Source organism: Myxocyprinus asiaticus, chromosome 6 (assembly GCF_019703515.2).
Source record: "Myxocyprinus asiaticus isolate MX2 ecotype Aquarium Trade chromosome 6, UBuf_Myxa_2, whole genome shotgun sequence".
Taxonomy (NCBI): Eukaryota; Metazoa; Chordata; class Actinopteri; order Cypriniformes; family Catostomidae; genus Myxocyprinus; species Myxocyprinus asiaticus.
Genome location: NC_059349.1, coordinates 18,525,675 through 18,586,622, shown reverse-complemented (window position 1 = coordinate 18,586,622; position 60,948 = coordinate 18,525,675). Strand labels below are relative to the sequence as shown.

At 39.1% G+C, this 60,948-nt stretch overlaps 5 protein-coding genes across 6 annotated transcripts; 3 read left to right on the top strand and 2 right to left on the bottom strand.

The window, feature by feature from the left end:
- Window positions 1-6,972: 6,972 nt before the first annotated feature.
- On the top strand, window positions 6,973-12,417 carry cldn15la (claudin 15-like a). Its single transcript, XM_051701027.1, has 5 exons — window positions 6,973-7,386; window positions 8,235-8,399; window positions 8,682-8,763; window positions 8,841-8,954; window positions 11,951-12,417. Exons 1-5 carry the CDS (start codon window positions 7,170-7,172, stop codon window positions 12,033-12,035), a joined length of 663 nt encoding a protein of 220 aa, XP_051556987.1. The 5' UTR covers window positions 6,973-7,169; the 3' UTR covers window positions 12,036-12,417.
- A 1,639-nt stretch (window positions 12,418-14,056) lies between these two features.
- LOC127442821 (S-arrestin-like) lies at window positions 14,057-23,119 on the top strand. Its single transcript, XM_051701032.1, has 16 exons — window positions 14,057-14,230; window positions 14,528-14,588; window positions 16,247-16,307; window positions 16,387-16,431; window positions 16,529-16,728; window positions 18,009-18,068; window positions 18,566-18,633; window positions 18,790-18,925; window positions 19,314-19,398; window positions 19,504-19,576; window positions 19,665-19,802; window positions 21,722-21,799; window positions 21,909-21,923; window positions 22,141-22,193; window positions 22,339-22,348; window positions 22,599-23,119. Exons 2-16 carry the CDS (start codon window positions 14,541-14,543, stop codon window positions 22,699-22,701), a joined length of 1,173 nt encoding a protein of 390 aa, XP_051556992.1. The 5' UTR covers window positions 14,057-14,230; window positions 14,528-14,540; the 3' UTR covers window positions 22,702-23,119.
- A 933-nt stretch (window positions 23,120-24,052) lies between these two features.
- On the bottom strand, window positions 24,053-33,846 carry LOC127442797 (complement C1q and tumor necrosis factor-related protein 9B-like). Its single transcript, XM_051700993.1, has 5 exons — window positions 33,713-33,846; window positions 29,195-29,699; window positions 28,998-29,078; window positions 28,755-28,835; window positions 24,053-27,142 (listed from the first exon to the last, which is right to left on the bottom strand). Exons 1-5 carry the CDS (start codon window positions 33,734-33,736, stop codon window positions 26,220-26,222), a joined length of 1,614 nt encoding a protein of 537 aa, XP_051556953.1. The 5' UTR covers window positions 33,737-33,846; the 3' UTR covers window positions 24,053-26,219.
- Window positions 33,847-44,288: 10,442 nt separating this feature from the next.
- On the top strand, window positions 44,289-49,898 carry LOC127442799 (vitamin K-dependent protein C-like). Of its 2 annotated transcripts, XM_051700995.1 has the most exons (10): window positions 44,289-44,425; window positions 44,715-44,776; window positions 44,954-45,037; window positions 45,441-45,598; window positions 45,679-45,703; window positions 45,787-45,897; window positions 46,614-46,754; window positions 47,180-47,301; window positions 47,479-47,596; window positions 49,219-49,898. In XM_051700995.1, exons 3-10 carry the CDS (start codon window positions 44,965-44,967, stop codon window positions 49,776-49,778), a joined length of 1,308 nt encoding a protein of 435 aa, XP_051556955.1. In that variant the 5' UTR covers window positions 44,289-44,425; window positions 44,715-44,776; window positions 44,954-44,964; the 3' UTR covers window positions 49,779-49,898. The 2 variants fall into 2 exon arrangements, with proteins under 2 accessions (XP_051556955.1, XP_051556956.1); XM_051700996.1 differs by lacking the exon at window positions 44,289-44,425 and having other exon boundaries at window positions 44,600-44,776.
- A 1,032-nt stretch (window positions 49,899-50,930) lies between these two features.
- LOC127442820 (dual specificity phosphatase 28-like) lies at window positions 50,931-52,344 on the bottom strand. Its single transcript, XM_051701030.1, has 3 exons — window positions 52,000-52,344; window positions 51,520-51,608; window positions 50,931-51,333 (listed from the first exon to the last, which is right to left on the bottom strand). Exons 1-3 carry the CDS (start codon window positions 52,342-52,344, stop codon window positions 51,153-51,155), a joined length of 615 nt encoding a protein of 204 aa, XP_051556990.1. The 3' UTR covers window positions 50,931-51,152.
- Between the last annotated feature and the right edge of the window lie 8,604 nt (window positions 52,345-60,948).

Below are 60,948 nucleotides of genomic sequence, written 5' to 3'. Positions count from 1 at the left end.
TATATATTACATGTGCTGTGTGGTTCACAGTAGATTAGTGCTGCTCTGTCATCTCATACAACGTGAATGATTCTCAATGTCTGTGGAGTTTCTAGTGGATGTGAACCCTTTGGCAATCGAGCATTTATTTATTTTTTATTTTGTATTTTTTTTTTGTTATTAACAATTTTTATTGATTCCATTCAACAAATTAAATATACATCACACAAAATGCGGAATCAAATTATGTACAATTAAACCCTTCCCCCCAAACACCCCCACCCGACACAAACATACCCCAGTGGTCATAAATATAAAAAATAAAAAAAACACGCACACAAAAAAAAAAAAAAAAATAAAAATAAAAGCATATTTTCAAAAACAATCAAATTGCACACACATATTTAAAACTAGAGATCCCTCTCCACTACCCCTCCCCGAAAGCCTTCCAAAAAGGCCAAATATCTGCCCCATTTCCTATCAAATAACCCCAGATTTCCCAGCCTTCTATACATCACTTCCTCAAAGGCACGTCGCCTTCCCCATCTCCGAGCACCACTCATGAAATTAGGGCACTCCAACTGACCTCCAACCCCTTAAAATAACCTGTCTAGCGATCATGACGCTCGTTAGGACCCAACTCTTTATGTGCCGATTCTCAACGTCGATGACCACCCCATCGCCCAAAATACAGAGTCTGGGGCAAAGTGAAAGCAGAGTGCCCAATACATCACATATAAGACTCTGAACTTTCAACCAGAACTCCTGGATCTCAACACACCCCCAAAAGACATGAGTTATGTCTGCAACCTCTGATTGACATCACCAGCAGGTGGGTGTGTCTTTAAGACCAAGCCTATACAAACTGGAGGGGGTCCAATAAAATCGATGTAAAATCTTAAATTGCATAAGGTGAACCCTTGCATCTCTAGATGCAGACTTGACATTTTTTTAGGATCCTAGCCCACACCCCCTACTCCAATGTCAAGTTTAGATATTTCGCCCATAATTTTTTGAGAGAATTCAAAGTTCCGTCCCCCAGACTCTGAATTAGCAGGGAGTAATACACTGATGCCTCATGACCTTTTCCAAAAGAAGCAATCACCACTCCTAGAGTATCTGCCACACTGGGGGGTGCGTGCCACTCCCACAAACAGTGCAGAGTAAGTGGTGCGACTGTAAATACTTATAAAACTGAGATCTGGGAATGCCAAAATGTTTAACCAAATTTTCAAAAGGTCTCAATACTCCATTCTCATATAGGTCACTAAGTGTATTAACCCCCCTCACAATCCAATCTGACCAACAAAAAGGGGACTTATTAATACATAGTTTAGGGTTCAGCCATATGCTCGAGGCTAAGTTTAAATAAATATCAGAATTAAACACTCTGGACACTTTTGTCCATATCGAGTGCAAATACAAAATAACGGGGTGTGATTTAACCTCTCCGGATAGTTTAATCGAAAGGCTTTGTAGTGGCGAGATAGAGGCAAGAACTTCCTTTTCAATACAAAACCAGCGAGGGGCTCTCTCAGGTGGAAGCGACCAATGAGCCAAATGTCTAAGACCGAATGCATAATAATAAAACAAAATCTTGGGTAGGCCTAACCCACCTTTGTCAATCGGCCTATGTAACTTATTGAAATTTAACCTGGGATGTTTACCATTCCAAATGAAGGACTTCATTATGCTATCAAATTTCTTGAAATAAGAGAGGGGGATATCTACAGGGAGAGACTGTAGCAGGTAGTTGAATTTTGGAATTTTAATAACATTAACCTTCCCAATCATCGATAAGTGTAATGAAGCCCACCTGTCCACATCATTCAAAAACCTTTTTATTAAGGGATCAAATCAGACAAATTTGCTGGGAATAAAATTCCCAAATACTTAATTCCCTGATTGGGCCACTCGAAGGCACCCGGCTGGAAGGCCGTTGCTGGACAGTATGCTGTCAGAGCCAAAGCTTCAGATTTAGACCAATTGATTTTGTATCCTGAACTTGGAAAAGGAGTTAATAATTCTGTGGAGGCAAGGCATAGATCGAGTAGGGTCGGAGACGAATAATAAAATATCATCTGTGTAAAGCAGAAGCTTATGCGCCATATCTCCCGCAATCACCCCTGGAAAATCATCCTCCTTTCTTATCGCGGCTGCTAATTGTTCCAGGGCAAGAACAATAATGGGGAAAGAGAGCAACCCTGTCGGGTGCCCCTATCCAGAGTAAAATAATCTGAAATTAACCCATTTGTTTGTACCGCTGCTACAGGGTGTCTATAAAGTAACTTAATCCAACCAATAAATGTACTCCCGAACCCATACATTTCCAAAATCTTAAAAAGATAATCCCATTCTACCATATCAAACGCCTTTTCGGCGTCAAGTGAGATGGCAGCGACCGGAGATTGATCATTCGCTACTGACCACATGATATTGAGGAGACGCCTAATATTATCAGAAGAGCTATGGTGTTGAATAAACCCCACCTGATCTATATGTATAAGTGATGTCATAACTTTACTTAATCGATTAGCCAGAATTTTTGACAAAATTTTTACATCTAACTGGATCAGGGAAATTGGGCGGTAACTTTTACACTTGCTTGGATCTTTGTCCTTTTTAAGAATCAGTCTGATCCGGGCTTGCGTCATGGTTGGAGGAAGCTTTCCATTCTTTAATGATTCCATATAAATTTCTAACAAAAGTTGAGCCAGTTCTGTAGCATAAGATTTGAAAAACTCAGAGTAAAAGCCATCAGGCCCCGGAGCTTTGCCTGTAGGTAAGGCCTTAATTACCTTATCAAGCTCCTCCAAGTTTATCTCAGAATCAAGAGAATTTATTTGCTCAGTCATCAGTTTAGGAAGATCTAATTGTTCCACAATGTTCCTAATATCTTCATCAGTAGAGGAAGACGTGGAACTATAGAGATCAAAGTAGAATTCTTTAAAAGCATTATTAATATCAATGGCCGAGGTAAATATTTCACCACCCGCAGATTTCACAGAGGGAATGGTAGAAAAAGACTCTCTCTGCTTTATATATCTAGCCAAAAGTTTTTCTGCTTTGTCACCTGACTCAATGTATGACTGTCTTGCCCTGAATAACCAAAACTCCACTTTCCGTGACAAAATAGTTTTATATCTATATTTCAATCGGGTCAATTCTCTGAGGCCATCAGATGACATACGGCGCTTCAGCTCTGCCTCGGCACTTTTAATATTTCCTTCCAACTCCACAAGTGCTTGTGCTTTGGATTTTTTGGTGAGTGAGGCATACTGTATGATCCGACCCCTAAGAACCGCCTTAAGTGCCTCCCAAGCCACGCCCACAGAGGATACTGAGGACCAGTTGGTCTCCATATAAACATTGATTTCAGTCTTTAACATTTGTTGGAAATCAGGATTTTGCAAAAGGGACACATTAAGGCGCCAACTATATGTTTTCTTTTTCTCTGTATATGGCAACACCTCTAAACTCACCAGGGCGTGATCTGAGACTAAGATATTTCCAATTGAGCAATCAGCAACAGATGAAATGAGGGATTTGGATTTTTAAAAAAAATCTATTCTAGAATAAATCTTATGGACTGATGAAAAAAATTTATAGTCCCAACCAGATCTCCAAATATCTGTAAGACCAAGATTTTTACACATCCTGTGATGCGTCAATGTTGCTCTAGGGGGCTTACACACTTTTGCTTCACTATGATCAAGGATTGAGTCCATCAAAAGATTAAAGTCTCCTCCCAATATTATATCATGAGGGGTGCCAGCGGTTTGCAGCATCCCTTCAAGATCTATAAAAAAGCCCTGATCATCAGTGTTAGGTGCGTAAATATTAGCCAAAATCAACCTTTGACCTTGAATTTCAGCTAAAACAATAATGACTCTCCCTAATTTATCTTTAATCTGTTTGAGACATTTGAATTGTAGATGTTTATTAATCAATATAATGACTCCCTTGCTCTTACTTGAGCCAGCACTAAAAAAAAATATGTCCACCCCATATCTTCCCAAATTTTTCAGCTTCCTGCCGGGAAAGATGTGTTTCTTGAAGAAACACTATATCATATTTCTTACGTTTAAGAAAAGAAATAACCTTCCTTCTTTTTATGGGGTGCCCCAACCCATTCACATTCCATGTGGAGAGAGATAGTACACTCATATTAACATTTGACATTTTGATATAGTAGAAAAAATAAATTGTGTGTCAAAAACAACATTATACAGACCACATTGCCCATTAGTGAAACAATCAAACCCCAAACTTCCCCCCAAACAAAACAAATAGAAAAAAGAAAAACGTGCACATTAACCCCGCGCACAAAAGTGCAAACCGGCGACAATCCCTCTAAACTTAAAAGGTCCATGAACACCCACGAGCCCCCACGACAACTTTGCCATCGGATTGGTCAATTTTGCCTCACAAATTTGTTAGGCAAAATTACATAACAGAACATAATTTGTAAAATAAACCCCAGCCAATAGGAAGAATGAACACAAAGAACGTGTAGATTCATTCACAGAACTGTCTCAAAGATGTGATCTTCCACAAAACAAATTTCAGCTGAAATAAAACCGTTCAGATTCCTCGGATAGACAAATGAATGTTCAGTGAATGACGTAATCATTCCAATGTCCCGTAAAAATACTCAACAAAACAAACTCCAGCCAGCAGGAGGAATAAGCACGAAGAACGAACAGATTAATCCACAGCTGTTCCAAAGGAGTGTTATTCAATAGAACAAGCTCCAGCCGCTAGGCGGAACCAATACAAAAAGTAACAAAACCTGCATCCCGGTTCCCCGGATGGTCGAGTCAATTCACTCGGAGGCCGCATAAAAGTATATCCCATGACTTACACAATCCGTCAACTTTATAAAAGACATCCTTTGTGTGAGCATGTAGATATTTTGCGGTCATCTGTAGTGTCCACTCTCAAACTGGCCGGGAACTTCAATGCAAATGTAATCTTTCGTCAATGCAAAAGTTTCTTTAAGGAAAAGTGTTATTCACAAAACAAACTCCAGCCGCTCGGCAGGGACAACGCAAAAGAAAAAAGAAACCAAAATGACACCCAGCTTCCTCAAAAGCCAGAGTAAGTACAGCGAGTCGACCCACTCACATGAGAAACACCCAATGGTTTACTCACCCATTGATTCAATAAAATACATTGTCTGATTGGGACATGTAAATACTTTGCGACCGTCCTTTGTTTCTATTCTCAGTTTGGAAAGTGATCTTTCGCTGATGAAAGAGTTTCTTACATTCCTTGAACCTATCGCGTTTCTCTCTTGTCGAACTCGCAAAGTCCGGGAACAAGAAAATATCATGGTTCTTCCAAGAAAGCTTCCCTTTGCTCCTCACCTGGCGCAACACAAGATCTTTATCGGATGATCTCAGAAATCTGGCCAGGATTGATCGGGGCATATCTCCCTCAGCAAATCTGTGAGCTGGGACTCTGTGAGCTCACTCGATTTCCAGTTTATGGCCTGTTATGTTGAGCAAACTCGGGAAAAGCTCATCTAGGAATTTTACCATATCTCTGCCATCTTCATGCTCAGGAATTCTAACAATTCGAACATTATTCCTGCGGCTTCTATCCTCAAGATCTTCAAGCTTTTCAAGGAGATGTTCCAAATCAACTTTGGTCGCGGGCAGATTCCCTCTCCGAAGACTCCAGACAATCGATTCGTCTCTCAACATCAGTCACTCTTGTAACTAACTCAGAGAATTTTATTTCCATCGCCGTAATCGATCCACGTATTACATCGAGATCCTCCAAGTCAGCAAGAACCTTCGTCAACATCACCAACATGCTGGACAACTGATGCTGGATCACCTCTCCCGCCGCGCCATCCAAATCGAGTCCCCAGTCTGTAGGCCTGTCGGGGCTTTCATCCTGAACACGTAAGTGTCTTTTAATGTCTACAGAGCCGAGGATTTTGACTTCTTTGCCATGTTTTGCCTCAAAGAGCAAATGTGTAACTGGGTGTATCAAATTTCACCAAATTATAACATGAAAATAATTAAAAATTAGCAAAGTGTGCAGAGCTCGTAGCTCACACATCTGCTTCTTGCATGGCATCACATGACCCCCGCATTTATTTTTTATTTTTTTTTTTATGAACTTACAGTACAATACATACAATACAATACATATTATGATCTGCTGTAGCGCGCACTGTTAAAGGCATCTCTGCCTGATTTTCTGTAATGCTTCTGCAATTTACAAGGAAATCTCATCATACTGACAAATCACTACTGTTATTGTGAGATTATAAAGATATTTAAATTTTGTTTTAGTTAATTATTTTATTTTATATTATTAAATTTACCCATAGGCACCTTTACATTTGGGAATGAAAATCTAAATGCGCACACCACTGGTGCCAATGCTATCGTTTTAGCCACTTTTCTAGAATTGTCCACTGATTTGGTGAATAAGACTGCCAATCACACAATCTCAATTTCTTGTTGGCTCTGTTTTCAAAGCATATTAAAACCTGTAAGAATTTATTCAGTGAAGACATGGCTATTACACACTATGTAACTAGATAATACTTGGCATATAAACAGCTGAGTCTGTTTCTTCCCAAGATATTTTTTCCCCTCCACTACCTAAACATCTTATGTTTTGTTTTTTTTTTTCCTCACCACGGTTGAATCTGGCTAGATAATTGGCTGCATTAAGGCACAATTATCTGTAAAGCTTCTTTGAATCAATTTGTATTGTGAAAAGCACTACACAAGACTTGACAATATCTTCAACATGAGTTTCATTATAACAGGAAGAGCAAAAAATAAGCAAGGCCCTCAGAAATCAGTCATCAGTGATAACCAAACATGGTAATCGTGTCATCAGATTAAATGTGTCTCTCTGGCTCCACAAAACTTACACACCCATTATCAATATCATCGTCATCACGAGCTGAGTGGGTTTTTGGGTGCGGCTTTGGCTTTATGACTCTCTGGAAAGGTTGAAGTCCTGTTGCTTAACTGAAGGACAATTCAAACTCAGGTATCAGGGGCAGGGAGAGGACTACACTACGAACGCTTCATTGTTGAATGAGCTGTGTACTCTTTGGGTTTGGATTCCAGCACAGCTTTCTAGCAAAGTATAATTAAAAGTTTTTGTTTTTGGTCTTGTGATTTTCATACAATTTGTGTGAGAAGTTTGGGGAGACAATGTCGACCGCATTAGAGGTGACTGGATTCTTCATGTGTGTGGCCAGCTGGCTGGTCACTGGCATCTCTCTGGCTAACGACTACTGGAAGATATCTAGTAATTCAGGGAACGTGATCATTTCGAACCGTCAGTATGAGAATCTGTGGCATTCATGTGCCGAGAGCAGCACTGGAGTGGCGGACTGTCGAGACTTTCAAACCATGCTGGCCTTGCCAGGTAGGCGCCAATTTACTGAAACTACGTTACTGGGCTTGTTGAAAAACTCACTGGCATGTTACAGTTTTTAGTGTGATTATTTCAGATCAAACATGATCATGTAATGGACCATTCTAGAAACTCACATTTGATTTATGGGGAACTATACTCGGACCCAGAACTTGGTAAAATGGTTTCTTTATGACCTCAATCTCTGGCAGCCATTTTGTGTTGTAGTCATCAGATAACAATATGGAAAAGTGCCTACGCCCACTTTTCTCTATATGTCGTTTTTTTCCAGAACTGACTCTTGAATAATAAACATATACATTATAAATAAAAAATAACTTATCATAACCAGTGCTGGGTAAGTTGAGTAATGAGTAATCCACTACAAATGAATAATTACTTCTGTAAAATGTAATCAGATTACTAATTATTTTACTTTTAAGTTACTGTCTAAATCACTTTTCCTAGAAAAGTTTTTGGTTTTCTGCTCAAACTCAAAATGTCTATATTTCCTTATCATATAGTTTGTAATCGGATACACCCAACACGGTTCATAACAAAGGCCTCTATAATAGTTTATGAGAAATCATTTCTTGAATTCATATAATCATTTAAATTTCGCTTGGCTGCTGAAATAACTGTTTGTATAGGCCTACAGATTGTTCATTTTTTCAGAAAACTATTCACCAAAAAACACTCATGAAGATATGATAATGGTCTATGTTTTGTAAAAGTAAACCTGCACACTGCCCTACAAAGGCAAAACACAGTAACTACACATTTTTGCTTAACTATGCTTATGTTTCCTTATTTTAATCTATGCATCAAAGAATAAACTCAGAAACTGTTCTTATTTTCAGGTCATATTCAGGCATGCAGAGCATTAATGATCATTGCCCTAATCTTTGGCCTGGTCTCTATAATTGTATCTACCATGGGGCTGAAGTGCATTAAGATTGGAGCAGCAAAAGATGAGTCAAAAGGCAAGCTTGCAGTGAGTGGTGGCATTCTATTCATCCTTGCAGGTAACCACTAACAGCATTATGAACTATATGTGTCCATAAACAGTATATGCACTTAAATTCTTCACAGTCACAAAGTAATTTGAACCATTAAAGGAATTTTTCTGTTATCATTTGTTCCCCCACATGTTGTTCAAACCTACATTACTTTCTTTCTTTTGTAACACAAATTGTTGTAAAAAAAATTTTTTATTACCTATCCCTTAATTATGTACATGCTTTAGTTTCATCCCATTGAGCATCTCGTTAATTATATAATTATTGAGAGAATTTTATTTTTCAAAGGTCTTTGCACTATGGTGGCCACATCTTGGTATGCTGCACGGGTGATTCAAGAATTCCATAACCCATTCTTTGGTGGCATCAAGTGAGAAGACTTACACACACATTCTCAATGCACTTACAGACACACATGCATAACTAACCTTCCATCTGTGTTTGCAGGTTTGAGCTGGGTTCTGGTCTCTATATAGGTTGGGCTGGTGCAGTACTGTCTATACTGGGTGGCTCATTCCTGTGCAGTGCCTTTAAAAGAATCTCTAAAGCAAAACCTAAAGGGTAAACTTCACATTTAAGACATTTTCTATCTTCTTTTTCTCACATCTAAGCTTAAAGGTGCACTCAGTAATGAATATGTCATCTTGGACTTAAACTGACACTTAGCGGTGTGGATGCAGCATTATTCAAATGCAATAGTTTTCAGTTGTTGATGCCATTGTAGAAATTCACAATTCACAGTCAGCTGGGATTAATTTAATTCCTGAGTGAAAGTGTCTAATAGCAGGGCGGTTACTAAGATTAAGCGAGAAGTATTTGACTGGTCATGTGATTCTAAAATGCCAGCCCCCATGGGGAGACCCTCTCCATGTAGATTAAAACAGCTTTTTTAAGGTTACTGATATGACTGGAGTCTTCATCTCATGTGAGTGCATATGATTTTATACATGTTTCAAAATTACAATAAATTTATTTAAAAGTAAAACTTTTTAAATGGAGGAAACAATTACTGAGAGCACCTTTAACACTTTAAAATCAGACTGATCTCACTGGAAAATCGCAGACAGCAGGTTGATTGTTTTGTAAGGAGATAAAACAGTATCAAAAAATGCACACGACATTTCACAAATCCGCACAACAGATACACATATGCACACGACAAACCACAAATGCATGCAACAGTACACAAATGCATCCAGCAGATCCACACATGCACAAGGCTATCCACAAATGCACGCAAAAGATCCACACTTGCACACAGCAATTCACAAATGCTCTTAACAGATCCACATTTGCACTCAATCCATAAATGCATGCAACAGATCCACTCATCTGCTTAATTCACAAATGTATGCAACATATCAACACACACACAACAATCCACAAATGCACGCAACAGATCCACACACACATACGACAATCTACAAATGCATGTAACAGATTCACACCCACAAGGCTATCCACAAATGCATGCAACAAATCAACATGCACGCTCAATCCACCAAAGCACGCAACAGATCCACACATGCACACAGCAATTCACAGATGCTCTTAACAGATCCACATGTGCACTCAATCCATAAATGCACACAACAGATCCACTCATCTGCTCAATTCACAAATGTATGCAACATATCAACACACACACAACAATCCATGCACACAACAATCCACAAATGCATACAACAGATCTACACACGCATACGGCAATCCACAAATGCATGCAACAAATCAAAATGCATGCTCAATCCACCACGCAACAGATCCACACACGCATCAGATCCACACATCTGGTAAATTCACAAATGCTCGCATCATAATGCACAAACATAAGCTATACAATGATTTCTTTGCTCACAGTACATTCCACTAATGCATACAGAAATGCTGAGACTTTTTCCATTGGTATTCTGCCTCGAGGATGTCAGTGAACGTGATTTTACATTTGTAGATTGTTTTGAGACTCTTGTTCCATGGCTTAATTCACAAATATGAGCAAACTAATCTCAAATGTATATGTATCGGTCTTCTTCTTCTTCCTTTTTAACACCGGATCACAAATTAAAATTGCTCATTACTGCCACCTGCTGTTAGCTTAGACCAGAGACATCAGGCTGGACTGTCAAAGAGGGATGGAGTGTGGGCGAGTTTGGTAAATTCTTTGCTTTCTTTTAATTTCAAAACATCCTGAAATTATATATATATATATATATATATATATATATATATATATATATATATATATATATATATACTATAATAAACATCTGAACAAACTATTTGTATACTGTACTATATTTCTTTTTCTTTTCTGAGATAGACTATAAACAGCACGGTCTACCTGGCACTGTTTGAAACATCTTCCTAAGGATTTTTTAGATATTTAAATGAATTAATAAATAATTTAATAGTTATCACAAATATCCATCATAAGTTTAAAAATTCATGTTGTCTGGGTAATTATTATTCATTTCCTTGGACAAATTACAACTGCAGGTTAGACTGTTCTACAGACACTGCTGTTGCATATCCAGCAAACATAAAAAGAAATCATACAAGGTGAAACATTGGTTTTTTGTTCAATTTATAATTATTATTCACTAGTTAATTGTTTTGAAAGTTGCTGAAACAGTCATTTGTCATTACTAAATATGGATATTTCAATTATTATTTTATAGAGATTTTCTACTTATATCTCAAATACAAATAATTTGTATTCATAGATTTCAACAGAAGTATTATGTAGAGTACCATTGTCTTCAGTGAGTTAAAAAATGTCCTCATAATTTAATGCAGAAAATGGAGGATTCTGCTTTTAAAGCCGATAAACATCTCCTGGAACTCATGTTATGTCATCATTTAGCATCAAAGGAATGTTGAAGACCATCCAGATCAGCTTGCTCATATTTGTGAATTAAAGCCATGGAACAAGAGTTACAAAACTATCCAAAAATGCAAAAGCACATTCACAGACATCCTCGAGGCAGAATATCAATGGAAAAAGTCTCTGCATTTATGTATGCATTTGTGGACTGTACTGTGAGCTTATATTTGTGCATTCTGATGCGTGCATTTGTGAATTGAGCAGATATGTGGATCTGTTGCATGCATTTGTCAATTGTCATGTGAATTTGTGAGATGTTTTGATACTGTTTTATCTCCATAGTTTTGTCCTCTTAAAACCGGTCTACACTTTCCCCCAATGGCCGAAGCTGGAACTACTACTGAGAACAAAACAGCGTTCTTACACTTACTTCTTTGAAAGGATTCGACATAAAAGGCACATTGCGTCTGTTTTTCGGAAACATTTGAGTAGTAATTACATCAATATAGTCTTAATCCAAACCTTAATCTAAACCTTACCAAAACAGTAGTGAGACCAAAATAGCGTTCTCCCTCATACTTCTGTGCCAATGTCATATCTCTAGCCGAAGATCAAGTGACTTCAATCGTCCGGAATATGGCACATTTCTCGTGTGATCGTGTTGCTTGGCTACTTATTTTTGAACTATAATGATGTTTGTCTTTGTTATTTTTGTCTCATATCTTTTTAACAGGGCATACTATCCAAGTGGTAAGCCTGCAACGATCTATACAGCAGCTCCTGTATCTAACCCAGATACTGCAAGAGCCTATGTTTGAGTTCCCAGGGTCATCCACATTAACAGGGCTGAACTGTTGTTACGTTGATGTTTGTTTTACTCTCCTACCTTTATGTTTTTGCTACTTTTTTGTTTTTGGACTATTGTGTTAATGATGAATGTAAAATCACTTGAATGCAATTATCATGGAATACTGAATATTTGGAATAAAATCAGTTCTGTATATCTACAGTAGGTGTGCATGTAACTGTTTTGCCATAGTGGTTTAGAATGTTGAGGCTTTTTCTTTATTTTATGTATAGACAATGACATACTGTACGTGGGTCCACAAGAGACTAATCTACCAATAATGTCTATTATACAGGGATAATGGAATGTGAAATAAAATGGGAATAAAATTTATAACAGAAAACTGTCAGAAGTCTGATTTCTGGAAAACATGACGAGTTCAAAGTCAACAGTAATGAAAATACATGGACAATTGTTACCAGTTACCATGCCACAATGGACTTTCTGAATCACATATCCACTTAACAGTCCATTTATGGATTCTATTTCTTCTGCTAGATATTATAGTCAGTATACTGTAGCTCTGCTGCTTTTAATGGTCAGTAGCACATTTGAATGTAAGAAGCATTTACCTCAGAGAGAAAAATGTAAATGCTGTGTTACTGTGACAAAGAATGAACATTAAAAGATACAACTGCCACATCTCCACAGCAAATAAGCAATTTAATTTTGCACTTTTCAAAATTAATAAAACCAAATTAATTTATAGTGTATTGAGGTACCATGGTAAATGCAGCAAAAATAATCAAAATCACAAATGGAATCAAAGAAAGCAAATCTGTGACCATGTTAACTTTTTGTACGAAAGGCTGGATTTCTTTGCTGTTATTGAAGCATACAAGATCCTCTTTGGAATATTCTACGATCATGTTGGATAACATCTATTTATCGTTGGGTTTTGCATAAACTTGTGAAATGCATGCTAGCTCAAGTGCATGCTGTATATTTAAAGCAAAAGAGTGACAAACCAAATACTAAGAAATTCTGAAATTCATGTAAATTTTTCAATTCAACTTTTCATTCAGATTGTAATGCTGGTTATATAATTTGTAATGGGAAAAAAAAAAAAAAACGAAAAATAGAAGCATTTTTACACAAATTGAACACTACTACATTTGGGAGATAGTTCATTCATACAAGAATGTGCACAAATGCACTGACATCTAATTTTTTGTCATTTGCATGCTACTGTAGGATGAACACTTAAACGTGTTAAAGGTTCATCTGCAAACACAAGTTATGAGCGTATGTGCACAATGACCGTGGCTGGATATAATCCTGAGTTAGGTAACAATTACTTCATCTCTCTTGTAAAGGTAATCTTTCATCAGCTTCTTAGGGTCTTACACTGCTGACACTGACAGGCTGGGATTATAACTGAGGCACTATCAATGATTAGTACCTCTAGGTGTCTATTCCTTTGATTAAATCCCTATGTATGAATTCAAGGGTCCCTGTATCCATCTACCTATTCATGCCTTAAAGTATGTGTTATGCCTTTAAATTATAAACATTGCTGCCCAATAGAGAATGTTTTATATCACTTAGCTTTCTCTTCACTTCCCTACTGTATGTGTTTTATTTTTATTGTTTGCTGAATGTTTATTTTAATCAACCAATAAATGCAAATGTATTTATTTATTTTTTTATCTCTTTTTAATTCTAAGTTTGCCACAAATGCCCATATTTCTGGCCCAATAAACATACAAGGCTTCCATCTCTATCTGCTTGTTTGTCTGATGTATCTTAAACTGTTTTCATAAACAACATGATTTGTCTGAAATCTTCATCCAACTTGAGCTGTTTACATACAAAGCTCACCACAGTTCTCAGTATGTGACTTGGGTCTGACAAAAGAAGCATGACTCATCGTGCCCAAAGGGTCAGTGCTTAGTAATCTCTCCCAGTGCTGACCAAGGGGAACCAACACAATCCGCTCAGGCAGGTTCAGTACCTGCAGGAAACGCAGCTTGGTATGTGTCTGTCTTTGTCTGTATTTTGGGACAGGCTGGAAAATGGGCGAAAGGGATTGTAGCTGACCTGATTAGTTGGGCAAGACCTCCTGACATCCTGGGTACAAATAGCAGCTCCTCTCTACAGGTCTGGTCTTTCTGTGTGTGTCTCCAGTCTCAGATCTCACAAATAAGTTGAATCATCACTATTAAGGTATGAATTTCATATTGAATATAGAACTTAGTGGGCTTGCTGTTGCTGTTTTTTGGCATGAGGGATGTTAATTTTAAAGTGTTAACATTAATTTATGTGTTGTAATATTGGAAAGTCTGGATTCAGCCATCACATTTACTTGATATATGAGGAACAATATTGTAAATTAGCCTATAGCGTTTTTGTTTTACAGTAAAAGCCAGTGACTGACATGCTGTGATTGTTGCAGGATGGTTTATAATACATAATGGCTGGGTATTAACCTAAGCAGATTAATTTTTTCCCATTCTGTTCAAGACTTTAACCAACAATGAGCCCAAAACATATCATCTTCAAGAAAATATCCAAGGACAAGTCGGTAGGTTGAGTTTTGTAAAGCTTAAGCATTATTAATTTAAAGGAATATTCCAGGTTCAATACAAGTTCAGCTAAATCGGTGGCATTTGTGGTGTAATTTTGATTACCATAAACATTTATTTAGATTTTCCCCTCCTTTTCTTTAAGAAAAGCTAAAATCTAAGTTACAGTTTACAATGGAAGTGAATGTGGCCAATCCATAAACATTAAAATATTAACTGTTTCAAAAGTATAACCACAAGACATAAACAATATGTGTGTTAACATGACTTTAGTGTAATAAAATTTGCTTACTATTTTGTTTGCTTTCTGTGTAAAGTTACACTACTGGTCAAAAGTTTTTTATTACTTTTTTATTACATTCTTTATTATATACACTACCGGTCAAAAGTTTTGAAACACTTACTCATTCTATATTATAAATATATATATATATACTATTATTCTAAAATGTAAAAAAAAAATATATATATATATATATATATATATATATATATATACATTTTAGAATAATAGTAAAGTCATCAAAACTATGGAATAACATAAATGGAACTATGGGAATTATGTTGTGACTAAACAAAATCCAAAATAAATCAAAACTGTGTTATATTTTAGCATCTTCAAAGTATTCACCCTTTGCTTAGAATTTGCAGACATGTACTCTTGACATTTTCTCAACCAACTTCTTGAGGTATCACCCTGGGATGCTTTTTAAACAGTATTGAAGGAGTTCCCATCTATGTTGGGCACTTATTGGCTGCTTTTCTTTATTATTTGGTCCAAGTCATCAATTTCAAAAACTTTTTTATTTTATTTTTTATACAATTTTAGTTTTATAATGAAATAAATTAACATGGTGGCACAATTATATTTTTGTCTACAAAACTAATTTCAAACATTTAAGCATACGCCTTCAGATCAAAATATTTTTAAGATCATGAGAAACATTTCAGTCAAGTGTTTCAAAACTTTTGACCGGTAGTGTATATCCAATTTTAGTCAGTATCTTCTTTAAAATGCTGGAAGCTTTGCTGCTGCATTCATTTAGCTTATAATTAAATGTTATATTTAATAGATATTCAGTGTAAAGAATGTGTTGTGATGTTATCTGAACAATCAAGGGAAACAATTTACAATAAGGTTCTATTTCTTAACAATAGTAATGCATTAGATATCACAAACTAACATTGAACAATCTTTTTACAGCATTTATTCATATTGGTTAATGTTAATTTATGAGAACATTAGTGTTCATTAGTAGTTCATGTTAGATCATATTGCATTAACTGATGTTCACATATAACTTTTCATTTAAAATTGTATATGCTGAAATTAACATAAACTAAGAGTAGTAAGTGCTTTTAACAAGGTTAAAATGGGCAAGGAGGAGGCTGGAACCGGCTGAACAGACAAAATAATGTTTAATGAAAACTTAAGACACAAACGTAAACACACACGGCAGCTGTGTGTGGCTCTCTCTCTCGGACTGCCGCATCCGGCTCGGTGTTATCCCTCTCCTCAGCTGATTAGAACGATTGGGGGCCGGCCGTACTGGCAGAAGTACTTATTGTTTGTTCATGTAAACTAATGTAGAACGAATACAACCTTACTGTAAAGTGTTATCCAAAGATGAAGTAACTTTTATTTTTATTTTATCAGGTGGGTGTGTACCTGGGGAAGAGAGACTTTGTTGACCGTGTTGACTCTGTGGATCCAGTGGGTACGTGAGAAAATCACTTTATAAACTTCTTTTATTTATTTCTGTTAATTTAATCGTGTTTTTCCCTCTCTGGTATCAGATGGCGTCCTTCTGGTCGACCCTGAACAGCTGAAAGGGAAGAAAGGTGACCAATTCATTCAGAATTTACTTTACAAAATGGAGTCTATGAATCACAACTGTATTACAATGAGATCTCACTTTGTGTTTCTGTTGCCCTCTAGCGTATGTCACCTTATCCTGCACGTTTCGGTATGGACGCGATGACATGGACGTGTTGGGAATCGCGTTCAAGAGGGAAATCTACCTGTCCACAAGGCAGATCTACCCACCTCTGCAAGACAAAGATCAGGGCATTCTCACCAGAGTGCAGGATAAACTACTGCGCAAGCTGGGTCACAATGCCTACCCATTTTTCTTTGAAGTGAGTATGTTCGTGTTTTAATTTATATTTACATTTAGTCATTTAACAGACGCTTTTATCCAAAGCGACTTACAAATGAGACACATAGCAAGCATACAAAGTTTACAACATCTGTAGTATAGGACTGCCAAGTTCTCACAGTGGCTGGAGTTGCTAGCACAGAAGAAATTAATTTTATTTATTTATTTATTTATTTTTGTACGTTAAGTGCAGGTTAAGTGCAGTAATAAGTGCAATTTGTGTTGACTGGTTAAGTGCTCGCTGAACAGATGTGTTTTCAGATGGTTCTTGAATGTTGAGGTGGTATCAGCAGATCGTGTGAAGGTTGAAAGCTCATTCCACCACAGTGGAACAGAGAAAGTGAACAATCATGGAATAGACTTTGAGCCTCTTTGTGATGGGACAACCAGGTGCCTCTCATTCATAGACCGCAGAGAGCGAGTTGGATTATAGACCTGGAGAAGTGAATTGAAGTAAGAGGGTGCAGTTCCATTGGCTGTCCTGAAAGCCAGAGTCAAAGCCTTGAATTTGATGCGGGCGGCTACAGGTAGCCAGTGGAGTGAAATCAAGAGTGGGGTGATATGAGCCCTTTATGGCTGATTGAAGACCAGATGTGCTGTTGCATTCTGGACCATCTGCAGTGGCTTAATTGTGTTATCTGGAAGGCCAGCCAACAAAGCATTACAGTAGTCCAGTCTTGAAATGACCAGAGCTTGGACCAGGAGCTGTGCAACATATTCAGACAGAAAAGGTCTGATTTTCCTAATGTTATAGAGCATGAATCTGCAAGACTGTGCGGTTGATGAGATGTGGCCAGTAAAATTAAGATGGTCATCTTCCACCACTCCCAGGTTCCAGGCTGTTCTGGTTGGTGTTAGTGTAGTTGAACCAAGATGAATAGTGAGGTTGTGGTCAACAGATGGGTTGGCTGGGATCACGAGGAGTTCTGTCTTGGCAAGGCTGAGCTGAAATTGTCGTTCCTTCATCCAGGCCGAAATGTCCGAGAGGCAGGCAGAGATACAAGCTGAGACAGTAGGGTCATCAGGCCGGAACGACAGGTAGAGCTGCGTATCATCTGCATAGCAGTGGTAGGAAAAGCCATGTGCCTCAATGACCGGTCCAAGTGATGTTGTGTACATCGGGAAGAGGAGGGGTCCAAGCACTGATCCTTGAGGATTAATTAATTTTGTACCTTGATAATGACAAACTCATTTTTTTTTTTTTTTTTTTTGGTCTGTTTGATGATCTAATATAGGATGTTTCTCAATTCTGTTAATTAGTTCCCAGATAACTTGCCTTGCTCAGTAGGACTGCAGCCAGCCCTAACCGATGTTGGAAAGGTAAACATATCAACATCATATCATTCTTGAGATAGTTAAAGGGATAGTTCACTCAAAAAATTTAAATTCTCTAATCATTTACTCACCCTCATGCCATCACAGGTTTTTTTTTTCATCTGCAGAACACAAATGAAGATTTTTAGAAGAATCTTTCAGCTCTGTAGGTCCAAACATTGCAAGTGAATGGTGACCAGACCTTAGAAGTTCCAAAAATCACATAAAGGCAGCATAAAAGTAATCCATATGACTCCATATGATCTTTTTATTTAGAAGCAATATGATAGGTGTGTTATCTGTGTTCTGTAGACGAAAGAATATGGGATGGAATGAGGGTGAGTATATGATGAGAGAATTTTCATTTTTGGGTGAACTATCCCTTTAAAGTAATGTAATAATGCTAAAATAGCATCAGATATTAGCATTAGCTAAATTACATATTTCCGTTGCATTTATGTTATATATGGCTCCTGTGTAACATTATAAAAAAAATTTCACAGCATTGTGCTGTTGAGTTTGAGGTGAAGGCCTTCTGTGCGGAGAGCCAGGACGCCAAAGTTCGCAAACGGTAAGTCCATCTTAGACGTCTTGTTTCCTAACCTCTATACAGGTGATAATACAACTGCATCCAAACCAGTCACTTTTGACCTCCATGATCTGCCTGTATACTATCACAAACCTGTATGTTCCCAACAATGCCCTGTTTCTTTTCCCTGTATATCAGGAGCTCAGTGCGTTTGATGATTCGTAAGGTCCAGTATGCTCCAGAGAAGCCAGGACCAGCACCTTGTGTGGAGACCACTCGTGACTTTCTCATGTCTGACAAACCACTGCATTTGGAGGCAAGCTTAGAGAAGCAGGTGGGTCACTTTTTTTTCCCCAGATAGCACACATACATCTCTGAGATATCCGTTTAAGAGTGTTTCATCTGGAAAACATCACAATCTAATTAACATCTGCTAAACATCTTAAAAAGATCAGATTTACTAACATTCTAAATCATAAAAGTCTCAAAGACATCTGCTGAATGTCTTATTGACATCCGAGAGGAAATGTCTTATAGACATTGCAAATGAGCAAACAATGAAAAAAATACATTCTCCAGATGTAACACACACATCAAATAGACGGCTGGGTGATGTACGTGTGCTATCTGGGTTATTGCAACATGCAATTGTCATAATAAAGTGAATTAGTGTGGAGTTTATATTGAATATTTTGGATCAGTCACAATTTTCTCTCTTGTAGACATACTATCATGGGGAACCTCTCAATGTACGGGTCAAAATCAGAAATGATTCCAACAAAAATGTGAGGAACATCATTCTTTCTGGTGAGAGCAGATCTGATGAACACATTTACAAATGGAATTCTTTGTATATACACAGTCATTCATACTTCAAGCATACTGATGCATTTGTGATTATCTGATTTGCAGCTGAACAAATTGCCAATGTGGTGCTGTACTCCAGTGACAGTTACATGAAAGCAGTGGCAACTGAGGACTCCGGGTAATAGTTTAAGTTAGGTATTTAGATATAATCCTATAAAATAATAAAACTCTTAGTTTATCTTATTAAAAATTGCCTTTTGATTCAGGGATTCTGTTGACTCTGGTGCAAAACTGGACAAAGTCTATTCTTTGCTTCCCCTACTGACCAATAACAGAGAGATGCGGGGCATTGCACTGGATGGAAAACTGAAGCATGAAGACACCAATCTAGCCTCTTCAAGCATGTAAGTGTTCATGCAAAACATTAGCAGCAATTACAGCAATCTGGAAGTATTTAAAGGTACACTTTGGAGATTTTCTCATTAAATTGTTCGTTAGAAATTAACAAAATACCACTATTGAGCCAGTACATATAAAATCTGTTCAAAACCGCGTTCTTGCCCAGATAGCACACGTACATCTCTGAGATGTTTGTTTTAGATCTTTTCATCTGGAATGCATAGCATTATAATTAACATTTGCTAAACATCTTAAAACGATCAGATTTGCAAACATTATAACTCTGATAGCACATGTACATCCCCCAGACGTCTATTGGATGTGCGTGATTACATCTGCAAGTTGTATTTTTTACTTTGTTTGCTCATCTGCAATATGTCTATGAGAAGTATGTCAATAAGTATGTTTCAGATATCAATAGGACTTTCAGCAGATTTCTTTGAGAAGTTTATTATTTAGAATGTCTGTAAATCTGATCTTTTTAAGATGTCTATCAGATGTTAATTGGATAGTGATGCTTTCCAGATGAAAACATCTAAAACACACATCTCGGAGATGTATGTGTGCTATCTGGGAATCATAAACGTCTCAAAGACATTTGCTGAATGTCTTATTGACATCAGAGAGCAAATGTCTTATAGACGAATTGCAGATGCAGCTAACAATCTAAAGAATACACTATATAGCCAAAAGTTTGTGGATACCCCCTTCCAATTAACGAATTTGGTTACTCCATTAAATCCAGTAAAGAAAAATCTTAATGTTTCTTTATGTAATGGCTTGGGCTTTGTGTGCTTCCAAATTTGTGGCAACTGTTTGGGGATAGCCCCTTTCTGTTCCAGCATGACAGTGCCCCTGTGAACAAAGTGAGGTCCATAAAGAAAAGGTTTACTGTGTCTGGCGTGGAAGAAATTGACTGGCCTGCACAAAGCCCAGACCTGAACACCACTGATCACTTTTGGGGTGAACTGGAACAGCAACTGTAAGTCAGACCCCATCGACCAACATCAGTTCCTGACGTCACTGATAGCCTTGAGTCTGAATGAGAGCAAATCCCTGCAGCCATGTTACTACATACAGTATAGTGGAAAGCCTTCCCAAAAGAGTGGAAGCTGTTATCACAGCAAAGGGGGAAATTGATGCTTAAGGTTTTGAAATAAAATGCTCATCAAGCACATATGGTGTCCACAAACTTTTGGCCATATAGTGTGTCTTCTAAATGTAAAAAACACAAAACAGACATCTGGGTGATGTATGTGTGCTATCAGAGTGCCTTATCCCGGGTCACTACGGTAAGCCTACAATAATGATTTTACATTCAGAGCTGTTGGGTTCGATTTGGCAGGAAATATCAGGTTTCCGTCATTCATCCTTGCATGTTTACATCACGTCCCTAAATAAAGAAAAGGTTTGGCTACTAGGGTGGCAGATGTGTGACTTACTTGCTCAGACGACATGTTTTTCAGATACAAGTCTTCTAGAACTTTCTTTTTACTATGTGGAATCCATCAGATTTATCCGTGCTTAAGAGCAGTGCCGGTGTTGTGTCGAAGTCTGTTCCCCCTATGTTTCCTCGGTTAGTGTTCCCCATAGCACCGTTAAACATTAAACATAGGGGGAATAGACTTCGGCAAAGGGGAAACATAGGGGGAACAGACTTCGACACAACCCCCTATGTTTCCCCGGTTAGTGTTCCCCATATTGCTATTAAACATTAAACATAGGGGGAACAGACTTCGACACAACATCGGAGCACAACTGATGTAAAAAAACAAACAAAAAACATGCAATTTTATGTTTCAACCACAGATGTCGATAGAGAGCCCAGAATTCCATTTTGTACCTTTAAGAACAAATATTTAAGGAAGTATTGTTCACCTGGCTTTATAGTTACATGTTACAATGTTTTAATGCTGTGTTGCAGCATCAAAGAGGGTGTGCTGAAAGAGGTTCTGGGGATCCTGGTGTCTTACAGAATCGTTGTGAAACTGATTGTTGGGGGGTTAGTATCCTACAACACTACATAATATATACCACAAATCCACATATGCTTAGTATGTATTGTGTCTGGAGTGTGTAATCTTAGTGTTTTCTGTTCTTTTCCTTTATAGGATTATGGGATCCAGGTAAACTTGATTTTTTTTTTTTTTCTTTAAATGGACAGTCCCAATCTTCTGGTTAAAACAAAAGGATATATTAGGCAGAATGTTAGCCTTAGTCACCATTCACCTTCATTGCATCTTTATGGAGTTAATTATGACAGATATTAAATATTTGAGTGAATTATCCTTCGAAATATTGGAGTCATATTAATTTATGTATGTACTTTGTTTTATATATCAGTGAGGTTGGGGTGGAGCTTCCATTTCAGCTTATGCACCCGAAGCCTGATGCAGGTATAATATATGAGCGTGCATGAGTGTCCTTGCGTGTGTTCTTCTCTCTCTCTCATAAATATTTTCTTATACACTAGTATATAAATATGTACAGTATATGCAACTCTTTTAAAGATATGTTCTCTCCCTTTGATGCTTCTTGAAGTGAAAGAAAGGTCAGTCATATTTTTAATAGTTCACTAAGAATCAACCTCATATTTTTAAAGGGTTACACTTTTTTAATGAGAATATTATTGAGTGCACCTTTAACACCTCATTTTTATATCTCATACCTTATTTTATACCAAAGAGCTCATTTTTGTATTATTTTTGCAAGTCTCAAACATACTTTTGTCACGTCTTTGTCTCCGTTGTCTGTCTGTGTGTCTATTTTGTCTTTTTATTTGACTGTTTGGCTGTGTGTAGTGAACTGGAGGATGAAATGGTGTTTGAAGAGTTTAAGCGCTCCTATTTAAAAGGAACGATTGAGGATGAGGATGAGGGAAACGTTTCTCCTGCTGAGCAATGAAGAGCACATGAAGAATTCACCTAGTCCTGGAAGCTGTCACATTATTAAGACTGTTGAGAATAGACAACCATATAGAGAATATTACTACAATAGAGCAGTACACTGAACTCCTTAACACTTCTTAGAAGATAATGTTGTAATTCTGAAAGAATTCCAAGCTAGAGATCAGCTGTACTATGACGTGATATTTCCTCAGCTGCCTGATCTTGATGTGGTCATGTAACTGAGAATGAATGGAGTGCTTCCTCTCATCAAACTGATGTTTGGTGATTATAGGCTACTGATAAAATAGTAAAACGTCCTAGCTGTTTTTCTATCTGTAATACACATTATTTTTGTGATATCTAGCAAAATTCTTATGTAATACTGTAATACACTAAAGGAAAGGATTGTATTGTAATAAAATGCTATAGCCAGATGTTTATTTAAATTTATTGAAAAGCACGATAAAAAAGGGAGATTTCCCCGTACAGTATAATCTTATTACAATTAAAAAAAAATAAAAATAATTGTATGGATACAGAAACAATTACACATTTCTGACACTGGTTCAGTTTTCCAAATGCATTCACATGAATTTCAGCATGACACACTCATCAAGGTCAAAGGACAACAATATTTGAATCCACATTTATTTAAAGCAGATGGAGTTCAAAACAGACCAAAATCACTGAATTGATACTTTTGTTAGTGATCAAAAAAATGATTTGTATATACTGTATCACAGTTTCTCAGTTGATTGTCAGTTAGTAGAATTCTATAATCATCATATATTTATTTCTCTAAATACAATGATCAAGAAGAAATCTTTTAATATACTGCCTGGCCAAAAAAAAACAATTTTTCGTTGGACTGCCTTTAGCTTTGATTATGGCACACATTCGTCGTGGCATTGTTTCGAATAACTTGGTCATTCAGTAGATTCAGGTAGTCAGCTGACTTCATTTTATTGCCGCATAACATTGCTGAGCCTAGACCTGACCAATTGAAGCAACCTCAGATCATAACTCTGCCTCAAGAGGCTTGTACAGTGGGCACTATGCATGACGGGTGCATCGCTTCATGTGCTTCCCTTCTTACCCTGACGTGCCCATCACTTTAGAATAGGGTAAATCTGGACTCAACAGACCACATGACCTTTTTCCATTGCTCCACAGTCCAATCTTTATGCTCCCTAGCAAATTGAAGTTGTTTTTTTTTTCCGATTAGCCTCACTAACAAGTGGCTTTCTTGTGGCCACACAGCAGTTTAGTCCCAGTCCTGTAAATTCTCGTCACATTGTGTGTGTGGAAATGCTCTTACTTTCACTATTAAACATAGCCGTGAGTTCTACTGTCGATTTTTTATGATGTGACTTCAAGCATTTTAGTGATCTCCGATCATGATCATTCAAGATTTTTTTCCTACCACATTTCTTCCGCAAAGCTGATGGTTCACCACTATCCTTCCAGGTTTTAATAATGTGTTGGACAGTTCTTAACCCAATTTCAGTGATTTCAGGAATCTCCTTAGTTGTTTTCTTTGCTTGATGCAGACCAATAATTTGCCCCTTCTGAAACACAGTAACATCTTTCCCACGACCACGGGATACGTCTTTCAACATGGTTGTTTAAGAAATGAGAAGCTACCCACTGCATCAGTTAGGGTTAAAAGAATTGTTGCCAGCTGAAACATATTAATCACTGCAATAATAATCCAATCATTGGCTTTTAAGTATTTGTTATTTAAATCCAAATGACTACTCTTTTTTTTTTTTGGCCAGGCAGTGTATATATATCTTTAACAATAACTATATATATTTTTTTTTTAAACTACATGTTGCTTATTTACGACTCTTGCACTCATACTGACCACCTTTAGTTATCTAGCTTGTAGTTATCAAATGCAGCTCAGCTGATACAGAAATTAGCTATTATTATATCATACTTCTCTCTACCTTGAAGATAAAGCACATGATTTAATTCTTTGTCAATCATGCTTTACAAAAACGGAACTTAATATAAATATTATAATTTTAATCATTCTTAATAATTGTTAAAATTATACTTGTTAATTTAAAGTAAAAACAAAAAAGAGGCATCTACTGATGCATGGCTAACAAAACAATCTGCATACATTTAACTGTCATACATCAATCTACATAATTCACTATGCCTACATGACTTGTCCTATCAGTTCACATGGAAAAGTGAATATAGAAAAGATATATTCACTTTTCACAACAAAATGTTGATAAAATAAGGTAGCACAATCACTGCTCTCATATAAATCACATATTTACTGGCTCTGCCAGAGAGTACAATGTTCACTCACTGAAGTGATTTGTGCACTACATGGACATGAAGTAGGAGCTTAAAACTTTCAAAAGCTTAAATTTTATGCTTTTACTGCAGGACTTCCATCTATCCATCTATCTTCTATAGCCGCTTGTCCTATGTAGGGTCGTGGGTATTGCTGGAGCCAATCCCAGCTTCTGCAGGACTTGAAAATATGTAAGTGATTGCTCAATTGTGAGTGAATCACATTAGTTAAAATAATGTCTTAAAAAGGTATGCAAAGCATTAATAAGGAACTTCATAAAGAATCATGGATATTAGCAATACACAAACCATTAGCTTTAACTGTATAGTATGTATGAAACTAATAATGAGATGCCTTTGGCTTGAATTAACAACATTTAAGTTGTCTCCCTCTAAACATCTGAACATTAAAGGGATAGTTCAACCAAAAATGAAAATTCTCTCATCATTTACTCACCCTCATGCCATCCTTGATGTGTATGACTTTCAGATTTTTAGAAGAATATTTCAGCTCTCCAGGTCCATAAAATGCCAGTGAATGGGGACTAACATTTTGAAGCTCAAAAAATGCACATAAATACAGCATAAAAGTAATCCATAAGACTCCAGTGGTTCAATCTATATCTTCAGAAGCAATATGATTAGTGTGGGTGAGACACAGATCAATATTTAAGTCTGTTTTTACCATAAATTGTTCTCCCTTCTCAGTAGGTGATGATATGCATGAAAAATGCAAATCACCAAAAACAAAAGAAGAATGTTAAAGTTAAAGTGGAGATTGATAGTAAAAAAAGGACTTAAATATTGAGCTGTTTCTTTCCCACACTTATTATAGCAATTCCAAAGATATGGATTTAACCACTGGAATCTTACGGATAACTCATTCTCTGTCTTTATGTCCTTTTGGAGCTTAACAATTTTTGGCCACCATTCACTTGCATTGTATGGACCTACAGAGCTATAATATTCTTCTAAAAATCTTCACTTGTGTTCAGCAGAAGAAAGAAAGTCATACACATCTGGGATGGCATTATGGTGAGTAAATGATGAGAGAACTTTCATTTTTGGGTGAACTATCCCTTTAAGAATGACAATTTATTCCACTTTTGAGTCTTTTCAATTCACCTCAGGAAACCCCTTAACAAGATTTAGAATTTTTTAAAGGCACTACATCTGGAGTTTTGTGTTTTGTCTGTTTTCATGTTTTAGGGAGGGGTGTTAGTGCTGGACATCTGGGGCAACAGTGGTGAGCTCCTCTATTTCACCCCAGCTGTAGGTTCCGCTTATAGGCTCTGGTAAGTCACGTGACATTGGCATATCACAGCTGTCTGGGTAGAGCAGGAAGCCAGTGAAGGTATTGCTGCACTCAGTGTTGGTATACAAACCATTGGAATTAACATCCTTCACCTGTAGCCATACTTCATCACCCATGACAAGGTGCAGAACCACCTGTTGAGACACTGTACCAAGATTTGTTGCTCCTGTACTTTTCACGATAGGTGTGAAGTTGTGAAAGAGCCCCACTCTGAGCAGTTTGCTGGAGACAGCCAAGTGGTAGCTGATGACATAGGTGCCATTAACCGGAGCCCTGTAGATGCCTCTGAAGGGGTCGAAGTTAAACCCTCTGTTGTAAATAACATTAATGAAAGGAACTGGAACATCTGGCAGTGGGTAACTGCTGCTTAATGCAGCTAAAAAAGTGGACTGGATTGCTGGAGAGCAAGGGCCAGGAAGACCGATTTCACCAATATCACCTTTTTGCCCTTTGACTCCATTTACCCCTGCTGCACCTTCATGGCCAGTGTACCCATTACTACCTTTTGGTCCTGGAAGCCCGATTGTGCCATTTGCACCTTTTAGCCCATCCTTGCAATGGCATTCACCCATTTCTCCCTGATTTCCTTTCTGGCCATCTAAACCTGGAGCTCCAGGTGGACCACTATCCCCAAGATCCCCTTTCTGGCCCTTCGGCCCGGGAGTTCCTCCCAACCCTGGAAGTCCTCTTCCCCCTGTAATCCCAGGTGGGCCAACTTCTCCTGGAGGTCCCTGGATGGAGAAACAAATTACTGGGCACCCTCCTGGTTCACCAGGTGGTCCCTGCTGTCCTGGATTCCCATCCACACCATGGTCTCCTTTATCACCTGAGCCAGAAGATTTAGGTTTTGTTAACATTGCAGGGAATTTTTTTTTTTTTTTTTTTCTGAAATCCTCAAGTTATTTGTGGCCAAATCTAATTTTTTCTGTTCAAACAACTGTCGCTTTTGCTAGCATGTCCAAGTTGGTTGTCATATTAATGACTCAAACTTACATACTTTAGGTTTACCATATGTGAGATTTTGCAATGGATTTTTCACCATTGATTATGTTTTTTATGAGAGCACTACCCAAATCTGAACACATTCATTGCAGACAACAGCGCAAAAATGAGAAAGGGTGGCATATGCAATGTTATTCACTGCTGTCACTGCTTGTAACAGTTAAGTAAGGGATAAAGACCAGTGAAGAGCATGCAAAGGGAAACATCTGACATGCTTTGTGGTCTTTTACACTCCCTTAAAGACAAGCACTTAAGACATTCAATACCTACTGTACTGAGAATCGCATGGCTATTGCATTGTGGTGGCTTGCAACTACCATGGGTTATCGCACCTTAGCACATCTCGTGAATGAAGATTAAAAAACACACGAAATCCATGCTAACCGCTCAGACTGAGACACAATTAGAATTATTTAAAATTGGATTTCAAACCACCTACAAAGTTGCTTTCGATTGAACTTGTGAAAAAAAAATTTCATGTGTTTTTCCTGTTCGAACTACAAAAAGCCAAAGAGATTTCATGCAGATAGGCAAACAAAAAAAATCTGATTTTTACAGCCTGTCTGAACAAGGCCTTGATGATCTTGCTTGTTTGTATTTTTTATACTGAATTTGCTAGCCTGATCTCATGAAAATTATGTAACTAGCAATATTTTTGCAAAATGACATTATGTGGTTCATTACACATTTCGCAGCAGTTCTGGTGTGAAATGTCCACTGTGTGCTAAATGTTCACCCAAACAGATGAGGTTATTAATGGTCTACAGAGTTTTAAAAAAACAAAACCTACATCCCTAACCTAAACCTTAGACCTAAATCTAACGGATATTGTCGTAAAAGCAAATGTGAGATAATTGATAAAGTATGAATAAATGTTACACTAGCGCTTTTTCTGACATTACACTCAAAGTGCTTTACATAGTGAAAAGGGGACTCAATCACCACCAGTGTGCAGCATCCACCTGGATGATTTTGTAACCATATGATATTCTGGTGCTTTATAAAAATTTTGGCTCATGTGTTGAATTGCATGCTCTTTAGGAGAAGTACCCCGGTCCTACGTGCTGCAAGTGCAATGCTCTATGATTTGAGCTGCCGCTCAACTTGATCGCATCTGAATAAGCTTGTAAATGTAGTTGGTTATGTAATGCAAATGTGAAAATGTATCTCTTTACAAGTCATCCACCTTTTTATAGTCAAAATGATTTATATCATAACAGTGCGAAAAGTGCTTGAACTGATAATAACTGATCATATCTGATGAATTGATAATGTGCCGTTTTACTCATGATTTGTGTAAATAAAAGTAATTGTTGTTTTAGAGACTGTAGTGTTTATTTCACCAGGAAACGCCTGCGATATGTACAACTAGCCATGTAAAAATATTTTGCGATTCTATGAGACCAGGCTGGAATTTGCTGAGAATGTTAACTCACCCTTGACACCTGACTCTCCTTTAGGTCCTGTATACCCCAATGAACCCTGATATCCTTTTTCACCAAAATCACCATTTTGACCTTTCATAAGGAAAAATGGAAGCATTATTGGCAATGCTCTCCTTATCATCTGTATTCATTCCAAATTTGTGTTGCTATAAATCACCAAAGTCAAGTGAATGGATTATCCGCAACAGTTGATTTCATCAGACTTCAGAATAGAAGTGGAGTGTCTGTATTTACCTTTTGGTCCCGGATGACCAATAATTCCTGGGTGACCTTGAAAACCTGTCAAGCCTCTTACTCCCGGACTATCGGGAGGACCTAAGATATGGAAACAAAAGAGAAGGTATTGCGTAATTACTGCCATATCATTACTGAGACTAGAAAGATGCAGGTTCCAGATGAACAGTGTCTGAGAATTAGGGCATATTAATAACCTGGCTGCCCTATTTCTCCCTTGTCTCCCTTTGGGCCTCTTTTACCCCCTTTACATTGGGAACAAACACAGAACCAGGGTATTTGATCCACAGGTGGAGGCACTAGTTCTTCAAGGAGCATGTCACAGTATGATAAGTCTGGTTGTTGTCTGGTAGGCAACACACGAGATCCTTGAGTAGTGTTCCCCGCCAAAGGTTTTGGTGGCAGGGGATATCTGTCAGGTGGGATTGGTAACATGGGCATAGGGTACCCATTCAATGAGTCATCGTATGGCATCACCTGGCCATCTCTGGCTATGGGATTGCCTCCTTTTGGCACAGGGTAATTATCATAGGCATATGTAGGTATGTTATTATGCACAGCAGAGCCATCAAAATAATCGAAAGGAGGAATGGGACTGTCAGGTGAGCCAGGAGGTGGAGGCCCTGGGATCCCCTTTCCATCAATGATCATTCCCGATGAGAGGGCAGATGAGACAACCAGTCCCACAATTATCCTTATCATCTGAGAAACAAAATTAAGAGAGATAGGAAAATGAAATGAGAGGTGAACGCAACGAAGCATTTCAGCCGAGCAGCTGTAACTCTTAAGAACATACTCGATCATAAGCAATAAGTTCAACATTGTATTTCACAATGTCTAGAGGTCAGGAACCCTGTTTCTGGGGAGCCATAGTACTTCATGTTTTGCATGGCTTCCGTATCTGAGCTGGGGGGGGTGCTGATGTCTGGGAAAGTAGGAAAGCTCAGCAAGAAACGCTTGAGGGGTGACATGGACCCGCAGGACCAGCACATTTTTCGACACTGTGTCAAGTTAAAAAGAACTTCAGGTCTCAAAAACGCATGTTGAGACACCTGCGTTCTGTTTCAATCGTCTAGAAACGTCTAGATTGTTTTTAGTGCAGGTGTCACAAATATTTAACATTCTGAACAAGTTCAGGTTGTAAAGAGGTGACTGTTACAATGTTTAACATTATTCCAGATTGTTCTGCACCAAGCAAAGTTTCAGCACTCGATAAACAGCAATTATTTTTTGTGTGTGTGTGTGTATGTGTTCTTAAGAGTGCTGAGGGGCCGCCGTGCCTTGTATGTTTACTGTTACAGTACTGTTACTAATGTTGCCTACGATGCTTACATAAAATACAGCCTTTTGCAACTTGGTGAACAATACACTGCAGTGTTACAATAAAAGCTCCAGGTGAAAGTAAATAAGACAGAAATATATCACTATTGTATACAACAAATTCTTAAATAATAATAATAATAATAATAATAATACTCTTTCATATTATAATGACAAACTGGATAACAATAAATAATTGTTGGGTTATAATAATAATAATAAATAACAACTGAATTCAAAATGTTAGTGAGTGAAGTAGTAGGTTTTGAACACCCTGTTCATAAAAAAAAAAAAAAAGAAAGTGTTTTGTAAAAATAGATGTAGGTAAATATTGCTTTTTTATCACTGTATTGTGGAAAAACTGGAAAACATGCATTAATTATCTTTAACTAGATTTTTATTTCATTAAACATTTTGAATGTACTTGGCTACAATGGCTGATAGGATGAATTTAAAATTATGATTTAATTTTTTGTAATTTTTTAAGCAAACATTTTCAAAAAGGGGCCCCAGTTTTGCTTGGGGCCACAGAAATCATAAACCCGCCCCTGTCTGGGCTTTTAGGGTTATAATGTATATCCTTGAATATTTTTGTTTCTTTAGCACCAAACCTGATTCATTTATGCCCTTTGTCACTCACTGCGCTACAGGTACCTCTCTTCCTCATAATAATGTGATTAGGGAGTTGTTGACATGGTTATTTCAACAACAATAGGCCATAGCGGAGACACACAACAAGCAGCAATAAAGATGATACCAGGATCTTTTGCTAAAACACACTGTAGAAAACGTGAATGAAGCAAATTGAAAGTATCTTCATTTGTCTGACAGCCAGTCCGACTCTGACGGTTCAGCTGAGACAGGAAAACAAGGTTTGTGACAGGACAAGTTAAGCCAGACCACCCAGACTAATATAATCATTTGTCCCTAGTAAATTTTGCATTTTTATGCAGCATGTTACCAGTCTTTCATAAAAAACAAATGGAAAGTTTGTAATATTTTGTGAAATTAATTCAGTGATGGAATAACATGGAAAGAAAACCAACCCTTTAAAATTACTAATAGGCATATAGAGTTAGTATAGAGTTGTCAGCTGTTTATAATGAGAAAAAAATGCTTCCATTATTATACAGCAAACATTATGTTGCACCGTTGTGGTATAAATTGTCTTTTCGTTTGTTGTTGGTATATCCTTACATTAAGGAGAATATAAAAATGGTTAATCAAGACTCACATATTTCTATTTTTACTCTCCAGGGATGCCCCATACAGCATCTTTCCTCAGCCACAAGACCTCCTGTATGCCCCATACATTATCTAAATGTAAAAATATAGTGTCTGAACAATGTCTTTAAATACACTTAAGCTCAAATACTGCACTGCTCTTTTAACTTCAAAACCAACAGTTGATCTTCTTTTAATATTCATATCAAAGTGCATTCACTTGATAAACTCAAATGAAATCTTTTATTATCTCTGGAGAGCATCTCTCAGACCTCACTGCTTAGACTGTGTCTCTAGGCCCCCATGATTATAGTTAAGGCCCTGCAGCCACTTACAGTAAGTTAAGAAAACCCTAAGTGAAAATATACTTATATTATATTATATTATATTATATTATATTATATTATAACTAATATACCTTAAGTTTCTTAACTTAAGGTATTTTTTGCAACTGTGTGCTGGTATATACTGGATAAAGTAGCAGTTCTTAAGAGACCATTTAGGATTTATTGTTTCTTTCTTTTACAGAAAACTATTTCTGCCAACTTTGAAATTTACAACAAGAAGGAAATTTCAGAAAATGCACATTACTTGTATTTAATAGCTGTGCAAGCCATTTTGACTACTAAAATCATGTAAGTTATGATTGTCTGAATCTTTGCTGGGAAGGAAGATCGAACCTCTTGGAACTTTAAATGAATATCTCTGGTATATACTGTACTGAATGGTTCTTGTACCATGATATTTACATAGTACTTCAAGATGCTTTAAAGAATACCATGGTATTACCATGGTACCATATCCAAAAATAAAACACACACACACACACATTGCTAATACCATGGTTATTTTTTTTAGTGCCAACTGTACGGCCCTGTGGCCCACCTTAAATCTTTGAGCTACAGTACAAATGGCTCCCCAGAAACAGAGTTCCTGACCCCTGGTTAATAATTCTCAGGGATACAACATAAATATATTTTTTTTTACTGCTTTGGATGCTCTTATTCATGAAACTTGAGCAAAATGAATGTCGGTGTGAATTGTTTTGTAATACCATTCTTGTTAATTGCCACATTGGATGATGTATGGTTTACAGGGTTTGGAGGGTTACTTTTGAAATGTATTCCACTACAGATTACAGAATACATGCTGTAAAATGACATTTGTAACATATTCCATTAGATTACTCAAGGTCAGTAATGTATTCTAAATACTTTGGATTACTTCTTCAGCATTGGTAGATTTTTTCACTTGTTTTGACTATAAAAAACTCTGCCAGTATATTAAGACAAAATACATTTTCTGAAAAACCGAAATATCTTATGCAGTGTTGCTTCTAAAACAAGATGAATCAAACTGATCTTGTTTTAAGGATTTTTAGATATTTTTACAGGAAAACAATACAAAAATTATTATCAAGAATATGAGTTTTGCCCTAATATCAAAGGTCTTACTAGAAAAAAAGAAATTATGATCCAACGTGAATTTTCTTGATAAAAAAATATGATCGTGCCTGGTAACATGTGCATGTAAAATGGCTAGAAATAGCATTTTAGCTTAGCGTAAAGCTGACAATTTACACAAGGCTTATTTCTATTTCTTCTGCTCCAAACTTACTTCAAACTTACTTCTCTGTCTGCTCATATGAATGTAACACATCATAAGAAGGTGTTTCACCGCTGTTCAAATGCACTTTGGATCGCATCATTTATATGTATAAATGTTTTCCATCTGAAAGGACTAAATATGAAATTAAACAAATGACAATAAAATGCAAAGTAATCTCTTCGGTAATCAAAATACTTTTTGAATGTAACTGTATTCTAAATACCAATGATTTAAATTGTAACTGTAGTGGAATACAGTTACTTATATTTTGTATTTTAAATACGATTTCCCGTTACATGTATTCCGTTACTCCCCAACCCTGATGGTTTATATACATAGACATTTGTTCTGCTGCAATTACGTGAGGCTCATTGTAAGTAAAACTGTTACTGTCAAATTACAAATTGTCCTATTTAATTAAAAGAATATAAATAACACCTCTTATCTATCAAACCAACTGCACTTGGAGTAAACGTTCTTCTATCAAATTAATAGAAGACATCCCATATCAGAATAAAGCACCATTTAGCAAGAATATGTATACTATGTCCAATTATACTTACATTTTGAAGGGAGTCTTGAGCCATTATCTGGGTGAAACCCTTGAGGACTGAACAGTGCAACCAAAGCACTGATCAATTTATACGTGGTGACTAAACAAACAATCTTTCAGAACCTAACCCTCTCCCCATAGGCCTGCAGACAAAGCAGAGGGGCTGGATATAATATCACATTATACCCAGTATAGCATGGGGCTTCTGCATGCAGAATGACCTCATTAGTGTTCAACAACATGGTCTGGATAGTGATAATCACAATAATTGTGAACAAACAAAAGCCCTCCTCCTTGTTTTCATATCTTCCTTGTTCCTAAAATGATCTGGCTGATGTTAAGATAAGAGACTCCAGAATGAAAACAAATCCCTTTTAGAAGATTGATGTTGCAAAACCACTTTTGTCCCAGCTCAGACAGGACTTTAAGATGGATCAGTTAAAGTGTTCCCAGTATCTCTAAATAGGGTCAGTCTGATGGTCATTTGTCAGGATATTGCAACAGTCATGAATGTATGTTCAGAGCACTTTTTGTGACTAGTGTGTGAGGGTTCCTGTAGCTCAACTGGTAGAGCATGTTGCTGGCATTGCCAAGCTCATGGGTTTAATTCCCAAGGAACAAACAAAACTAGTAAAATATAATTAAAATTAGTTACCTTTTTCAAGTTCACACACTTTGTGTAGTTACAGTTGCTTATATAATTGTAGTTTTCCTTGTAGTGATACAAATGGCACATGGTTCGCTTGACATAACCCTGCACAGAACTGTTGTACTTACGCCATGAGACCTCATTCTCACATGTTAAGGTGAGGAAAACACCAAGAATTAGCTTCTTTAAACAAACCAATCCTGTTGGCTTTATCTTTTAGGGCCAATAGATTGATACAGAGAATGCCCTGGGACCACACCTCATTCTTCTTCCACTTAGCTATGCAACCTGAGTCAACTTCATTCATACAACCTCATTATGAATCAAAAAGTACACTGGAAACTGTAGCTACTGGAACAAGGCCTAAAAACGAAGATGCACAATACAAGATAAATAACTGTAAAATGTGCCCTCATTTCCACACCCTGAGACACGAATGAGCCAATGTGTGTGCTGCTGGTATGCAAAGCTCATCATCCTCATCTTGTTTTTTATGATTAAAATGTTTTATATGAACACAGAAAAGCAAAACATAAATACATGAAATCACCATTTAACTCCCACTACCACCCCTCCTCCTCCCCATCCCCAAGCCCACCCCGACCCTCAACAAACACCCCTGTGGTCACACATGAGCACATACAAAAGAAAGAAAAAACAAACAAAAACAAAACAAAGAAAAAAATATATAAAAATCACACACATCAACAACTACCCCTCTCTCTCCACTGGTCCACCCTGAGAACCTTCCAAGTATCTGCCCCATTTCCCAACATACAAATCCAAATTCCCCATTCTTCTATATGACCCTTCTTCGAGAGCCGCCACCCTCCCCATCTCCGAGCACCACTCCTGAAATGGGGGCACTCCAGCCGACTTCCAACCCCTCAAAATCACCTGTCTGGAGACCATAACACTGGTTAGGACCCAATCCTCCACATGTTTATTCCCCACATTGATGACCATCCCATCTCACAAAATACAGAGTCTGGGGCAAAACGAAACCTGAGTGCCCAAGACATCACATACAAAACTCTGAACCCTAAACCAAAAACCTGGATCTTAACACACCCCCAAAAATCATGGGTTCCTATCTGTCACTCACTCGACACTGTGTCGATGTAGTGACACTAGGGGTCACTCTTGGGAGCCTGAGACACCTCTGGTCTTTGATAAAAGGCCAATGAAAATTGGCGAGTGGTATTTGCATGCCACTCCCCCGGACATACAGGTATAAAAGGAGCTGGTTTGCAACCACTCATTCAGATTTTCTCTTCGGTGCCGAACGGTCATGCTCACTGAGCTGAATTCCCACGACTGTTCATTTACCTCTGCTGGATCTGATGGCGCATTTCAGCGGCTTCTCCCTCCTCTGCACTGGTGCACTGCAGAGAATGCCCCTGGGCACTTTGGCAGAAATAAGAGTATATTTCTCTAAAAGAGTATATTTCTCTAAAAGAGTGGCACACACGGAACGTCTTTTTAAAGACGCGTCTTTTTAAAGATGCCTTTGTGTGTTATTCCTAGTTGCGCTCGTTATCTCTTGCCTTCTGATGGTCACGGTCACTGTCTTTCATGTCTGGGCACTGCTCACGCAGAGACAGCATTCGTGGATGGTCATGTACTCATTGCGAGGACATGTCCATGGCAACGATGCGGTTGCGGCTCGCCTTCGTAAGAAAGCAAGCCACCCCAGAGGCTCCCCACCTCGGTCCTTTTACCCACGGGAATGAGGACAGCGTGGCTAGCACTGGGGGTGATTTGGGGACCCCAATGGGACCGCCTCTGCCAGGTATCCCCCCGCAGACCTCCCATTCCCCAGCACGCTCGTTTGCCCCGATCGGGCTTCCGGATGAGTCCGCCGGCTAGTCTCACGGCGAGTTCAACCTCTTATTCGGAGCCCGTGAAAGTGATGAGCTCTCGAGCGCAGCATTGGAGAGCGGGCTCGTCCAGTTGGACGCAGAAGCCTCAGCTGGGCTTCTCCCTTTGGGGACGATTGCCCAGTCACAGGCTGTATGCCTTTAAGTGGTGTCTGTTCGCTAAGTGGTGTTCTTCCCGACGGGAAGACCCCCAGAGATGCACAGTCGGATCAGTGCTTTCCTTCCTGCAGGAGAGGTTGGAAGGGCGGCTGTCCCCTTCCACCTTGAAGGTGTACGTTGCCGCCATAGCAGCACACCACAATGCAGTCAACGGTAAGTCCTTAGGGATGCACGACCTGATCATCAGGTTCCTGAGAGGCGCCAGGAGGCTGAATCCCTCCAGACCGCACCTCGTTCCCTCATGGGACCTCTCTGTAGTTCTTCAGGGTCTACAGAGAGCCCCCTTTGAGCCTTTGCAGTCAGCTGAGCTTAAGGCACTCTCCTTGAAGACTGCCCTCCTGACTGCGCCCACTTCCATCAAGAGGGTAGGAGACCTGCAAGCATTCTCTGTCAGCGAAACGTGCCTGGAGTTCGGTCCAGGCTACTCTCACATGATCCTGAGAACCCTACCGGGCTATGTGCCCAAGGTTCCCACGACCCCTTTTAGGGATCAGGTGGTGAACCTGCGAGCGCTGCCCCAGGAGGAGGCAGGCCCAGCCCTATCGTTCCTGTGTTCGGTGCATGGTTTACGTATCTATTTGGACTGCACGCAGAGCTTTAGAATCTCTGAGCAGCACGTTGTCTGCTTTGGTGCACAGCGGAAAGGAAGCACTGTCTCCAAGCAGAGGATCGCCCACTGGCTCACTGACGCCATAGCTATGGCATATCACGTCCAGGACATGCTGCCCTCAGTAAGGCTATGAGCCCATTCTACCAGGGGTGTAGTGGCCTCCTGGGCCCTGGCCAGGGGTGCCTCTCTAACAGACATTTGCAGAGCAGTGGGCTGGGCAACACCCAACACTTTGCAAGGTTCTACAACCTCTGGGTGGAACCGGTTTCGTCCCAGGTAGTGGCACGCAATACAAGCAGATAAGCCCGGGATAGCCGGCCGGGTGTATCGCTTGCACATAGCGCCTTCCACCTCTTTTGAGCTGAAGACGTGCGCCATTAATTCCCAGTAGTGTTCACAAAATATGTTCCCTGGTTGACTTCCTCCGAGCCCTGTGGCAGTCAAGTTTTTGGAGAGACTCACTGCCGGCCCAGTACACGTGCTAACTAAGAGCCCTGTTCTGGGGTAGGTGCTCCGTATGTAGTGGTTCCCTGTAAGGCAAACCCCATGCAATGTATATCTTCCACTAATTCATTTCCCTGTTGGCAAACTGTGTCTTCCTTGGGCAGAGCCCCTCTGCCCCAGTCACCATGTTTGTAGTAACTCCTCCCCCGTTGGGCAGAATCTACCTTGAGGACTCTCCACATGGTCGGCAAGACCACTTAAATATCCCCCCCCCTTTGGGCGAGGTGGGAGGGACACCCCGTGACTAGACCTGGCAGCCCAGTCAGATAATCCCCCTTCTTTTTTAGGGAGTGGAAAAAAAGAAGGGGAAAAGACCCTCGACTGGGTTAGCCTGTCTCTGTCTTTTGGGTAGTCAACTTGTCCCTAAAGGGACTTTCGACACTCATAACTATGTTGGGGGAGGTTACGTGTCGACCCGGTGTGCTGGCTACGAGGCACACAGTGGTCTGCCCGTCACACACCGCCAGTTCACATAATACAGTTCAGCCAGTTGTGGTGTTTTGTATAGGGATCCCTAGTGTCACTACATCGACACAGTGTCGAGTGAGTGACTGACAGGGAATGTCATGGTTACTTGCATAACCTCCGTTCCCTGATGGAGGGAACGAGATGTTGTGTCCCTCCTGCCACAACGCTGAACTACCCGCTGAAATGGCCAGACCTTGTCTCGGCTCCTCAGCATAAATCCTGAATGAGTGGTTGCATACCAGCTCCTTTTATACCTGTATGTCTGGGGGAGTGGCATGCAAATACCACTCGCCAATTTTCATTGGCCTTTTATCAAAGACCAGAGGTGTCTCAGGCTCCCAAGAGTGACCCCTAGTGTCACTACATCGACACAACGTCTCATTCCCTCCATCAGGGAATGGAGGTTACGCAAGTAACCATGACGTTGTGCCTCCATCCTCCAATTGGCATTGCCAGCAGGTGGGTGTGTCTTTAAGACCAAGCCTATAAAATCTAGAGGGGGTCCAATAGAATCTATTTAAAATCTTAAATTGCATAAGGCAAACCCTTGCATCACTAGATACAGATTTGACATTTTTTAGAATTCTAGCCTAATCCCTCCAATACCAAGTTTAAATCTATCTCCCATAATCTCTTGATAGAACAGCTCCGTCCCCTAGACTCTGAATTAACAGGGAGTAATACACTGATGCCTCATGACCTTTTCCAAAAGCAGTAATCACCACTCCCAGAGTATCTGCTGCTTTGGGGGGTGTATGCTACTCCCCAAAACAGTACAGAGCAGGTGGCGCAGCTGTATATGCCTATAGAACTGAGATCTGGGAATCACAAAATGTTGAACCAAATTTTCAAAAGATCTCAACTCTCATATAGGTCACCGAGTGTAGAAAACCCCCCTCACAATCCACTCTGACCAGCAGAAAGGTGACTTATCAATACATAATTTTGGGTTCAGCCATATGCTTGAGGCAACATTTAAATAAATGTCCAATTAAACACTACCGAGTGCAAATGCGAGATAACGGGGTGTAACTTAACTTGTCCGATTAGTTTGATAGAAAGGCTTTGCAATGACAAAATAGGGGCAAGAACTTCCTGTTCAATAGAAAACCAGGGAGGGGCTCTCTCAGGTGGAAGCGACCAATGAGCCAAATGTCTGAGACTGAATGCATAATAATAAAACAAAATCTTGGGTAGGCCTAGCCCCACTTTGTCAGTCGGCCCCTTGTAACTTATTAAAATGTAATCTAGGACGCTTACCATTCCAAATGAAGGTCTTCGCTATGCTATCGAATTGCTTGAATTAAGAGAGGGGGACATCTACAGGGAGAGATTGTAGCAGGTAGTTAAATTTTGGAATGCAATTCATTTTAGTAACATTAACCTTCCCAATCATAGATAAATGTAATGAAGCCCACCTGCCCACATCGCTTGAAAACCTTTTTATTAAGTGATCAAAGTTAACTTTAACTAAATCAGACAAATTTGCTGGGAATAAAATGCCCAAATACTTATTGCCCTGTTTGGGCCACTGGAAGGCGCCCGGCTGGAAAGTCATTACTGGGCAATACGCTGTCAGAACCAAAGCTTCGGATTTAGACCAATTGACTCTATATCCTGAGAATTTAGAAAAGGAATTAATAATTCTGTGGAGGCAAGGCATAGATCTAGTGGAGTCGGAGACGAATAATAAAATATCATCTGCGTAAAGCAAAAGCTTATGCGCCACACCTCCCGCCATCACCCCTGGAAAATCCTCCTCCTTTCTTATCGTGGCTGCTAATGGTTCCAGGGCAAGACAGAACAATAATGGGAAAAAAGGGCAACCCTGCCGGGTGCCCCTATTCAGAGTAAAATAATCTGAAATTAATCCATTTATTTGTACCGCCACAGGGTGTCTATAAAGTAACTTAATCCATCCAATAAAAGTATTCCCGAACCGTATATATTCCCAAATTCTTAAAAAGATAATCCCATTCTACCATATCAAACGCCTTTTCAGTGTCAAAATGAGATGGCCATGACCGGAGTCTGATCAATCACCATTGATCACATAATATTGATGAGATGCCTAATGTTGTCAGAAGAGCTGCGGCCCCGAATAAACCCCACCTGATCTATATGTATAAGAGATGTTAATCGGTTAGCCAAAATTTTTGACAATATTTTTACGTCTAGCTGGATCAGGAAATTCTTTGACCAGGAATTCTTTGTCTTTTTTAAGAATCAGACTGATCTGGGCTTGCGTCATGGTTGGCAGGAGCTTTCCATTCTTTAATGTTTCTGTATAAACTTCTAACAAAAGTGGAGCCAGTTCTGTAGCATAAGATCGAAAAAATTCAGTGGCAAAGCCATCTGGCCCCGGAGCCTTGCCTGTAGGTAAGGCCTTAATTACCTCGCCAAGCTCCTCCAAGTTTATCTCAGAATCAAGAGAATTGTTTTGTTCAATCATCAGTTTAGGGAGTTCTAATGGTTCCACAAAATTCCTAATATCTTCATCCGTAGACGAAGATGTGGCACTATATCAAGATAGAATCCTTTAAAAGCATTATTAATATCAATGGCCAAGATAAAAATTTCACCACCAGCAGATTTCACTGAGGAAATGGTAATAAAAAGACTCTCTCTTCCCTGCTTTGTCCCCCAACTCAAAGTATGACTGTCTTGCCCTAAATAACCAAAACTCAACCTTCCACGACAAAATAGTATTATATCAGTATTTCAATCAGGTCAATTCTCTGAGGCCATCAGCTGACATACAGCGCTTCAGCTCTGCCCCTGCACTTTTAATATTTCCTTCCAACTCCATAAGTTCTCGTGCTTTGGATTTTTTAATGAATGAGGCATACTGTTTGATCTGACCCCTAAGAACTGCCTTAAGTGCCTCCCAAGCCACACCCACAGAGGATACTGAGGACCAGTTAGTCTCCATATAAACATTGATTTCAGCCTTTAACATTTGTTGGAAATCAGGATTTTGCAAAAGGGATACATTAAAGCACCAACTATATGATTTCTTTTCCTCCACATGTGGCAACACCTCTAAACTCAGCAGGGCGTGATCTGAGACTAAGATGTTTCCAATTGAGCAATCAACAACAGATGAAATGAGGGACTTAGATATAAAAAAATACAATATATTCTAGAATAAATCTTATAAACTGATGAAAACATTTATAGTCCCTACCAGATGGGTTTAAAAGTCTCCAATTTCTGTAAGACCAAGATTTTTACACATCCTGTGAAGCGTCAGTGTTGCTCTAGGGGGCTTACACACTTTTGCTTCACTATGATCAAGGACTGAGTCCATCAAAATATTAAAGTCTCCTCCCAGTATTATATATATCATGAGGGGTGCCAGCGGCTTGCAACATCCCTTCAAGATCTATAAAAAAAGCCCTGATCATCAACGTTAGGTGCATAAATATTAGCCAAAATCAGCCTTTGCCCCTGAATTTCTGCTAAAACAATAATTCATTTATCTAATTTATCTTTAATCTGTTTGAGACATTTGAATTGTAGATGTTTACTTATCAATGTAATGACTCCCCTTCTCTTAATTGAGCCAGCACTAAAGAAAACATGTCCACCCCATATCTTCCCAAATTGTTCCGCTTCCTGAGGGGAAAGGTGTGTTTCTTGAAGAAACACTATATCATATTTCCTTCGTTTAAGAAAATAAATCCTTCTTTTTATGGGGTGCCCCAACTCATTCACATTCCACATGGAGATAATCCACTCATATTAACAACTGACATTTTGACATATGAGAAAAAATAGATTGTGTGTCAAAATTAAAATTATAAAGACCACATTCCAACATTAGTGCAACGGTCAAACCCCGAACCAAACAAACAGAAAAAAGAAAAATGTGCAAATTAACCCCGTGCATGACAGCGCCAACCGGCATCCATCCCTCTAAACTCAAACAGTCCATGTACGCCTACGGGAGTCCCCGTGACAACTTTGCTGTCGGATTGCTCAAGTCCGGTGGTTCTGTATAAATTTTGTGAGACAGAATTACATAACAGAAGAAAATCTATAATACAAACTCCAGCCAATAGGCAGAATGAACACAAAGAACATGTAGATTCCTTCGCATAACTGAAAAAAAAAAAAACCTGTTCAGTTTCCTCGGACAGTCAAAAGAATGTCCAGTGAGCCGGCTGTTCATGAGTGCAGTAGATGACCTTATCCTTCCAATGTCCTGCAAAGAATACTCCACAAAACAAACTCCAGCCAATAGGAGGCATAAACACAAAGAACGTGCAGATTCACCCGCACACTGTCCTGAAGGAGTGCTACCCCACAAAACAAACTCTAGCCGCCAGGTGGAACTTGCACAAAAAGAAACAAAACAGGTGCCCAGCTTCCTCAGACAGTCAAGTGAATGTTCATTGAGTCAGGCCCACTGGGCAGCAACATGAAAATCACCAAATGGCTTACTCACCTCATTGTCTCTATGAAGGACAATGCTTGCTGTGGGCATGTAAATATTTTGTGGCCATCCTTAGTATCTATTCTCAATTTGGCCGGAAACATCAGTGCAAAAGCGACCTTCCGTTGATGTAAGTGTTTCTTGCATTCCTTGAATCGATCACGTTTCTCTCTTGTCGAATTTGCAAAGTCTGGGAACAAGAAAATATTGTGGTTTTTCCAAGAAAGCTGTCCTTTACTCCTTGCCTTGCATAACACAAGATCTTTATCAGATGATCTCAGAAATTTGGCCAGAATTGATCGGGGCCTTTCTCCTTCCACGGATCTCTGAGCCGGAACTCTGTGAGCTCGCTCGATTTCCAGCTTATGGCCTGTTATGTTGAGCAGACTCAGAAAGAGCTCATCTAGGAATTTTACCATATCTCGGTCTTCCTCATGCTCAGGAATTCCAACAATTCAGACGTTGTTTTGCCGATTATGATTCTCAAGGTCTTCCAGCTTTTCCCAAATGCATTCTAATCTACTATGGTCACGAGTGAGTTAGCAGCTAATTCCTTCTCTGATGACTCCAGATAATCAATCCGTTTCTCAACGTCCCTGATTCTTGTAACCAACTCAGATAATTTTGTCTCCATCACAGTGATCGATCGACGTATAACAGCAAGACTGTCCAAGTCCACCACGACCTTCGCCAGCATTACAGACATGCTCACCAGTTGCTGCTGAAGCTCTCCCGCTGCACCGTCCAAACTGAGTCCCTGGTCTGCGGCCCTGTCTGGGGTATCAGCTTGAGCATGTAAGTTTCTTTTAATATCCCCAGAGCCTGAGGATTTGGAATTCTTTGACATGTTGACTTCATAGAACTTTTATGTAGTAGGGTGTATCGAATCTCACCGGTTTAAGACACAAAAATAATTAAAAACTAGCAAAGTGCGCAGAGCTCGCCGTTCACATGTCCGACCAAATTTGCAAATTTGCCACAAACTCTCAATTTTCATAAGCAGGAACTTGCATCATTAAATCACATACATGTTGTTTTTATTTAAGATGCTAAATTATTTAAGGTACTGACCAGCATACCTGTTCACCAGCACATGTTGTGGTTTGATCATTGAATTTCTGATACCCAAAGCAGGATACCTGGCTAGCCTGACAACATTAGCAGTCAAACTTAACCAGCAAGAATCTGCTGCTTCACAAGCGTAAAATTTACATAAATCAACTTTACTAGAAAGGTCAAGATGGTCAAACAGCTACCAAGTTTTGTTGGTGAACAGTATGGCTATGCTAGTCATAGCCATCAAACCAGCGCTAACCAGTTTAGCCTAGTTAGAACTAGAATAGTACAAGGATACAGATATCACAATTTTCTGACAGTCTGCTGGATATAATGTAGCTATACTGTACATCTCTGAATGTGCTCATTTTGTTGTCATTATGATCAATTGTTTTGTTAACCCTATTTTATGTATGTATAGGTGTGTGCAGCTTTTATTTCAAGATCAGTATCAAATAACTATACTGTATGTAGACTGTATGCAGTATTTATATTAGGAACACAGCGCAAGAATGCGTGACCCATTATGCAACTGAAATATGAGCTAAAAAAAATGCTTTTGCTAATGACAAATGGGGATAGATCTGTGAGTGCATTTATTGATGACAACATGAGCTATCCATTCTAGAGAGAAAAGAAATGTGGGACAGTTTGGACAAATACAAGCAATGTTAAGCTGGATAAAATAAATTATTTATATAAGAATTCTGGAAGAACACACATTATTATATTCATTTCAAAATTTATAAATGACAAGGTTATGAATCACAAATGTGACTGAGTAGTGAATAAACCATTAGCTGTAGTAGAGTTTGACATCAGTAGGTGTATGTGGGCAGACAGAAGATGAGAATTCAGGAGCATTTCGACTGTGGACTCTTGGTAAACAGATATAGTTAGTCATTAACACACTTTAAACACCACATCTACCATTCCAGTTCCTTTCTTATTTTCAGAATGTAAGTAAATATTGTAAAAATAAATATGTAAGATTGGTAAAGTCTTGAAGTATTGATTGATTGACACTGCTTAACTAGTGGATGATATTAAAGTACTTGCAACTTAAATTCCTGATACGAATTATCTCAGCCAATATTGTTTGTTCTGTGCAATGTTTGTTGGAGTTCAGTTACTATAACTTGCTAAAGGCTGGACGTGTTGTGCTGTCCTGTTGGATTGGAAACAAAGCAGAGATAGATAAAAGTTAAGACAATTAAATGTTTTTGATTTATTTTACTTCAAACATAGTTCTCATCTAGGAGAGGGAAAATCTGGCCTCTAATTGTCCCCGCTGATCCCTGCTTAATACGGTAAGAAGTATATTTTGTGTGTGTGTTATTTTGTAGTAGTTCAGGCAGTGTACTTTGTAGCCTTGAATGTAATCAATCATGTACATCTAGTCAGTTTAAATTCTGTAAAATCTTCCAACGTAACAGATGATCATTGTTGAATTATAATCGGGAATTTGCGTCTTGTTGTATTTAAAGGGTTTGTTGCCATGATGAGGAGCCTTATCCTCTACATCTCAGTGCTGGTTGTATTTTGGCCTGCCAGAGCTCTCTGCAAGTCAGGTAATGTATGAGAAATCAATACCACTTTAGAATTTGTAAACAGTTGCAAACCCAAATATGACAATTCTGTCATCATTTACAAATCGGAATGACTTTCTATCTTCTGTGGAACACAAGAGCAGATGTTTGGCATAATGTAGGGACTGAAAACCTCAGACACCATTTACTTTCATTGCAACTTTTTTTCCCCATACAAAGTGAATGGTAACTGAGGCTGTCAGAACTTACCCTTTAAGTGTTGCAAATGTCTTAACATTGAAAACAAATTTTTTTTTTTATGCTCTTATTAACATATGATCATCAGAGAAAATGTGTGCATTAGGTTCAAAAGCAATTATAGTTGTTATTTCTGGTGCCAATTCAGTGTTCTCTGTACTATGAACCTTGGATCTGTTTTGGTCAGTTTTTTCTAGCAGCCCAAAAGCACACATGCTCCTGCGCTCAAGAAGAGCTAACGGATTTATGGAGGAACTAAAGCCCCCATCGTTGGAGCGTGAGTGTAGGGAGGAAATATGCAATTTCGAAGAGGCGAGGGAAATCTTCAATACTAGGGAGGCCACGGTTAGTCTTGTTAGCATTTAAACAATTACAGATGTTTTTTTCTAAATTATTATCCACTAACCAATGTTTTCCTTTTGCAGCTGGAATTCTGGACAGTGTATACAGGTTAGTCTGGTCTGTCTTATACAATATCGCTGCAGGCCATCATAACTGCTATTAATTACTGAATATGTGTTGTGTGCTCTTAGATGCAGACCAGTGTGCCTCGAATCCATGTGTTAATGGAAAGTGTGTGGACATGTTTCAGGATTACTCCTGCATCTGCAACCCAGGGTTTGAAGGGAGAAATTGTCACCTGCGTGAGCCTCTTTCTTTCTGATGGGGCTTTTACACTAGAGCTTTTGGTGTGGACCCGAGTCCATTTTACATCTGTGTTCAGTTTGTTGGATTGGTGTAAAAGCGGTTTTCAGAGTCATCTTCTAAAGGTTGTATGGGTGTATGGTTCTTCTGAACTCTGTTACTGTTCGGGTTAGTTGGTCTGAAAGCAATCCATCCTAAATCGCAGAAGTGAAATGCCATTGATGATGTATAATTTTCATCTTTGCATGTATTCACAATTAGTATAGAATGATGCCTTTCTCATTGCCATGCCAGCACAGAGGCCAATTGCAGTCCAATTTATGTGTATACATGCTGGATAAAGCTGAGTTACAATGACATTATCTAGGTCTGTTAGTCCAACTTCGCAAAAGTCTGACTGAAATCGAACTTTGAAAATTCATAAAAAGCAATGTGCTGGGTGTAATCAAACTCGGGTTCAGACCAAGCAATCAAAAGAAAGTGTGAAAACATCTCTGTATACAAGTTACAGCATTTGACTTAAGAGAATTACCAACAATTGATTTTAGTGGCACATCTTATTTAGAGTGGAGACATCCACCAATGACAGGTGTAGTGTTTTTTGATTTACAGTGTTATGGCTAATTTGGGACATTAGTAGTGGACCTCTGGAGTTCTATACGCTGAGGTTATGGTAATAAATGTCTTGATAGACGTTCTGTGGTTTTGTTTTTAGGCAGCACAGCCACTAACTGCTCTGTGAACAATGGCGATTGTGATCATGAGTGCCACGAGAAAGAGGACGGTCTTGGTCGCACATGCAGTTGTATTAAAGGATACCAACTCCAAGATGACTCTAGAAAGTGTACTGCCAAAAGTATGTAGTTAATTTAATTTTTAAGTGTCATGCACAAAAAAATGTAGGGAGGGAGGGCAGAGCCTTTATGTGGGAAACAGCCATTTCCAGATGACTTATTAAGAGTACACTGTACAAAGTAAAAAATGTGTTGTTGTTGCTTTACATCGCTTTTTCTACCTGATCTAACTCTTAAAATTACTTTTGTTGGTGTAACCTAATGTAGTCAGATTTATTTAGTCATATGAACTAATATTCTTTACTATTGTGTAAACTGTGAAGCAATCATTTGACTTCTGGTAAAATGTGTTCTAGTACTTTGACCCAAAAAATGTTTTATCTTCCAATTATTTCTACCATTTGGAGTTCACTGGATGTATCTCAAGGTGTAAGAACCCATTTCTTTTGAGCAGATTAATGTCTCTGTGCATGTTTCTCATTTACAGACGAGGCTTCATGTGGCCAGATTCGGATTGCAAAGTCATTCTATAGAAATAAGCCTACAGTTGGTTTAACGCCATGGCTTATGGGGGGCACAGTTGGTAAAAAGGGAGAGAGTCCCTGGCAGGTATTTTCTTATCTTATATACTGTATATGTTGACTAAAGTGCCGAATGTTTATAAAAGCTCATTAGGGCATTATATATTGTACCAAAAACTCTGCTATAGCCATATTTTGTGCTCCAGTTTGTAATGCATTAAAATGCTTTGTAGCTAGCTCATTACAATGTGTGTGTATTTCACAGGCTCTTATACGAAATCATGAAAACAAGTTTCATTGTGGTGGAGTTTTGATTGATGAAAACTGGGTCCTCACTGCAGCTCACTGCCTAGAGACAAGCACGCGGTTCAGCGTCGTACTGGGTATGTAATTCATTTAGATAATCTCTTTACAGTGTAATCCTTCTTAATCCTTCCTTACTTTTATACTTTGCATTTGTTCTTAGAAAATGCTTTCTTACCAAAGCAACTTGCAATACAGTGCACATGTTGCATAAGAGACAATTGCCAAGACAGGTAGCTAAGAGTTATGCTGTATATTAGCATAATATATAAGGAATAGTTCACAAAAGAAAATGTATTCTGTCACAATGCCAAGCCCCTATGACTTTCTTTCTAATGCGGAACACAAAAGGAGTTTTAAAGAATATCTCAGCCTGTCTTTTCAAAACAAAGGCAGTGGACAGTGCCTCACTTTAAAGCTTAAAAAGACCCAAAAGTATCATAAAAGTTGTCCATGCGGCTTTTGCGTCATATTCCAAGTCTTTCGAAGGCATATGATACGAAATTTAAAAAAGGACTTACATTTTCGGGGGGGGGTTTCTTACCAAAAAGTGTCAAATTCCAGTGCATGCCAAACAATAAGAATCAACCGTTGTCATTAGAGGTAGACCGATGTATCGGTTTTACCGGTTAATCGTGCCAATAGTTGCTTTTTGGAACTACTGGTTATAGGCAAAAATCTATGTCGGTAGTCATCGATAGTTGTTGTTTTTTTATCCGTAATTAACAATCACGTGGGGATTTGTTTTTTATCTAAATCTTTCATCATTAATAATATTCATCCATATTTTGATCCTCACTTGCCCAATCAGCACATTTATTAAGTTTCTAAATTCATATCATGTGAATAATAATAAATTTATTTCTCATTAAACCTGATCTAGTAAAATATCTACAGTATATTTACAAAACTGGTGAATATATATATAGGCTATAAAAAGGCAATAAAATACGGTAAATACTTATAGAGCATTGTAACGCAGCAAAATCTCTTCATTTCAAACTAAGAGCCCCCTTTGTGTTCTGGTCTTGTTTATAGTCAAGTTCCACATTCTGCAACAAATCTTTTTTTTTTTTCTGAACTTTTTTGGGGATTTTGGTTTCACAATAAACTACAGCTGGAATTGTAATCATTTTGGAGTCGTGTTGCCTCTATGTCTGTGCCTGTCATAGTAAGAAAAGACTAAGACTTTTTTTTTTTTTACATTCTATAAATCGATTTTAAAAACTATTGGCTGTTTAATCGGTTATTGGACTTTACCACCACCTCAGTTATCGGTATCGGTAAAATCCACTACCGGTCGACCTCTAGTGTCATGAGCAAATTGTATTTGTGATGTCACCTTATTCCAAAATCTCTTTTTCACCTGTCAATATGCATCACGGAAAACAGCAATTTGAAAAGTCTTTACTTTGTAAGGTATTTTTAAAAACCTCTGTTTTCAGTGACTTTAAATAGCATTTACGTTTTGATGGGACTTGGAGGTCAAAACACACATACAAAAAAAAAAACACTTTGTTTTCAGGAATATCATATTCACATGTATGGAGTCTTAGTCTGGCTAAATTAGAAAAATGGCTAAATTATAAAATGTAGCTCTGATGCATCCTGATTTTTTTATTTAAAAATAAAATAAAATATAAGGCACTTTTATGAGGTCAGTGTGTATGTTTTTAACCAAGCGTGATTATCATCTCTCCAGGTGACTATGAACGGTTCAAGATAGAAGAAACAGAGATGGTAATTCCCGTCAAACAAGCCATTACTCACCCACAATACAACCCTTTCACAGTGGACAATGACATAGCTCTGTTGCGCTTGTCTGGACCAGCAAAATATTCCACATACATACTCCCAGCATGCCTCCCTGGCCGGGACTTGGCAGAACGCATGTTGCATCGCAACGGTACCATGACAGTGGTCACTGGCTGGGGGAAGGATAATCAGTCAGCTCACCGTTACAGTTCAACTCTCAACTTTATCGATATTCCAATTATAGACAGCAAACAGTGTTCCGGCTATATGATGAACAACCTGACGCAGAACATGTTATGTGGTGGTGTGCTGGGGCAAATCAAAGATGCTTGTGAGGGAGACAGTGGGGGTCCGATGATGACAATGCATCATGACACTTGGTTCCTCATTGGTCTGGTGTCCTGGGGAGAGGGATGTGGGCAGAAAGACAAACTGGGCATCTACACCAAAGTGTCCAGCTATTTGGATTGGATAGATAGTGTTCGCCAGGAGTGGGATAAAGTTTAGGCCCCAGACAACTCTATCTCATTCTGCTTTTAAGTGAAATTTATGTGTCAGAGAATTCCCTTGGTTCTTTCAGTGAAGAGAACAACATGTAATAAACACCTACATTTATTCTGCTATGAATCCTGCTGATATTTCCATTATTGCTGCCAGTTAGTAAATAAACAGTCAAAGTGGACCAATGTTGCACATTATATCTTTTAATTAGGCTGAAAATTATCAACACAGTTGCAAATGATCATTTATGTTACAGCATTTGTGTCCAGCTACACTAATAATGTTTTTATTATGCAATTCCTTTATTGGGTCACACAAAAGAGTAAGACAGAGCTGGGGGACAAACTGGCCAACCAGATAAACCAGCTGAACACCAGCTTGAGTGCAGCTACTGTAAATTAACTTAAACCAGCAAACACAGAGTGTAAGAGTGTACAATATTCAACCAAGGCAAATGAGATGAGTTATATGGAAGAACTTTAGAGCATGGCTTTTGAGTAGTTATTATATTTAGCTTTTTACCTGACTACAGCAAAATACAGGAAAAAGTGAAGTCGCAGAACAATGTGCCTATCAGTGCAGCTGGGGACATTCCTGAGGAGGACAGACAATTACTGACTGACACTAAAATATTTCATATACAAAACAAAACATGACATATCTGGAGGGGGAATAAAAATTGTCCTCTATGCACTTTTAAAGTCACATCTCTCTGATGCAAGGAAGAACAGCTTTTTTTTCTGACTGTTGGTCTGAAAAGCACAGAAAATTATAGAAAATATACAACTATTTGGAAAGGTTTGTTAACAGGACTGCTTCTAAAAAATTAAACAATGTGGTTTTCAGTTTAACATTAAAACCTCAGAGTCTATTGTCTTACTAACAGCCTACTGGCAATAAACAATGGTCCTGCTTTAGTAGACTGAAATCACTTCCTTAAAACATAAATCTGTAATCTGACCATTTACAGTAGAGTGGTGATGACTACACTGATTACAGTATATTACTTCTTAATTTAATATTTACTATGAAATGTACTCCATTCTGCTTAGCCTAGCATGATCAAATCAATTATCAGCCAAATCAAAGCATATCTTTAAAATTAGTAAAATTGTCAATAAAACAATGTCGTCAAGGTAGAAGCATTGGCAATAAGCGAATACACAGAGTACAATAATAATAATTCCTTACATTTATATAGCGCTTTTCTAGGCACTTAAAGCGCTTTACATAGTATAGGGGTAATCTCCTGTACCACCACCAGTGTGCAGCATCCACCTGGATGATGCAACGGCAGCCATAGTGTGCCAGAACGCCCACCACACATACAAGGGATTTGTCTTAAAGGAATGGTTCAGCCAAAACATTTAAATTCTCTCATCATTTACTCACCCTTATTCCATCTAAAAGAAGATTTTTAGAAGAATATTTCATCTCTGTAGGTCCATACAATGCAAGTGAATGTCGGCCAGAACTTTGAAGCTCCAAAAAGCAAATAAAGGCAGCATAAATGTCTCCAGTGGTTAAATCTGTATCTTCTGAAGCAATATAAGTCTCCTCCCTGCCCAGTAGGTGGTGATATGCATGAAAAATGTGAATTGCCAAAAGCAAAAGAAGAAGAATGTAAAAAGTAAAAATGCAGATTTATAGTAAAAAAAAAAAAAAAGCACTTAAATATTGATCTGTTTCTCTCCCACTACTATCATATTGCTCCTGAATACACAGATTGGATCTGCTACTGGCTGACCTGCTGATCTTCAGCTTCTGTTCGTATCTCTGCAGTTGAGTCCAAAATCCTGGATTAGGTTCCACTACTGACCGGGCAGTTTTAACTACCTGATGAAACAAATAAGAATTAGAGAACAATTGAGCAGCACAAAAATACCACACTGTTTACATCTTGGCTATACTTGTGTGTATTTTAACATTTACGAACTGGCCTTATTCATTTCCACTGTAAGTGCCTTCCTGTAAGTGTTTTCTGTTTTTTCTTTTTTTCTTCAAATAAATGAGGTACGAGGCAAAATAATTTGTTGTTGTAATCAACATTATGCCACAAATGCTGTTGATTAAGCTCACTGAACCTGCAACATTCCTTCGAGTGCAAAAAGGCTAGTTAGTTGGTCAAGTGCTCCTGATGGAAGAGGTGTGTTCTTATAATGTGAATATTATGTAAAATCCAAGCCTAAGAAAGAAAGTCATGAAAATTAGACTTAACTGTTCGTACCTGGAAGGCATCTGCTAGGGAGAGACCCTGCTGTTTCATCAAATAGGCCACACAGACTGTAGCTGAGCGACTGTGTCCATTCTTGCAGTACACAACTGTGCGGCCTCCCCACTCTGTCTCACTTGCTACGGCATCAGCACAGCGGTCAAAATATTTGTACAGGTCTTCATTAGAATCATCATAGACAGGCACACGCAAAGTGCTGACCTGCATAGATGGAAAGGGTTGCTGCTTGGACACATTGATACAGAGAATGACCGCCTCCTTCTGGATTACAGCATCATTACAGGCTGACTGTGCATTACTGATTAGCAGACAGTCAGTAACTGTGCACAACTGCAGCATCTCTCAATATATGCGTGACTATATGATTGTGTATGTGTCTTGAAAGAACATCATACCTTTTTATTTCTCCCAATTTGGAATGCCCAATTCCCAATGTAATTATAATAATTTTATTTATTTATCACTCATTATACATTTGCACATATACAGTGAAATTATTTTTTTCCAAATATCCCAGCTAAGCTGGGGTCAGAGTGCAGGGTCAGCCATGATACAGCACCCCAGGACCAGCAGACAGGGTCAAGGGCCTTGCTCAAGGGCCCAACAGTGGCATCTTGGCATTGCTGGGGCTTGAACCCCCAACCTTCTGCTCAGTAACCCAGAGCCTTAACCACTGAGATTAAAAACCCTGATGTGCTTTTAATCTCAGTTGCCTCCACGTCTGAGATCGTCAACCTGCGCATCTTATCTTATCACGTGGCTTGTTGAGCGCGTTGCCACGGAGACATAGCGCATGTGGAGGCTTCACGCCATCCACCGCAGCAACCACACTCAACTCACCACGCGCCCCACCGAGAACGAACCACATTATAGCGAACACGAGGAGGTTACCCCATGTGACTCTACCCTCCCTAGCAACCGGGCCAATTTACTTGCTTAGGAGACCTGGCTGGAGTCACTCAGCATGCCCTGGGATTCGAACTAGCGAACTCCAGGGGTGGTAGCCAGCATCTTTACCACTGAGCTACCCAGGCCCCCGGAACATCATAACGTTTGATTGACCATTATAATATTGGTCAGAGTATAGGTATATATACCTAATATTGTACTTAGTATACCAACCCCTATTGTTCTTGTAATAGAAGTAGATGCATATGTCACTGATGTAGTGAACCTTACAAACTGTACACTATTTATACTGAATGAGCTGGGAGGCCTGGTCAAAGGTTTCACCCTGGTCCTAAGGCCCCAAATGTATGCCAGCAGTGATCTCTCTGCTCACTTTAGAAGACTGAGCTGTTGATAAAATCAGACAAGACAGAACAATATCAGTATAAATTTGCTGAGAAAACAAACACATGCAAGAGTAATCAAATACCCCCTCCAACTCTGACCACATTCACTGTCATTTTTTTTTAACTGGCCATGCTGCAAACTGGAATTTAACAGCAGGGGTGGACTCAGTCTTCCATCTTCTTCCAAAGTACGACATAAACATTGAGCTCAGATTAAGAAATAACTCTGACCTGCAGTTTCAGCCCGGGATGATCCTCGTTGCCGATGCGTCAGCCCCTCATCTCTCCACATGTGGCTGACTGACTCCGCCCAATTATCTGTCAATCATCACTGTTCTTCCTCTCACTTCTCACTGTAGGAGTAAAAATAGTCTAGCTGCTTCAGTGTTACTTGAAACCTAAACTGACACAATCTAGATTTCATGCATAGTCTGCTGATGTTTTGAAAAACTGTCTGAGTCTTCACGTGACTGAACGATTCTGATTACTGTTGGGAAATAGATACTAACAAATAAATGTTTTTCAGCGTTTCAGACTGACATCAAAATCCCTTACAAGGCGAGTCAGCCCACTCAGCGGCCATCTTGGGAACGCTCCCAGGCTGTTATTTTCTATGTAAACAAGCGGAATAAAAGTACAGCTTCAATCTACTTGAATGGGGAAAGACCGAAATCTCCAAAACGGTTGGTCAAAATTAAGATCAAAACTTATATAAAATCAGCAGTAAAATCTGACAACAATAGTATAATAAATTCTTCTTCTTAGGTCAGATTGCGCTAAAAACAACACAATTTTTCAGGCTGGTTCCACTAATGCGCATGCGCCTTCGCGAGTTGCTTGACAGGCGATGTTTGTATCTAAAAGGTGATTGGCTCTTTTACCTGTGAGGTGGGACTTCCTTTGCTACATCCGTTGGCCATTCCCATTTCTTCCATTAATTTTAATAATAGTCGTCTGTTTCTGTTCACATGTAATGTGTTTAGTAATTATGTATTGGGTGAAAAACCCTAGACAATTTTTTTTTTTTATTCGGTTTATTTATGGTGGTTTGCAATCTGATAATAGCGCCACCTACTGGACTGTTGTGCAGCCATCTCTGTGGTTTTAATATTGGGTTTAAAACATCTAATAATAGGGTGACCAGATTCCTGCTTATGGAAAACGGGACATCCCCCTCCCAGCAAAAATTAAACTGACGTATCCTTACCTAGGCACGGATTAATGCGAAGTAGAGGGTGCATCTGTATCTGTAACTTATCACCTTGTACTTTTCACTGGCAGCGTTTTTTCTCAGTGTGCGCTTGACTTTCAAGAGTTTATCGTAAAATGCAGAGCAGTCCAGTCCAAAATTAAGATGTACAAAAAGCATTGCTTTCATGGCTGTTACACTGAGTCGAGATTTATCCGGTGTCCATGCTGCGTTCATTAATGAGAACACACGCTCCACAGATGCAGATGTCCCAAGCAGGCATAAGACAAATTCCACGACTTTGGCTAAGACTCCAATGTTGATGGTCTTGCTCTCCAGCTCACGAAAAAGAACTGTCCACGAAAACATCTGTCCATCTCTCAGACATGGCCATCTTGTTCATGTTCCACTCAGTGATGCGACGAGTGACAATGATTTTCATGCAAGCCCACTCATCAAAGAGCGTGGTTTTGTCAACCAAACTGAGAGCAGGGATTCTGGAGTAGAAGTGTTCGAGGCTGCTCTGAAAGTCTTTCCACTCTGGGATGTCTCTCAGTAGGGCCCACTCAAGTTTTCCTGTGTTCTCTGATGAGCGGCTCCAATTTTGGAGGTAATCCACCAATGCCGAATAAAAGGTTCTCACTGCACAAAAGAAATCATCCGTTCGCATGTCACCAGCATCAACCAGGGCATCCAACTGCTTTTTAATGTCAGAGGGTATGAATGATTCTTCCAGCCTGGCCTGCAAGACTTTTCTCAGGTCATGAATGTACAAAGCCACTTCTGTGGCTAATATGTGGTCTTGCTCTACTATCTCCAGTGCTGTTTGCTTGAGTGTGAAGCCAATCCAAAGTTTAGTGCAAGGATCGCTGAAAAGGTCTCTTAGAAACTTTGAGCATTCTTCTTGAGAAAGAAAGTATGCACGCAGACCATTGAAAATGTGTAGTATTCTTTCAAGAGCTGGACCAAGAGAGAGGAAATGTGAGTTGCCATGCTGCAGTTATTTCTGATAGTCCAGCTGCACAAAATCACAAAAGTCTTTGAGCTCCTTCATGCACACTGTGTAGATATGGATGTATTTGTACACCATCACAGCAAAACTCTCTAAATCTATCGGAAGACAATCCACTGCTGTTTGCAATGTGTTATGGGTGATGTGTGCATTACAGCCAATCCCCAAAATTTCCCTTCCTAGCTTTGAATGCAGCTTTCTCCAGATTTTGCCTTTACCAGCTCTCTGAACACCACCAAAGTTTGTGTCAGTGTTGTCGGCACAGAGGGCAATTCAATATTGATCAAGGCCGTGTTTGTCAATTACATTGGAAATGTAGTCAGTTTGCAAATCCGACGTCTCACCTGGCAGAGGCGAAAACTCAATTATCTTGAATTTTATACCATCTAATGGATTAAAGTAACACACAAGCACAGGAAACAATTTTATGTCTTTGTGATTGGATGCATCCACAGTCAATGTGACAAACGAGCACTTGTCCAAATCACTCTGAACTTCTTCCTCTGACAAAGGAGCGAGTACATTGCATATGTTTAAGGATTACCCAGGCGACCGCCAGGGGTCGCTATGTATGTTTATTGTTCATTTCATGTCTTTCGTCTGTTTATGTGTTTTATAGTTCTTTTTCATGGTCTTTGTTCATTGGTCCTTGTGTTCATTAGTGTCAGGTGTCCCTCGTTTCATCATTAGTTCTCTGTGTATTTAGTCCTCATGTTCCCTTGTATTCATTGTCAGTTGTTTTCCACTCATGGATGTAATGGTTTGTTCTGTTTTTGTGTTTCTTTATGTTTTTTTATCTGAGTTTTTATTAAAAAGCCTGCATATAGATCCTTTTTCTCTCGCCTCATTCCTGCAATTGTTACAGAACAACTGACCATCACTATGGATCTAGCGGCTTTACAACTACTGTCTCTCAAACAAGGTGACGATACCATTGAGCAGTATACCAAGCGTTTCTGCTGTTTCGCCCAGGTTTTTAGTTGGGGAGACACTGCGTTAAAAAGACTGTTATCGGATTTTGGACGTGACGCCATGCAAGAAGCAGACATGTGAGCGACGAGCTCTGCGCACTTTGCTAAATTTTCAATTATTTTCATGTTATAATCTGGTGAATTTGATACACCCAGTTACACAATTGCTCTTTGATGCAAAACATGGCAAAGAAGTCAAAATCCTCAGGCTCTGGAGACATTAAAAGACACTTACATGTTCAGGATGAAAGCCCCGACAGGCCTACAGACCGGAGACTCGATTTGGATGGTGCGGCAGGAGAGGAGATCCAGCGTCAGTTGTCCAACATGTTGGTGATGTTGACGAAGGTTCTTGCTGACTTGGAGAATCTTGCTGTAATACGTCGATCGATTATGGCAATGGAAATAAAATTCTCTGAGATAGTTACAAGAGCGACTGATGTTGAGAGGCGAATCGATATTCTGGAATCTTCGGAGAGGGAATTAACCGCTAATCCGCCCGTGACCAAAGTTGATTTGGAACATCTCCTTGAAAAGCTTGAAGATCTTGAGAATAGAAGCCACAGGAATAACGTTCGAATTGTTGGAATTCCTGAGCATGAGGAGGGCAGAGATATGGTGAAATTCCTAGACGGGTTTTTCCCGAGTCTGCTCGACATAACAGGCCACAAGCTGGAAATCAAGCAAGCTCACAGAGTCCCAGCTCACAGATTTGCTGAGGGAGACAGGCCCCAATCGATTCTGGCCAGACTTCTGAGGTCATCCGATAAAGATCTGGTGTTGCGCCAGGCGAGGAGCAAAGGGAAGCTTTCTTGGAAGAACCATAATATTTTCTTGTTCCCGGACTTTGCTAACTTGACAAGAGAGAAACGCGATCGGTTCAAGGAATGTGAGAAACTCTTACATCAGCGAAAGATCTCGTTTGCGCTGATGTTTCCAGCCAAACTGAGAATAGAAACGAAGGTCGGTCGCAAAGTATTCAAATGTCCCAATCAGGCAATGTCTTTTATTGAATCACTGGGTGAGTAAACCATTGGGTGTTTCTCATGTGAGTGGGTCAACTCGCTGTACTTACTCTTGAGGAAGCTTGGCGACATTTTGTGTTTTTTGAGTTGGCTCCGCCGTGCGGCTGGAGCTTGTTTTTTGAATAACATTTTTCCTTAAAGAAACTTTTGCATTGATTAAAGATTACTTTTGAATTGAAGTTCCCAGCCAGTTTGAGAGTGGACACTACAGATGACCGCAAAATATCTACATGCTCACACTAAGGATGTCTTTTGTAAAGTTGACGGATTGTGTAAGTCATGGTATATACCTTTTTGCGGCCTCTGAGTGAATTGACTCGACCATCCGGGTAACCAGGATGCCGGTTTTGTTTCTTTTTGTATTGGTTCCGCCTAGCGGCTAGAGCTTGTTCTATTGAATAACACTCCTTTGGAACAGCTGTGGATTAATCTGTTTGTTCTTCGTGCTTATTCCTCCTGCTGGCTGTAGTTTGTCTTGAGTTTTTTTACAGGACATTGGAATGATTACGTCATCCGTTGAACTCATAACAGCCAGCTCACTGAACATATCTGAACATTTTACATCAGCTGGAATTTGTTTTGTGGAAGATCACACCTTTGAGACAGTTCTGTGAATGAATCTACACGTCCTTTGTGTTCATTCTTCCTATTTGCTGGGGTTTATTTTACAAAGTATTTTCTGTTATGTAATTTTGCCTCACAAATTTGGCAAGGGAGTCATTAAATTGATAAATAAACATCTACAATTCAAATGTCTCAAACAGACTAAAGATAAATTAGGGAGAGTCATTATTGTTTTAGCTGAAATTCAAGGGCAAAGGTTGATTTTGGCTAATATTTATGCACCTAATGCTGATGATCAGGGCTTTTTTATAGATCTTGAAGGGATGTTGGAAGCTGCTGGCACCCCTCATGATATAATTTTGGGAGGAGACTTTAATCTTTTGATGGACTCAGTCCTTGATCATAGTGAAGCAAAAGTGTGTAAACCCCCTAGAGCAACATTGACGCTTCACAGGATGTGTAAAAATCTTGGTCTTACGGATATTTGGAGACTTTTGAACCCATCTGGTAGGGACTATACATTTTTTTCATCAGTCCATAAGATTTATTCTAGAATAGATTTTCTTTTTATATCCAAATCCCTCATTTCATCTGTTGTGGATTGCTCAATTGGAAACATTTTAGTCTCAGATCATGCCCTGGTGAGTTTAGAGGTGATGCCACATATAGAGAAATAGAAATCATATAGTTGGCGCCTTAATGTATACCTTCTGCAAAATCCTGAATTCCAACAAATGATAAAGACTGAAATCAGTGTTTATATGGAGACCAACTGGTCCTCAGTATCCTCTGTGGGCGTGGCTTGGGAGGCACTTAAGGTGGTTCTTAGGGGTCGGATCATACAGTATGCCTCATTCATCAAAAAATCTAAAGCACGAGAACTTGTGGAGTTGGAAGGAAATATTAAAAGTGCAGAGGCAGAGCTGAAGCTCTGTATGTCAGCTGATGGCCTCAGAGAACTGAAAAGATTTACAGACACCCTGTAGCAGCGGTACAAACAAATGGATTAATTTCAGATTATTTTACTCTGGATAGGGGCACCCTGCAGGGTTGCCCTCTTTCCCAATTATTGTTCTGTCTTGCCCTAGAACCATTAGCAGCCGCAATAAGAAAGGAGGATGATTTTCCAGGGGTGGTTGCGGGAGGTGTGGCGCATAAGCTTCTGCTTTACGTAGATGATATTTTATTATTTGTCTCTGAACCTACTAGATCTATGCCTTGCCTCCACAGAATTATTAATTCCTTTTCCAAGTTCTCAGGATACAAAGTTAATTGGTCTAAATCCGAAGCTTTGGCTCTGACAGCATACTGTCCAGTAACGGCTTTCCAGCCGGGCGCCTTCCAGTGGCCCAAACAGGGCTTTAAGTATTTGGGGATTTTATTCCCAGCAAATTTGTCTGATTTAGTTAGAGGTAATTTTGACCCCTTAATAAAAAGGTTTTCAAGCGATGTGGGCAGGTGGGCTTCATTACATTTATCGATGATTGGGAAGGTTAATGTTATTAAAATGAACTGTATTCCAAAATTTAACTACCTGCTACAGTCTCTCCCTGTAGATGTCCCCCTCTCTTATTTCAAGCAATTTGATAGCATAGTGAAGTCCTTTATTTGGAATGGTAAGCGCCCAAGGTTAAATTTCAATAAGTTACATAGGCCGATTGACAAAGGTGGGTTAGGCCTACCCAAGATTTTGTTTTATTATTATGCATTCGGTCTTAGACATTTGGCTCATTGGTCACTTCCACCTGAGAGAGCCCCTCCCTGGTTTTGTATTGAAAAGGAAGTTCTTGTCCCTATCTTGCCACTGCAAAGCCTTTCGATCAAACTAGCCGGAGAGGTTAAGTCGCACCCCGTTATTTTGCATTTGCACTCGATATGGACAAAAGTGTCTAGAGTGTTTAATTTGGATATTTATTTAAACGCAGCCTCGAGCATATGGCTGAACCCTAAACTATGTATTAATAAGTCCCCTTTATGTTGGTCAGATTGGATTGTGAGGGGGGGTTAATACACTCGGTGACCTATATGAGGGTGGAGTATTGAGACGTTTTGAAAATTTGGTTCAACATTTTGGCATTCCCAGATCTCAGTTTTATAAGTATTTACAGCTTCGCCACCTACTCTGCACTGTTTTTGGGAGTGGCACGCACCTTTTGGAAAAGGCCATGAAGCATCATTGTATTACTCCCTACTAATTCAGAGTCTGGGGGATGGAGCCTTGACTTCTCTCAAGAGAGTATGGGAAAAAGATTTGAATTTGGTATTGGAGGATGGAGTGTGGACTAAGATTCTTAAAAATGTCAAGTCTGTATCTAGAGATGCAAGGGTTCGCCTTATGCAATTTAAGATTTTACATAGATTTTGTTGGACACCCTCTAGATTATATAGGCTTGGTCTTAAAGACACACCCACGTGCTGGCGATGCCAATCAGAAGTTGGAGACACTACCCATGTCTTTTGGGGGTGTGTTAAGATCCAGGAGTTTTGGTTGAGGGTTCGGAGTTATTTGTGTGATGTTTTGAATATTCAGGTTTTGCTTTGTCCCAGACTCTGTATTTTGGGTGATGGGGCGGTCATGCAATTAGGGGATAATCACATAAAAAATTGGGTTCTGACCAGTCTCATGATCGGCAGGCAAGTAAATTTAAGGGGTTGGAAGTCAAGCGGAGCACCCTCTTTTTCAGAGTGGTGTGTGGAAATGGGGAGGGTAGCTGCATTTGAGGAAGCGGTAAGTAGAAGGCTGGTTGTGGCAGCGGGGGCGTGGTCAAGCATCTCTCCGTAGAGAGAGAAAGCGGTAAGGGCGCTTACACCTGAGCCAAATTACGTCTAACACCTGTCTCTAATTTCAGTGAGCACGGGGAGAGCGGCATAAAGAGGGCCACGCAGC

What these genes read in the sequence shown, in the direction of transcription:
- LOC127442797 (XM_051700993.1), bottom strand. Translation starts at nt 33,736, where the DNA reads ATGGCTCAAGACTCCCTTCAAAAT. An exon ending in CTCAAGACTCCCTTCAAAAT is followed by an intron (nt 29,700 to 33,712) that starts GTAAGTATAATT and finishes TTTGTTTCTCAG; the next exon opens with ATGATAAGGATAATTGTGGG. An exon ending in GGGAGAAATAGGGCAGCCAG is followed by an intron (nt 29,079 to 29,194) that starts GTTATTAATATG and finishes TCCATATCTTAG; the next exon opens with GTCCTCCCGATAGTCCGGGA.
- cldn15la (XM_051701027.1), top strand. Translation starts at nt 7,170, where the DNA reads ATGTCGACCGCATTAGAGGTGACTGGATTCTTCATGTGTGTGGCCAGC. An exon ending in CCATTCTTTGGTGGCATCAA is followed by an intron (nt 8,764 to 8,840) that starts GTGAGAAGACTT and finishes CTGTGTTTGCAG; the next exon opens with GTTTGAGCTGGGTTCTGGTC. An exon ending in TCTAAAGCAAAACCTAAAGG is followed by an intron (nt 8,955 to 11,950) that starts GTAAACTTCACA and finishes TCTTTTTAACAG; the next exon opens with GGCATACTATCCAAGTGGTA.
- LOC127442799 (XM_051700995.1), top strand. Translation starts at nt 44,965, where the DNA reads ATGATGAGGAGCCTTATCCTCTACATCTCAGTGCTGGTTGTATTTTGG. An exon ending in CAGAGCTCTCTGCAAGTCAG is followed by an intron (nt 45,038 to 45,440) that starts GTAATGTATGAG and finishes TGTTTTGGTCAG; the next exon opens with TTTTTTCTAGCAGCCCAAAA. An exon ending in TCAATACTAGGGAGGCCACG is followed by an intron (nt 45,599 to 45,678) that starts GTTAGTCTTGTT and finishes TTCCTTTTGCAG; the next exon opens with CTGGAATTCTGGACAGTGTA.
- LOC127442821 (XM_051701032.1), top strand. Translation starts at nt 14,541, where the DNA reads ATGAGCCCAAAACATATCATCTTCAAGAAAATATCCAAGGACAAGTCG. An exon ending in ACAGCTGAAAGGGAAGAAAG is followed by an intron (nt 16,432 to 16,528) that starts GTGACCAATTCA and finishes GTTGCCCTCTAG; the next exon opens with CGTATGTCACCTTATCCTGC. An exon ending in GAGGAACATCATTCTTTCTG is followed by an intron (nt 19,399 to 19,503) that starts GTGAGAGCAGAT and finishes TCTGATTTGCAG; the next exon opens with CTGAACAAATTGCCAATGTG.
- LOC127442820 (XM_051701030.1), bottom strand. Translation starts at nt 52,344, where the DNA reads ATGCTGCAGTTGTGCACAGTTACTGACTGTCTGCTAATCAGTAATGCA. An exon ending in CCCTAGCAGATGCCTTCCAG is followed by an intron (nt 51,609 to 51,999) that starts GTACGAACAGTT and finishes TTGTTTCATCAG; the next exon opens with GTAGTTAAAACTGCCCGGTC. An exon ending in CAGAAGCTGAAGATCAGCAG is followed by an intron (nt 51,334 to 51,519) that starts GTCAGCCAGTAG and finishes CCTACTGGGCAG; the next exon opens with GGAGGAGACTTATATTGCTT.